Source organism: Bombina bombina, chromosome 3 (genome assembly GCF_027579735.1).
Source record: "Bombina bombina isolate aBomBom1 chromosome 3, aBomBom1.pri, whole genome shotgun sequence".
Classification (NCBI taxonomy): domain Eukaryota; kingdom Metazoa; phylum Chordata; class Amphibia; order Anura; family Bombinatoridae; genus Bombina; species Bombina bombina.
In genome coordinates, this window is record NC_069501.1 from 467,715,731 (window position 1) to 467,787,819 (window position 72,089).

The 72,089-nt window shown below is 40.1% G+C and overlaps 1 protein-coding gene across 1 annotated transcript in view; it reads left to right on the top strand.

Annotated features, from left to right (window-relative positions):
• The first annotated feature begins 69,958 nt into the window (after positions 1–69,958).
• Positions 69,959–72,089, top strand: part of FRS3 (fibroblast growth factor receptor substrate 3) — a 50,990-nt gene continuing 48,859 nt past the window's right edge. Inside the window, exons 1-2 of the mRNA XM_053706749.1 lie at positions 69,959–70,215; positions 70,764–70,908. The gene's annotated coding sequence lies outside the window, so the exon portion shown is untranslated. The remainder of the gene's footprint in view (positions 70,216–70,763; positions 70,909–72,089) is intronic.

Sequence of the window (72,089 nt, forward strand, 5' to 3'; positions counted from 1 at the left end):
ATCCTTTGTGAAAAAAAGATTATAGGAAAGGCATTGATTTTAGAAACCCGGGGATAATTTGTTTCAACCGTGAATTTGAATAAAAAAAATGATTTGATGGACACCCAGTACAATTCTTTCTCCCTAGGCCTTTTTATAAGAGGGTCCAGGACCCTCAAACAAAACACCAGCAGGAAAGGGGACATATGGCATACTTTTGAACAATAGAGTAAGAGTACAGGAAAGGCATTGATTTTAGAAACCCATAGATAATTTTTTTGCAAATGTAAATTTGAATAAAAAAAATGATTCGATGGACACCCAGTACACCTCTTTCTCCTTAGGCCTTTTTATAAGAGGGTCCTGGACCCTCAAAAAAAACACCAGCAGGAAAGAGGACATATGGCATACTTTTGAAAATTAGATTACAGGAAAGGCATTGATTTTAGAAACACAGAGATCAGTTATATGACCCGGGAAATAGAAAAAAAACATTGATTGGACACCCAGTACACTTCTTTATCCTTAGTCCTTTTTATAAGAGTGTCCCGGAGCCTCAACAGAAAGAACAGCATGAAAGAGGACATATGGCATCCTTTTGAAAAATAGATTACAGGAAAGGCATTGATTTTTGAAAGACAGAAAAAATTTGTTACAACAGGGAAATCTAAAAAAACATTGAATAGACATCCATTACACTTCTTTATCCTTAGGCCTTTTTAGCAGAGGCTCCAGGACACTCAACAAAACCAGCAGTAGGAAAGAGGACATATGGCATCCTTTGTGAAAAAAAGATTATAGGAAAGGCATTGATTTTAGAAACCCGGGGATAATTTTTTGCAACCGTGAATTTTAATTAAAAAAAATTATTGGATGGACACCCAGTACAATTCTTTATCCATAAGGCCTTTTTATAAGAGGGTCCAGGACCCTCAAACAAAAAACCAGCAGGAAAGAGGACATATGGCATACGTTTGAACAATAGAGTACAGGAAAGGCATTGATTTTAGAAACCCATAGAAATTTTTTTTTAAATGGAAATTTGAATAAAAAAAATGATTCGATGGACAGCCAGTACACCTCTTTCTCCTTAGGCATTTTTATAAGAGGGTCCTGGACCCTCAAAAAAAAACACCAGCAGGAAAGAGGACATATGGCATACTTTTGAACAATAGAGTACAGGAAAGGCATTTATTTTAGAAACCCATAGATAATTTTTTGCAAATGGAAATTTGAATAAAAAAAATTATTCGATGGACACCCAGTACACCTCTTTCTCCTTAGGCCTTTTTATAAGAGGGTCCTGGACCCTCAAAAAAAACACCAGCAGGAAAGAGGACGTATGGCATCCTTTTGAACAATAGAGTACAGGTACAGCATTGATTTTACAAACCCAGAGATCATTTTGGTCAATTGTTAAATAGAAAAATAAAAATGAGTGGCCAACCAGTACACCTCTTTCTCCTTAGGCCTTTTTATAAGAGGGTCCTGGACCCTCAAAAAAAACACCAGCAGGAAAGAGGACGTATGGCATCCTTTTGAACAATAGAGTACAGGTACGGCATTGATTTTACAAAACCAGAGATAATTTTGGTCAAATGAGAAATAGAAAATAAAAATGAGTGGACACCCAGTACACCTCTTTCACCTTAGGCCTTTTTATAAGAGTGTCCAGGACCCTCAAACAAAATACCAGCAGGAAAGAGAACATATGGCATACTTTGGAACAATAGAGTACTGGTACGGCATTGATTTGTGAAACCCACAGATAATTGTTTGTAAAAGTGAAATAGCCCGAAAAACCATGCTTGGACTCCCACTCCAGGTCGTTCTCCTTCAGCATTTTTATAAGAGGGTCCAGCACCCTCAACAGAAACATCCATTTTAGAAACCCAAAGATAATTGAGAGGAACCAGGAACATTTTTCTAAAAACTGGATGGGGCACCCATTATTACAGGTCGTTCTCCTTCAGCCTTTTTATATCATGGGCCACGACCCGCAACAGGCACAACAGCATGAAACACCACATATGCCACCCTTTTGCACAATAGAGTACAGGTATGGCATAGATGGAACACGGAGATAATTTAGAGCAACCAAGAGACGGATAAAGATGCTTGGTCGGTCCTACTCTTTCAAATTTGTTGCATTTTGCGTTCAATTGAATGGTCCACCGGATATGAGTGGTGTGTAAAGTTGTACAATTCGTAACAGTTTAATCACTAGTGTTATGTGCCTTATTTTTTTTATTTGAGTTTTGTACCCACAGAGATGCAGCAGAGGCCAGAAAAATTAGGAATGTACAAATAACTGAAAAATTGGGGTATTGTTGTAGTAACTGCTGTAGCAGCGGCCAGAAAAATCGATGTTTGTAAAACATTTATAAAGTGCCCTAAAAGCTTGTGGCTTGAACACTAGTTGTTGGCGGATAAGTCAAGCAAGTCCTCCGTCTTTATAACCAAAAAAAAAAGGCCAGCCTGTGTACCAGTTGTAGCCCAAGCCAGCTCATATCATCATCAGTAGTTTTTTATTCAAATGTATCACCCAATGTCAGTCCCTTCGGGATCCAGCCCTCATTCATTTTTATAAAAGTGAGATAGTCAAGGCTTTTTTGGACCTAGGCGACTTCTCTTCTCAGTGACAAAACCTCCTGCTGCACTAAAAGTCCTTTCGGACAGGACACTTGAAGCGGGGCAGGCCAGAAGTTCCATTGCAAATTGGGATAGCTCAGGCCACAAGTCCAGCCTGCACACCCAGTAGTCAAGGGGTCCATCGCTCCTGAGAGTGTCGAGATCCGCAGTTAAAGCTAGGTAGTCTGCTACCTGTCGGTTGAGTCTTTCTCTAAGGCTGGATCCCGAAAGGCTCTGATGGTGCATGGGAGTTAAAAAGGTACGCATGTCCTCCATCAACAAGACGTCAGGAAAGCACCCGGTCCTTGCCGCCGTGGTCGTGGGAGGAGGAGGATTAATTTCATCTCTTCCCCTGTTACATTCCCGTGGTGCTGTGACATCACCCTTATACGCTGTGTAAAGCATAGTTTTTAATTTATTATGAAAATGCTCCATCCTTTCCGACTTGCGAGAATTTGGTAACATTTCAGGCACTTTATGCTTATACCGGGGGTCGAGGAGCGCGGACACCCAGTACAGGTCGTTCTCCTTCAGCTTTTTTATACGAGGGTCCCTCAACAGGCACAACAGCATGAAAGAACCCATTTGAACAAGGTTGGATGCTGAGCTAATCATGTCGCGTTCCTCCTCCTCACTGATGGTATCTTCTTCCCCCCAGCCACGTACAACACCACGGGTACCAGAGAGGTGACAACAACGAGCACCCTGGGATGACTGTTGTGCTCGGTCTTCCTCCTCCCCAAAGCCACATTCCTCCTCTGACTCCTCTTCCTCACAATCCTCTTCCTGCGTTGCCGCAGGTCCAGCAAGCAACGCTGATTCGGCTGTTTGCGGGGGTGATGGACACCACAACTCTCCCGCTTCCTCTTCACGCTCATCTACTGCCTGATCCAGCACTCTTCGCAGGGCACGCTCCAGGAAGAAAACAAATGGTATGATGTCGCTGATGGTGCCTTCGGTGCGACTGACAAGGTTTGTCACCTCCTCAAAAGGACGCATGAGCCTACAGGCATTGCGCATGAGCGTCCAGTAATTTGGCAAAAATATCCCCAGCTCCCCAGAGGCTGTCCTAGCACCCCGGTCATACAAATACTCATTAACAGCTTTTTCTTGTTGGAGCAGGCGGTCAAACATTAGGAGTGTTGAATTCCACCGTGTCGGGCTGTCGCAAATCAAGCGCCTCACTGGCAGGTTGTTTCGACGCTGGATATCAGACAAGTGCGCCATGGCCGTGTAGGAACGCCTGAAATGGCCACACACCTTCCTGGCCTGCTTCAGGACGTCCTGTAAGCCTGGGTACTTATGGACAAATCGTTGTACAATTAGATTACACACATGTGCCATGCACGGCACATGTGTCAACTTGCCCGATTTCAATGCCGCCACCAAATTACTTCCATTGTCAGAAACAACCTTGCCAATCTCCAGTTGGTGCGGAGTCAGCCACTGATCCACCTGTGCGTTCAGGGCGGTCAGGAGTGCTGGTGCGGTGTGACTCTCTGCTTTCAGGCAAGTCAACCCCAAGACGGCGTGACACTGCCGTACCTGGGATGTAGCATAGTACCTGGGGAGCTGGGGGGGTGCCATAGATGTGGAGCAAGACGCAGAAGTTGAAGAGGACTCAGCCGAGGAAGAGGTTATGGAAGAGGATGGAGTAGGAGGAGTAGAGGAGGTAGCAGCAGGCCTGCCTGCAAGTCGTGGCGGTGTCACCAACTCTTCTGCAGAGCCACGCATTCCATGCTTGTCAGAAGTCAGCAGGTTTACCCAATGCGCAGTGTAGGTGATATACCTGCCCTGACCATGCTTTGCAGACCAGCTATCCGTGGTCATATGGACCGTTGCCCCAACGCTGTGTGCCAGACATGCCATAACTTCCTTTCTCACAACAGAGTACAGGTTTGGGATTGCCTTTTGTGAAAAGAAATTTCTGACAGGTACCTTCCACTGCGGTGTCCCAATAGATACAATTTTTTTGAAAGCATCAGACTCCACCAGCTTGTATGGTAAAAGCTGGCGGGCTAAGAGTTCAGACAAGCCAGCTGTCAGACGCCGGGCAAGGGGGTGACTTTGAGAAATTGGCTTCTTACGCTCAAACATGTCCTTGACAGACACCTGACTGTGGGCAGATGACCAGGAACTGCTACGTAAGAGAGACTGAGTGGAGGATGGTTGAGAGGGGGCAAGGAGGACAGCACTGGCTGACGTGGCTGAAGATGCTGGAGCAGGAGGAGGAGGGCGGCTTTCACTTTGTGTGCTGCTTCTACTCATGTGTTCTTCCCATCGGCCTTTGTGATGGGAGACCATGTGCCTTCGCAAAGCAGTTGTACCTAGGTGGCTGTTGGACTTTCCACGACTCAGTTTCTTTTGGCACAGGTTGCAAATGGCATCGCTGTTGTCAGAGGCAGACACACAAAAAAAATGCCACACTGCTGAGCTCTGCGATGACGGCATTCTGGTGGTGGCAACAGCATGCATTGATGGGCGTCGGCGGGCTGTCTGGCTGACCCCTGGTGACGATGCATGCTGTCTGACTGTGCCACTAGCTCCTTGGGACGACCTCCCCGTGCTTCCAAATCGTCTCCTCCTCCTCCTCCTCCTCCTCTCTGTCTCCCCATCTGAACTTTCCCCCTCTTCTTCTTCTCTTCTAGCAGGCACCCACGTGACATCCACCGACACATCATCATCAACCGCTTCACTTGTATCTGAAACATCAAGAAAGGAAGCAGCAGCGGGTACAACATCATCATCATCATCATCATCATCATCATCACACCGTACATCCATGTCAGTAATGCTGCCTGACTGAGACTGATCACTATTATCTACATCCTCTGTCAATGATGGTTGCGCATCACTCATTTCTTCCAAATGATGTGTCAATAACTCCTGTGACAGATCAAGTGAAGCGGCTGTGGTGCTAGTGTTGGTAGTGGCGACAGGCGGCGGAGTGGCACTGGTCACTTAAGACCTGCCCAAAGCACAGCTGGACTTAGATGGTGCGTCAAGGTTAGGAGGACTAGCAGCAGAAGCTGAAGAAGATTGGGTTTCCTGTGTTAGCCATTCAACTAGGTCCTCCTCAGAAGTTTTTGCATCCCCCTTGGCACCCGGCGTCTGAACAATGTGCATATTTGTAGGGTCTAAAGGAATCACAGCACCACGACCACGACCATGGAACCTGCGGGGTGGCCTGCCTCTGCCTGTCATTTTTTTTTAAATGGACACTAACAATACTATTACACCAATTGAGTGGTGGCACTGTGAAAGTGGGCACAGTATACGCTGTGAGACTGACAACAACAAAAAAGACAGATGTTTTAAAAATCACAAATTGTTAATTTTTTAAAATATTACTAGTACTGTGGCAACAAATATGATTGTTTGGCACTATTTGGCAAATGGGCCTGTCTGGCACACACGCTGGGAGAAAGGAAACTGCAATTCAATGGCACTAGGAGACTGAAGAATCACAGTCAAAACAGTTATGATTAACAAAAATTCCAATCCTGTTACAATAAATATGAGTGGTGGCACTAATTGGCTAGTTGGGACTGACACACAGGCAGGCAGGCAGGAGGAAAATGCAATTCAAGGGCACTAGTAGACTGCAGATTGACAGTCAAAACAGTGTTGATTGACAAATTTTGCAATACTGTTAAAAGAAATATGATTGCTGGCACTAATTGGATAGTTGGGCCTGGCACACAGGCTGGCAGGCAGTAGAAAAGTGCAATTCAATGGCACAAGCAAAATGAGGATTAAGATCAACAATCAAGATTTTTTTAATTGTAATTAGTAACTATACTGTGACAAAAAATTAGGATTGGTGAAAATAGTTGGAAAAATGGCCCGGCACAAAAGGATGGCAGGCAGGAGGTAGATGCAAATTCAAGGACACTAGGAGACTGATTACTGACAGTCTAAACAGTGATGATTGACAATTTTTGCAATACTGTTAACAGAAATATGATTGCTGACAACAATTGGCTAGGTGGGCCTGGCTCACAGCAGGCTGCAAGGCAGGAGGAAAGTGCTATTCAATGGCACCAGCAAAATGAGGATTCAAATCACAGCAACTATTACCAAAAATTTTAATTTTTAATTATTAGAATACTGTCACAACAAATATGATTGGTGTAAATATTTTTTAAGTAGGCCTGGCACACAGGCTTGGAAGGCTGTAGAAAAGTGCTATTCTAGGGCACGAGCAAACTGAGGATTAAGATCATCAACAATAAAGATTTTTTTAATTGTAATTAGTAACTATACTGTGACAAAAAATTAGGATTGGTGAAAATAGTTGGAAAAATGGCCTGGCACAAAAGGATGGCAGGCAGGAGGTAGATGCAATTCAAGGACACTAGGAGACTGATTACTGACAGTCTAAACAGTGAAGATTGACAATTTTTGCAATACTGTTAACAGAAATATGATTGCTGACAACAATTGGCTAGGTGGGCCTGGCTCAAAGCAGGCTGCAAGGCAGGAGGAAAGTGCTATTCAATGAAACCAGCAAACTGAGGATTCAAATCACAGCAACTATTGCCAAAAATTTAAATTTTTAATTATTAGAATACTGTCACAACAAATAGGATTGGTGTAAATATTTTTCAAGTAGGCCTGGCACACAGGCTTGGAAGGCTGTAGAAAAGTGCAATTCTAGGGCACGAGCAAACTGAGGATTAAGATCATCAACAATCAATATTTTTTTAATTTTAATTAGTAACTATACTGTGACAAAAAATTAGGATTGGTGTAAATAGTTGGCAAGACGGTCTGGCACAAAAGGATGGCAGGCAGGAGGTAGATGCAATTCAAGGACACTAGGAGACTGATTACTGACAGTCTAAACAGTGATGATTGACAATTTTTGCAATACTGTTAACAGAAATATGATTGCTGACAACAATTGGGCTAGGTGGGCCTGGCTCACAGCAGGCTGCAAGGCAGGAGGAAAGTGCTATTCAATGGCACCAGCAAACTGAGGATTCAAATCACAGCAACTATTACCAAAAATTTTAATTTTTAATTATTAGAATACTGTCACAACAAATATGATTGGTGTAAATATTTTTTAAGTAGGCCTGGCACACAGGCTTGGAAGGCTGTAGAAAAGTGCAATTCAAAGGCACGAGCAAACTGAGGATTAAGATCATCAACAATAAAGATTTTTTTAATTGTAATTAGTAACTATACTGTGACAAAAAATTAGGATTGGTGTAAATAGTTGGCAAGACGGCCTGGCACAAAAGGATGGCAGGCAGGAGGTAGATGCAATTCAAGGAAACTAGGAGACTGATTACTGACAGTCTAAACAGTGATGATTGACAATTTTTGCAATACTGTTAACAGAAATATGATTGCTGACAACAATTGGCTAGGTGGGCCTGGCTCACAGCAGGCTGCAAGGCAGGAGGAAAGTGCTATTCAATGGCACCAGCAAACTGAGGATTCAAATCACAGCAACTATTACCAAAAATTTTAATTTTTAATTATTAGAATACTGTCACAACAAATATGATTGGTGTAAATATTTTTTAAGTAGGCCTGGCACACAGGCTTGGAAGGCTGTAGAAAAGTGCAATTCAAAGGCACGAGCAAACTGAGGATTAAGATCATCAACAATCAAGATTTTATTAATTTTAATTAGTAACTATACTGTGACAAAAAATTAGGATTGGTGTAAATAGTTGGCAAGACGGCCTGGCACAAAAGGATGGCAGGCAGGAGGTAGATGCAATTCAAGGACACTAGGAGACTGATTACTGACAGTCTAAACAGTGATGATTGACAATTTTTGCAATACTGTTAACAGAAATATGATTGCTGACAACAATTGGCTAGGTGGGCCTGGCTCAAAGCAGGCTGCAAGGCAGGAGGAAAGTGCTATTCAATGAAACCAGCAAACTGAGGATTCAAATCACAGCAACTATTGCCAAAAATTTAAATTTTTAATTATTAGAATACTGTCACAACAAATAGGATTGGTGTAAATATTTTTCAAGTAGGCCTGGCACACAGGCTTGGAAGGCTGTAGAAAAGTGCAATTCTAGGGCACGAGCAAACTGAGGATTAAGATCATCAACAATCAATATTTTTTTAATTTTAATTAGTAACTATACTGTGACAAAAAATTAGGATTGGTGTAAATAGTTGGCAAGACGGTCTGGCACAAAAGGATGGCAGACAGGAGGTAGATGCAATTCAAGGACACTAGGAGACTGATTACTGACAGTCTAAACAGTGATGATTGACAATTTTTGCAATACTGTTAACAGAAATATGATTGCTGACAACAATTGGCTAGGTGGGCCTGGCTCACAGCAGGCTGCAAGGCAGGAGGAAAGTGCTATTCAATGGCACCAGCAAACTGAGGATTCAAATCACAGCAACTATTACCAAAAATTTTAATTTTTAATTATTAGAATACTGTCACAACAAATATGATTGGTGTAAATATTTTTTAAGTAGGCCTGGCACACAGGCTTGGAAGGCTGTAGAAAAGTGCAATTCAAAGGCACGAGCAAACTGAGGATTAAGATCATCAACAATAAAGATTTTTTTAATTGTAATTAGTAACTATACTGTGACAAAAAATTAGGATTGGTGTAAATAGTTGGCAAGACGGCCTGGCACAAAAGGATGGCAGGCAGGAGGTAGATGCAATTCAAGGAAACTAGGAGACTGATTACTGACAGTCTAAACAGTGATGATTGACAATTTTTGCAATACTGTTAACAGAAATATGATTGCTGACAACAATTGGCTAGGTGGGCCTGGCTCACAGCAGGCTGCAAGGCAGGAGGAAAGTGCTATTCAATGGCACCAGCAAACTGAGGATTCAAATCACAGCAACTATTACCAAAAATTTTAATTTTTAATTATTAGAATACTGTCACAACAAATATGATTGGTGTAAATATTTTTTAAGTAGGCCTGGCACACAGGCTTGGAAGGCTGTAGAAAAGTGCAATTCAAAGGCACGAGCAAACTGAGGATTAAGATCATCAACAATCAAGATTTTATTAATTTTAATTAGTAACTATACTGTGACAAAAAATTAGGATTGGTGTAAATAGTTGGCAAGACGGCCTGGCACAAAAGGATGGCAGGCAGGAGGTAGATGCAATTCAAGGACACTAGGAGACTGATTACTGACAGTCTAAACAGTGATGATTGACAATTTTTGCAATACTGTTAACAGAAATATGATTGCTGACAACAATTGGCTAGGTGGGCCTGGCTCACAGCAGGCTGCAAGGCAGGAGGAAAGTGCTATTCAATGGCACCAGCAAACTGAGGATTCAAATCACAGCAACTATTACCAAAAATTTTAATTTTTAATTATTAGAATACTGTCACAACAAATATGATTGGTGTAAATATTTTTTAAGTAGGCCTGGCACACAGGCTTGGAAGGCTGTAGAAAAGTGCTATTCTAGGGCACGAGCAAACTGAGGATTAAGATCATCAACAATAAAGATTTTTTTAATTGTAATTAGTAACTATACTGTGACAAAAAATTAGGATTGGTGTAAATAGTTGGCAAGACGGCCTGGCACAAAGGGATGGCAGGCAGTAGGTAGATGCAATTCAAGGACACTAGGAGACTGATTACTGACAGTCTAAACAGTGATGATTGACAATTTTTGCAATACTGTTAACAGAAATATGATTGCTGACAACAATTGGCTAGGTGGGCCTGGCTCACAGCAGGCTGCAAGGCAGGAGGAAAGTGCTATTCAATGGCACCAGCAAACTGAGGATTCAAATCACAGCAACTATTGCCAAAAATTTTAATTTTTAATTATTAGAATACTGTCACAACAAATATGATTGGTGTAAATATTTTTTAAGTAGGCCTGGCACACAGGCTTGGAAGGCTGTAGAAAAGTGCAATTCAAAGGCACGAGCAAACTGAGGATTAAGATCAACACTAAAATTTTTTTTATTTAAATTAATAACTATACTGTCTGACTGTGACAACAATTATGATTGGTGTAAATAGTTGGCTAGACGGCCTGGCACAAAAGGCTGGCAGTGGCAGGCAGGAGGTAAATGAAATTCAATGGCACTAGGAGACTGAATATTTGCAGTCCAAAAAATTATGATTTTTTTTTTTATTACTGTTACAAGAATTGTGATTGGTGCCACTAATTGGCTACTTGGGCCTGGCAGACAGGCTGGCAGATATGAGTCGTGGATGGTAGGTAGGGCAGCAATTTAACACAGTATGCAGTGTAAGTGACAAAAACACAGGACTGATAGAAAATTAAGTTACATTACACTAGCAAAATATTTGAAAATTTTAGATTTTAATATTAAAATTATGTTAAGAAGTGCAATGCACGGGGGACTTCCGGTGGGCGGCCGGTGCTGTGAGACGCAGGATTGCAGAGCTCCGGGTGCCTCGGCTTGCAGTCTGGAGTTTTTCAGCACTTTTAAGGCAAAAAAGTTAGATTCCTTGGCAGGGCAAACTTAACCACTGCCGGACAAGTATAACGAGGAGCGAAGGAGACCCGCTCCCCCACCGGTAAGCAAAAAAGAGAGCTGAAGCAAAAGGCGGGAGACCGCGACCGCGGTCAGAGTCACAATAACTACAACCCTGACGAGGAAGGAGAAAAAGTGCCCAGACTAAGGACAGCCGGTACTGTGCAATCCGGTGAATGAGGGGTGAGTGAGAACACCACACTGACAAAGTTACGGCTAGTGCAGAGGGTAACGACGCAACGGCCGCCATCTTGCCTGCCGTTCTGTCTGGGGCCTAGAGAGGAGTTATTACAGCGGTAATGAGGGGAGACCTTAATCACTACAGAGATCCCTAGCATTGACTCAAGGAAAACAGAAAGGGTGATTTATAAAAGGACACTCGGCACAAAGGAAAGAAAATCATAGGACAGGATACTGACTCATGAGAATGAGTTTTTCATGGCCCTGATAACAACAGAGCAGATACCGTCTTCAATAAGGAGATATATTGAGACTTTGAGGGACTTTTTGCTAACTTATTCCCCTTGCTATCGGGTAAGAAAAGAACATCTATGCCCATACTCCCTGAGATCCTCAGCCTCTTATTCTTGCTGAATATACAGATGTCTCCTGTAAACTATCTGGAGAGGGAAAATGATACACGGAGACTACCTATGAAGTAAAAGTTATGCAGTGCATTAAACCCCCGCAATCAGCAGGCACACACCAATGTGAAGTTTAATTAACTAAGACCCAGTTGCCTGCAAGCTTTATTCTGGCTGAAAGACTTACCTCTTCTCCCTACACTTTATCTGCCTACTACAACACATACTGAAAGGGAAGGCACTCTTCTAACAGGTGCATGCAGAAATATTATACCAGTTTTGTCAAAACTACCGACGCCATGTCTGGCAGGCAAAAACACCAAGAACGGAAATCTAAAGTTGTGGCTGAGGTACATACAGCAGAAAACATGGCCATTGAAACTGCAGAGGAGAGCGTGACAGACACCCACCCCATTGTCTCCCAGATCTCGGCTCTATTCCTGCCTAAAATAGAACAGCTACAGACAGGGATGGACTCTTTGTCATCAGATTTCAAGTCCTTCTCCTCTAGACTCCGTCATGTGGAACAGAGAGTTGGTGATGGAGAGGTCCTACAGAGAGAGAGTTCTACAAGGATTACAGCACTGGAGGCCCAAAACAAAACATTGCTTGACAAGGTTGACGACCTAGAAAATCGTTCGAGGCGCAACAATCTGCGCATTGTTGGGCTGCCGGAAACTGTGCCTAATACAGATCTAATTGAATTTGCTGAACGCACCTTGCCCACCTTGCTAAAACTGAGCCCTGAGGACATACCATGTACTGTCGAGAGAGCCCACAGAGTGGGTAACACCAGTCAAGACCAGAAAAACACGAGGGGGCCCCGTCAAGTGATGATTCGATATCTAAATTTTAAGGACAAGATCTTGCTCCTAAGAGCCTACCGCCAGAACTCTCCCCTGAGCTTTGAGGGGAAAAAAATCCTGATTTTTCAGGATTACTCCGCTGAGATATCTAGGAGAAGAAGGGAGTTCTCACCCTATTGTAAGTCGCTAACTGAGGAAGGCCGTCCCTTTTCTCTAATGTTCCCAGCACGGCTCAGGCTCCAGACCCAGCAGGGGGTAAAGTTTTTCGAAGATCCTAAACAACTTCAGAAGTTCTTGAGGCAGGAGCAAAATCCTGCAGCAGAAGATACTTGAGAGAGAGAAGATTCACCCCAGGAGATGGTAAAAGGGTTCTGGACATTTCTCTTGCAGGTTGGGAGGGGAAGAAGCTGCTGGACTCTAAAAAGATCACTTCTTAAAGGATACCTCTCATAATAGAAGGGGTTGATTATTGATTATTGTTTTTTTCTTGTCTTCACCTTCTCTCTCACTCCTCTTTCCCCTTTTTCCTGTGTTCATAAACTGAATAACTGTCAAGAATACATTACTATATTCTAGCCAAGAGACAATATGTTTCAATATGTTTCAGAATAGACATAGCTTTTGTTAATTAAGGAGAGTTATTGACCCCTAATTTCAAGATCCTCCTTCGAGGATCTTGGAAGATTAAGTAAGCTCCTTAAACGTCACCATCACGTTAACCCTCTTTCTTAACTCAATGAACAACTAGGAGGGAGAAGGGAAGGTAGAATCTAAATGTTTAATCGCTTCATATGGAACTTACTCACAAGGGGAAGAGTTATCATTAGTACCATTAGTATCATTAGTACAATTCAATGTTACTTAGCCGTTTGCTTTTAAACCTAGTTTTAAGGGGGAAATGTACTGTATTGCACTATACTGTTTCGTTAAAATCACATGAACACTAGTCGAGAATTGAAGGAAAACTGGTGTACATTGCCAAAAAATCTTATGAGTGTTCAAACATGTTATTTATGTTGTTTAATTACTGTTTTTTTATTTAGCCAACAGGATGCTCACCTCTCCCCCCCGGGGCCCAGTGAAGGGGGGGATAGATCTCAACAGACAGATCATAATCATTAAAAGGATGATACTCTCAAGGTATTTCATGACTGCTACACCTCACCACACTATAATATCATACATACTAGCACAGAACATACATAAAAGATTAAGTTATGTCGCCTAGTAATCTAACCATAACATGCTGGAACGTAGGGGGTATTACCTCACCGCAAAAGCGTAGATCAATATTGCGGCACTTACATTCTAGAGGGACCGATATCGCTATTTTAGAAGAGACGCACTTATCTCAATTAGAGCACCAGAAATTGAAACAGAACTGGGTAGGGGAAGTGATCTACACGACATACGAACAGCGGAGGGCCAGGGGTGTGGCGGTCTTATTTAAGAAAAATTTACAATACACCATTATTAAAACACCGATTGACCGGGAGGGAAGATATGTCATGTTACAGCTGGAGGTGGAAGGGTTGTCCTTCGCGTTGGTAGGAGTTTATGGCCCGCAAACCCAAAAATCATTGTTTTGGAGAACACTGCACTCTGAAGTAATAAAGTTCACTACCTCACCTGTTCTTATGGGAGGAGATTTCAATATTGCCCCTCAGGTCCCCGCAGATAGATTTTCCAACCCTGATAGGAAAGCCCCCTCAGCCTTGAGAATGCAGAATTCTAGGAAGGAATCTTTGGTAATTCACACACTGGCGAGATCCTTGAACTTGCAGGATGTGTGGAGAGCCAAATATCCGGAGAGCAGGGAGTTTACATGCATGTCAGTAGCTAAGGACACACTCTCGAGACTAGATTACTTTTTGGTCTCTGCAGGTCTTTGCCCGAGGGTAGTAGAAGCAATAATAGATCCCATTACAATTTCGGATCATGCTCCAGTAATGGTAAAAATTCAAACAGGCTGTGCTACCCGTACACCTAATAGGTGGGTTTTTCCAACATACCTTTATAAAGATCCCAACTTCTACAGACATATTCTAGGAGAATGGCGCTCTTACGTAGACCTTAACAAGACACACATAGAGAATCCCCTTCTGTTCTGGGAAACAGCCAAGGCTGTTTTAAGAGGAGTCATATCAGCCTATGCCACATCAATTAAGAAACAAAGCAAACTAACTTCAGACCAGTATCTTACACGCCTCATTAATACGAGAAATAGGTACCTCAGAAACCCCAATGCAGTAACCAGGCAAAAATATAAGGAAGCCAAAACGCTGAGGGATAACTATATCTTTCAACAATCTAACAAAGCATATGCTAAATTGCAAGCTAGGTATTACAGGTTTGGGAGCAAAACCGGGAAATTACTAGCTAGAGTGACCAAGCTGACTAGAAAGAGAAATTCTATCCTAGCTATAAAACAAGGAGAGACTACTTATAATAAAGACGCAGACATCCAAGCAGCTTTCACTAACTTTTACAAAGAGCTATATTCTAACCAACACATACACAACTCGGACAGAGACAGATTTTGGAACGATATTCAATTACCCAAAGTAGATCAGACCCAACTCCGGGGAATCAATTCCCCCATTACCCCAGAAGAAATAGTAGCCACAATAAAAGATTTAAAACTGGAGAAATCCCCGGGCCCTGACGGACTACCGGCGGAATTCTACAAAATCATGGGGTCAAATGTTGCTGAATCCCTGGCGAGGCTATTTAATGGATTGCTTGAGGATACTGTGACACCCTCGGTTAGACTAGCAGAGGCCCACATTAGTATTATACCAAAGGAAGGGCGTGATCCCCTACTGACCCAGTCTTACCGGCCTATATCCCTGCTAAACCAGGATTATAAAATCCTAACAAAAATCCTGGCAAATAGGTTGGCGGGACTCCTACCTTCCCTCATTCATAGTGACCAGACCGGTTTCGTTAAGGGGAGATCCTCTGTGACAAACATCAGAAAAATCCAAACAGTCATACAGTACTACTGGAAGGTGTCACGAGACAGTAAAAAGAGAGAACGCCACAAAGAAGCAGCTTTACTGCTAATTGATGCTGAAAAGGCCTTTGATAAGGTCTTGTGGGAACATCTTTTCTACACTCTGGGGAAGATGGGGATAGAAGGCTCATTTGTACAGGCGTTATCCAACCTATATAAGACCCCACAAGCCTCCATTCTGGTGAATGGAGAGGTTTCACCCCCTTTCATGCTTCACAGGGGCACGAGACAGGGGTGCCCCCTGTCTCCGCTCCTGTTTGACATAGCAATAGAGCCCCTGGCGTGGAGAATTAGAAATCACTTAGAGGGAATGCAGATAGGGGAAACAGTTTCACATATCTCGCTTTTTGCTGATGACATGGTACTATTTGTTCAAGACCCCTGTAGGAACACTCCTAGATTGATGGAATTAATTAGGGACTTTAGCAAGATTTCTGGATATGTGATCAACACAGATAAAACTGAGCTAGTATGGCTGTTAGCCAAAGGCGACAAGCAGATACCAAACTTTGATTTCAAGGTAGTAGAAGGGAACTTTAAATATTTGGGAATAACACTTAATTTAGACCCCCGGAAGTGGTATTCGATAAATTACGGACCCCTGCTAGGTCAACTGAAGAACATGCTCAAAACATGGTCCCCGCTCCCGCTGTCCCTTTCGGGTAGAGTTGGACTTATAAAAATGGTATACTTTCCAAAAATTCTCTACTTCTTTCAGACACTTCCATTCCTACTTAAAAAATCAAACCTAAAGGAAGTAAAACAGACGGTCCTTAAATTCATATGGTCCAACAAGAAGCACAGAGTTAGCTACCTAAAGCTTGCAGCTTCCCGTGAGATGGGGGGTCTGGCATTACCTAACTTCGAATTATATAATTGGGCTGCTCAGTGCAAGTTCGCCATTGACTGGATGACAGGGCAGGAAAAATTCACGAACACCAACTTAGAGAACACATTAATAAAACCTTGGACACTAAATATGCTACCACACATGACCCACTCACAGGCGACTAAATATCTGACAGACATTGATATACTCAGCCAACCCGCGAGAGCGTGGAGGCTAACATGCAAACAGTTGGGAGGCAATAATAGATTACTAACCTACTTACCGTGGGGGGGGGACCCTGAATTTCCTGCGGGATTTACATCTGGGGCTTTTAAGCATTGGAGGGAAAAGGGACTGCGTACTGTAGGGCAAGCTCTAATTCCAGGAGGGAATCACATGCAAACATTTGAAACCCTGAGGCAGACATTCGGGTTGCCTAGAACACACCACTATGCATACCTTCAGGCTAAGCATTACCATGAGACACTGCTCAGGGAGGGAAGGGGAGTGGAACAGGCGCAGATTCTGCACATTGTACACCTAGCAGAACAAGGTAATACGTCCATTTCTCCGCTCTACAAGAGCTTGAATAGGGGGGGGAACTCATCATGCGCGAATAAAATTGCCGAGGTCTGGAGCTCCTTATTGGGTGAGCAGATTTCGAGTAAGGAGATAGAGGAAAGCATTCTTAAAGTTAAACGAGCTACTCTTTCATCAGAGATAAGAGAATCACATTTCAAACTCATACACGACAGCTATATAACCCCCAGGAAATATCAGAAGTGGAAAACAGATAGGGAGGACAAATGCCCAAAGTGTGGCAAGAGGGAAGCAGGCATTAAACACATGATGTGGAAATGCCCTAAGATAGTTAAATTCTGGAAAATGACAACATACTGGGCAAACCTTAGTATGCACACACGCACCCATGACCTGACGTTTAAAAATATCATACTGCTAGACTTTGGAGAAGTTCCGAGAGATTTTAAGATATTCATGACCAACATAGTTCTGGTAGCTAGACGCTTAATCTTCCAAAATTGGATCAAACGTAATCCACCTACTGTAGCACAGTTGAAACAAGCACTCCTTAACCAATTGTTTATTGAGCAGTCAGATGGCTTGGGAGACATGACTAGGAGAGTGAAATCCTTTATCACGAAGTGGGAAACCTTCATCCACACACTCCCAGTGACTCTAAAAAACATGATTATAGCACCATTCAAACATTCAGACTACATACTTGAAGCTAATTTGAGAGGGGAATGGAACTAGACTACAATAGGAATTGTGAGAGATGGGAGGAGAGGTGAAGCAATCAGAGTTGGCGAAGGTTGTTTAGGGTAATATTGTTGGTATTATGTTTATGTTTAAAAATTGTGTCCTACAGGAGGACTGAGCCAAGGTTCATAGGCTTCTATACTATATATTGAAGGAACTGTATTTCTCAATGACATTTTCTTTGGCAACACTAAAGAAGAAGAAGAAGTGAACTCAGCCTATTATTAAGAACTACAAGCTATGTTGTAATTTTTTGTTGATGTGCTCATGTTGAGTGTGAAATGTTCTGTTCTTCCTGTTTGTGGCACACAAAAATAAAGATATTTAAAAAAAAAAAAGAAGTGCAATGCACATATGACTCTATGAGTGGTCGCACTGGCTGGCTGCTACGTAGGGCAGCAATTATAACAACAGTATGCTGTGTAAGTCAGATAGACAGTTAGACACAGGCCTGATAGAAAATACAATTAGATTACACTAGCATAATGATTTAAATACTTTTTTTTGGAAATTTTAAGAAAAAGGTTAAGCACATACATATGAGTCGTGGCTGATAGCCTTGGAAGGGCAGCTATTAAAAACAGTAGGCTCTGTATGTCGGATACACACACGCCTGATAGAAAATACTATTAGATTACACTAGAAAAATGATTGAAATTATTTTTTTTGGGGGGAAATTAAAAAAAGGTTAAACACATATGAGTCGTGGCTCATAGACTAGGGAGGGCAGCAAGTAAACACAGTAGGCTCTCTATGTCAGCAAAACACACAGGCCGGATAGAAAATTATATTAAATTACACTAGCAAACAAATTTAAACTTTTTTTTTTTATATTAAAATTAAGGTGAAAGAAAAATAGATATGAGTGCTGGGTGGCTGCCTGGCACAGACCAATTAACCAAAAGACTGAAAAAAAGAGGTATATTAATGCTGAGTGAGCCTGACAGACACAGGCATGATAGTAAATGTAATTAGATTACACTAGCAAAATATATATATATATATATATTTTTTTAATTTAAAATAATGTTATAAACGGATATTAACACTGGTGGCTGCTGGCTGGCACAGAGCAATGCTGTGTGACACTGGCCTAATAGAAAATGAAAAAAAATTACACTAGAAAAATAATTATATTTTTGGGTTAGTTAAATTTAAACTAATGTTGTTAGGGAGATATCAGTGGTGGCAGTAGTCACAGCATATGCTGTGAGCCTTAAACACACAGCTGAAAGCCAGGCAAATGCTAATAAAAAAAAACGAAAAAAAAAAAAAAACGGCACGAAATATAGCCCTAAAAAGGTTAGCACGCAAGCGCAAATTCTTTCTTCAAATAGAGTTTTATGGGGTACACTATAAAATTAATGTTGGCTTAGCACGCCCCATAAAAACTATAAAACAGTGGATTTTTCAATTGATGCCCAGCTGCACATAAATGGAGTTATAAAATATTTTACACAAGTATACACACACACACACACTGAATTGAGGTCAAACATTGGTTTTGTGGAGCCTCGATTAATAAAAGGGACATAAGAATACAAATTGAAATATGTAATATTATTACCAGCACAGAGCCTTCTCTTTTACTATTTATGCAGCTTTTCACAGGTACAATAGTTCAATAAAACAGAAATACATTAACCCTTTGAGTGCTAACGACGGCTCTGAGTTGTTGCAAATTTTCTCAGTCAGGTGTTAACGATGGCTCAGAGCTGTCGCTAGCACTCACCCACGTTGAGGGCAATCTGGGGGCTCCCACCTACTCCCACCCCAGCGATCTGGCCTGAATAGTGAGAGGCATCGCCGGGGCTTCACGTTTCGCACAGTGATGTCACGCGCTATGAAGTGATGACATCACCGCGCAACTTTATTTAAAATTAACAATGGACAATATAGGGAGATGGGGGCATGCTGCTTAGATGCCTGTATCTCAGGCATCGAAGCAGCTACAGACCCACCGTTGGAAAGGTAATCACCTAACCTTTCCAATGGTATAAGTCTTGGGGATCTGGAAAAAAAAGTAAAAGTGTAAAAAATTAATATATTTAAAAAAGTAAAAAAAAAAAAAAAAAAGATCAAAACCAGCTTAGCACCCAGGTGGGAAATGACTTAACAGCCAAAGGGTTAAGAGAAACCGTGATAATGAAAAAAGCCAATGAAAAAACTGAATGCAAATGAGCAGAAGAAATCAGCCAATGAGTCGTAGTGCCCATATACTGTCCACATAGTCCCAAATCTTCCTCTTTCACTCTTGCTGCTTCTTGAAATAAATACAATTTCTATCAATTGTGTTTCACAATACATTTTGTTTGCTAACAGTTTTTTTCTCTACTTTCACTTTAACCTTAAACCTCATCAACCTTGTTATTCACTTTATCTTCTTTTATTTACTTATTTTATTGTAATTTTTCCTTGCCTTATACGTGCCATGTACTTCTAGCCCCTAGAATCTTCCATGTTCATTTTCACCATTTTTTCTTTACCTTTTCTCACAAACCATTCCCCTAATTATTTTTGCTTGCTGGTTTGCTCATCTCACAGCGTTACTCGTCGCCATCTTGTGAGCTTTCGCCGCGGCCCTTTTTTCCTGTCCTCTTCTTTACCTAACAGCCGACGCTCAGACCAGTCACGGTTTTCTCAACCTCTCAACTTGACAGCTGCATTCCTCCAAAGTGCTACAATTCTAAGTAAGAAAATATACATTGTTTGCTTATAATTTTCCCTTGTCTATGTAATTTTATTTTACTCCACTAAGTGTCACCCTTTACTTTATTTTCAGGTTGCTGCATTTATATTAACAGTTACACTTTACCCTGTCATTATTTTATTCCCTGACATTATTTATCATACATATTCATTCTTAATATTCATTATCAGCCTTTATTTCACAAATGGATAATAAAATTAACTCCCTTATGGCTGTTATTAATTCTGACCAACATGCCCTTAAAAAATGCAAAGCCAAAACTACACTTCTCCGAAACAACTGCATAAAAGACCTTTAAAGTGAATGTAAATTTTGATACTAAAGTGCCCGTTTTTTTAAAAATTTGATTAAAAACAGGGGCACTATAATTCATCAAAATTTACATTTCCCTCCTGTTGTGAAAAAAAACTTACCTTTTAAACTTGACAGCAGCTCCATCTTCCTCTGGTCGTCGCAAGCCATTTCTGATGTCAGAAATGATGGATTGGTCATCCTCCAATCACGGCTTCCCCCCTGGGGGAATCAGTGTCTGATTCGACGCTGTGATTGGAGGAAGCCAGATTCCTCATTTTAGACCCAGGAAGAGGCTTTGCAACGGGTGGAGGAAGCTGGAGCTGCTGTCAAGATTAAAAGGTAAGTTTTTTTTTTCTCAACAGGAGTGAAATGTAAATTTTGATGAATTAAAGTGCCCCTGTTTTTAATGGAATTTTTAAAAACCGGGCACTTTAGCATCAAAATTTACATTCACTTTAAGTCTGTTTCAATCAGACATTCTTACCACTGCATCCCTGAGAATTGCAGGCAGTTCCTCTGCTAGCCGGCAGATTGCCCAAGGCACCAGAACCCCTGAGCATATTAGAAGTGGTATGTCAGGGTGTATTTATACAGACTCTGACCTTACTAATTCCCTTTTAAAAAGATTGGCTTCTGACCTTAAGGCTTGCAAAAGACAATATGATGACATTTCCTCCTCTGAGGAAGAATATTTTTCTGATAAATATAAAAGACGTAAAAAAGCCCACCTGAATATGCACCAAAAATAAAAAAAAATTCTATATTTCCTCTGCAATCCTGCAAACCAGATGAACTTCAACACCCCCATTCTTCCGAATGGTCCCCTTCAAGGATCATTATTTACGTACCTCCCTTAAAAAATCTTCAAGATCAAAACTTAGAGTTGAACGCCCTAGACCCTCCTTCCCTAATATTCCCACTGTCACCCCAGAAATTGACTCCGATATTCTGACATTTCCTGGCTCCCAGGGTGCTAGACTTAAAAGAGACTCTGACAGGCTGCTTAGAGCTTGTCATGATAAACTCCTGGACACTACTGGTCCTAGCGCAAACATTTTTGACCTTACTCAGAAAGCCATTGCTTCCAATTCCTCTCTGGACCCATTCATAATAAGGGAGTGGATATTAAAATCTGTTACCTTCCTTCGCAAGGCAAATGAGGCCATTGTAGCAGAAAGAAGAAGAAATGTTATCCGGAAACTTGACCTAACATTATCTGATTTTGTTACTACCCAATGTTTTATTGACACTAATGGCTTTCTTTTTGGAGACATTTTTTTGCAGAACAATTATGCCAAAACGTTCAATACACTTTTTAAAAAACAAAATCTACAATAAAGAAGACCCATCATACACAGTCTATTTTTTTTTTTTTTTAGGTTTAAACAAGCTTTATTTGAGCTGAAATTACAATACACAAAAGCCACCTAAGTTAGGTGACAATAAAGTAGGACATGTTACATATGATAATCTCCTCAGTTTATATATATATATAGTTCTTTCAGTTGCTGTATCGTTATAAGTATCATCCATATAATGTTGAAAAAGCATTATAACCAAATGTCCATCTTGAATGTAAATGGTCATCTGAAACATTTTCACACTTGTTTGACAAAGTGCACTTCAGATGTAATGCTTATTGCATTTTTCTTTTTTTTTCATTTTAACCATAACAGTAACAACCAAACAAAAACAATAACAATACCACCATCCAGGTGTTCAATCGCCCCAGAGAAAGGGTAAGGAAGGTGTAGAGAGGTTGAGGTAGAAAGCCTCAAGAAATGTCAGGAAAGTCTTGTATAAAATTAATTATGGGGTATTTTACTATTTGCTGTCATTTCTTCCCAGTAAAATGTTATATCTAAGAAAAGAGCAGACTGATTACGTCTCGTAAAACCATATCCTTCCAGCATGAGTAGTTCGTTGGTTCTTCTCAGCCACATCTCTTTATTGGGTGTGACTGTAGTTTTACAATTTTTGCTATTAGCGATTTGGAACTATTGATTCCTATTTGTAGTAGGTGTGATTTAATTTTGCATTGTGAAGGTTGATTATCGTTTAGTAAAGCTATTCTGGGAGTTAATACAAATAAACTAGAGAATAGTGTTTTAAATTGAGTCTCTACCGCAGCCCACAATGGGCTTATCGTCGGGCAATTCCACCACATGTGAAGAAATGTACCATGAGCTCCACAACCTCTCCAGCACTTGTTAGATGCTGTTTTGGCTATTGTGGTAGGGGTCAAATACCATTGAAGGAGAACTTTGTAATTTAGTTCTAATATTTGTGGTGAGACTGATGATTTTTTGGATAGTTTAAATATTCATTTCCACTCAGTGTCAGGGATTACGGCATTTAGGTAGAGGTGCCACTTTTGTGTATATGTAGGCATGCCAGGGTAAAACCCCTCTTTTATTATCTTGTTAGTTAGACAGTTTTTGGGATTGGTGTCTCTTATACATAATGGCATCTACTTATCAAACCGTCAACTTAGTTGCATTCGACGGCACCAAAACGCTCACCTAAGATCGCCTAACTTCGCTGCTGCAGACCTGAATACGTTCTCCAAAGTTACCAAAAAAAGCTGTCAAAAAGCCACGCACCAAGTACGGCGCGATGAGCAGCGGACTGTTGTTAACTAACAGTCATCGATCTCGCTGCTCTTCGGCTTTTTCCCAGCTTTACTGGTATACTGTCACCAAACACCCACACTATACTACACTGTTTTACCCCTATCCCGCAGCTCACGGACCCTGCCGCAACTAAATAAAGTTATTAACCCCTAAACCGCCGCTCCTGGAGCCCACCGACACCTACATTATGTTTTAAACCCCTAATCTGCTGTCCCCTACTCCGCCGCCACCGACATTATACTTATTAACCCCTAATCTGCTGTCCTCAACGTCGCCGCCACTATATTAAATTTATTAACCCCTAAACCTAAGTCTAACCCTAACACCCCTAACTTAAATATAATTCAAATAAAACCTACTATTAATAAATAAATTATTCCTATTTAAAACTAAATACTTACCTGTAAAATAAACCCTAAGCTAGCTACAATATAACTAATAGTTACATTGTAGCTAGCTAAGGGTTTATTTTTATTTTACAGGCAAGTTTGTATTTAACTAGGTACAATAGTTATTAAATAGTTAGTAACTATTTAATAACTACCTAGCTAAAATAAATACAAAAGTACCTGTAAAATAAAACCTAACCTAAGTTACAATAACACCTAACACTACACTATAATTAAATAAATTTACTAAATTAAATACAATTACCTAAATTAAATTAGCTAAAGCAGTGATTTTTAACCTTTTTTTTGCCGTGGCACACTTTTTTACATTAAAAAATTCTGTGGCACACCACCATCCCAAAATTTAAACAAAATCACACATTGTAGCCTAATACAGCATATATATATACACATACACACAAACACACACATACTGTATGTATTGTGCTGTTATGCCATGCCTCCTACAAACTACCCCTGCACTGGGAGTAAAAAACAAGCAAAGTTTAAAAAATATGTCACACTGTTGTCAGTCTGCCGTGGCACACCTGAGGATCTCTCACGGCACACTAGTGTGCCACGGCACACTGGTTGAAAAACACTGAGCTAAAGTACAAAAAAAAAAAACCACTAAATTACAGAAAATAATAAACAAATTACAGATATTTAAACTAATTACACCTAATCTAATAGTCCTATAAAAATAAAAAAAGCCCCCTCAAAATAATAAAAACCCCTAGCCTAAACTAAACTACCAATAGCCCTTAAAAGGGCCTTTTGCGGGACATTGCCCTAAATTATATTTAATTTTGGTAATTCATTTAATTGTAGTGTAGTGTTAGGTGTAATTGTAACTTAGGTTAGGTTTTATTTTACAGGTACTTTTGTATTTATTTTAGCTAGGTAGTTATTAAATAGTTAATAACTATTTAGTAACTATTCTACCTAGTTAAAATAAATACAAACTTGCCTGTAAAATAAAAATAAACCCTAAGCTAGATACAATGTAACTATAATTTAGTTAATGATAGTAATTTTATTTAAATTATATTTAAGTTAGGGGGTGTTAAAGTTAGACTTAGATTTAGGGGTTTATAACTTTAATATAGTGGCGGCGACGTTGGGGACGGCAGATTAGGGGTTAATAAATGTAGGTAGGTGGCGGCGATGTTAGGGACGGCAGATTAGGGGTTAATAATATTTAACTAATGTTTGCGATGCGGGAGTGTGGCGGTTTAGGGGTTAATATATTTATTATAGTGGCGGCGATGTCCGGTTCGGCAGATTAGGGGTTAAAAATATTATTTTAGTGTTTGGGATGAGGGGGGGGGCCTCGGTTTAGGGGTTAATAGGTAGTTTATGGGTGTTAGTGTACTTTTTAGCACTTTAGTTAAGAGTTTTATGCTACGGCGTTGTAGTGTAAAACTCAACTACTGACTTTAAAATGCGGTACCAGGCTTGACAGGAGAGGGTCTACCGCTCACTTTTTGGAAGACTCGTAATACCGGCGCTATGCAAGTCCCATTGAAAATATAGGATACGCAATTGACGTAAGTGGATTTGCGGTATTTCCGAGTCTGGCCAAAAAAGTGAGCGGTACACCTGTACCTGCAAGACTCGTAATACCAGCAGGCGTTAAAAAGCAGCGTTAGGACCTCTTAACGCTGCTTTTTAAGGCTAACGCAAAACTCGTAATCTAGGCCTTAGTTTTTTGTAACTTTGTAATTTTTTAGTGTAGAATTAAATTATTTGAATAGGGTTAGGTGTTTAAATATATAATATAGTTAATTTAATTTGTAGTTTAATGTAATTTTAGTATAAAAGTTAGGTTAGATTAATTATTAATTTAATATAGTTTAATGTAATTTAGTATAACAGTTAGGGTAGATTAATTAATAGTTTAATTTAAATCTAAAGGTAAGTTTAAATTTATTATAAGATATGGATGAGTTAATATTTAATGTACAGTTAGTGGGCTGGCGGTTTAAGGGTTAATACATTTATTTATTTGCAGTGGGCTACGGGAGCAGCAGGATAGGGGTTAATACTTTTATGTAGGTGGCGGCGATGTTGGGGTGGCAGATTAGTGGCGTTTAGACTCGGGGTACATGTTAGGGTGTTAGGTGTAAACAACTTTTATTCTCCCATAGGAATCAATGGGAAATTGGGCAGCAGCGAACATAAGCTTTTGCTTCTTTCAGACTCCCATTGATTCCTATGGCATCCGCAGCCTCCAGGGCGGCGGATTGAAAACCAGGTACGCTGGGCCGGAATAGTGCGGAGCGTACCTGGAAGACATTTGTTAACTAGCAAAAGTAGTCAGATAGTGCCGAATTTGCATTCGGAACATCTGCAGTGACATAAGCATCGATCTGTTTCGGACTGAGACCGGCGGATCGTATGTAACGTCACAGATTTTTACTTTTGCCGGTCTGTAGGGTTTGATAACTAAGGCGAATCAGGCTCGCCACAATTACGCTTCGAAATTCCAGCGTATTTGCGGTTGACGGCTTGATAAGTAGATGCCAATGACTCAAAACTAGTTAACGGTCGCGTCAGGTCCTGTTTGTGTGGGGAGGTACTTACAAGATGTTGAAGTTGTGCATATTTCAACCAAGAAGTGTATGACCTACCTGGTGATTCTTTTAGTTTTTTTTAGGGTTTCCCATTATCTAATAACGTAGCTAAAGGGATTGTGTAACCCCATTCCACAGTATTTTTAAACCCTCCATCTAAACCGCTTGTCAACTATGCATTGCGTGGGATAGGTAATAAGGAGGAATTCACTGTGGAGATCCCTTTTATAGTTGTGATGATATGATCACATTCTGTAAATACATGTTTGTGAATGTCGAGGAGTTGTCAAGTTATAGGTCGTCTATCTTTTGTTACCCAGGATAATGCTCCTACTGAGGGTGTTTGCATTATATGGGAGTCAATGGACACCCACACTTTAGTAGCGTGAGAGTGGTGCCAGTCTAATATCCTCTGCAAAATGGTTGCTTTGTAATATATTGTTAAATTTGGGATCCCTAGGCCTCCTTTGTCTGAATGTCTGTGCAATGTATTGCTTTTGATTCTGGGTTTGTATTACCCCAAATATATGTACTTATGACTTGTTGCAATTGTCTCAAATATGTTTTTGGGAAAGGTATAGGCAGCACTTGCAGAATGTAAAGTATTTGTGAGGATACGACTCAGTACTTATAGAAGTAAATATATGTGTATACTCAATAAAGTGAGACTTGTAGCTAAAATAATAAAAACCAGAATTACAGATAAAAATCTGGCATAAACTATATATTAGTCTTTAGTCAGGTAAGAGAAAGCCATGGATATTCAGGTTACACAAATACTGAGTGAAACCTTAAAATACAAGGGTGAACAAGAATCATAAGTGAAGAAGGTTCTGTATAAGTTCACTCTGTATTTGAGAAGTAACAAATAAGTTTAAATGTGACCTGCTGAGAATCATTTGAAACAATGTGACCAACAATCAGTTTAAGGCTCTTATACAGAGAACATATGTTACTGTTCAGTAATAGTTGAAAGATACTTGCGGTTGTGGCAGAGCAGCTGAGTTGAAGTCGTAGCTGTAGAGAGGCTGGATTAAAAGCTGAGGGGAGTCATCACTGAGAGAGAGTCCGGAATTGACAAATAACAGATAGGTAAGTATGGAAGGCAGAGATGCCTGATATCTGCAATGTTAGACAGAGGCTTGTTCCATAGCGGTTATTACAAACCGAGGTGCTGGAGGTGGAGTACAGCGGAAAGGAGATATTCTTCAGAGACCGCACCGAGAGGTACTGTATTACAGACATGATGCGGCTGAGTTAGACTGTTGGTAGCGTTCCGGTCACGTGATGACCTCAGTAGGAGCGTCGGTTGGAAATCTTAGACAGAATACGATATCGCAGGTAGAGGTGAGAGGCAGCTTGAATGTAAGATGAATGTTCTAAGCATATGCAGAACTAACAAGGATTGGAAGCCAATTGCACACAGGAACAAAATATTCAAGCTATTAGTGGAGGTAGAGGATAAGCTTAAATGGGTCAGGTACTAGGAGGATCTAACTTAAAGGGATATCACAGTATTCTGGGCAATGTGGTCATTTTTATTGCCTGCATCCTCCCCCACCATTATATATGCTTCTCATTCCATGATTGAAAGTTTGTCTGTGTGGTGGTCAGTAATGTTTTGTAATTCTTCTCGAATGTTATATGTGGGCATGGTAACAGATATATTCCTAAGTACTTAAGGGCGCTTTTCTGGTAATGGAGTGGACTAACCTGTTTCAGTAATTTAAATTCTGTTTGTGTTAGGTTAATATTCATTATCTCAGACTTCGTGTTGTTTATTAAAAAATATCAATAAGATCCAAAGGTATATATTTCCTCGAGGGCTGCAGGAAGAGATGTCCTAGGAGAGGATAATGATAATAGTACATCGTCAGTGTACATTGCTATTTTATAATTGTTTGGTCCCAATTGAATCCCTTTAATATTTTGGTTTTGTCTTATATGAGCAGCTAATACTTCCATAGTGAGAACAAATAATATTGGGGAGAGGGGGCAGCCCTGACGTGTGCCATTAATAATCTGAAATGCTTGTGATAAGGTGCCATTTATTTTAATTCTAGCAGAGGGGGTTGAGTAGAAGTTAAAAATTATTTTAATCATAAGAGGGCCAAAATTAAATGTTTCTAAAGTTTGACGTAGGAATAGCCAGTTGGTGCGGGCAAATGCCTTCTCGGCGTCTGTTGCAACAAGTATCGATTTTAAGCTTACTTTTTTGGCATATGACATTAGGGTGTGGGCTCTGATGGTGTTGTCACGAGCTTCTCTGCATGGGATGAAACCTGCCTGGTCTACATGGATGATTTCATTCAGAACTAGATCAATACGATTTGCTATTATTTTCCCGAATATTTTAATGTCTGAATTTAATAAGGAAATTGAGCGATAATTGCCTATGTCTTCTGGCGACTTGCCAGGTTTGGGAACGATAGCTATGTGGGCTTCTAAAAGCGATGGGGAAAAGGGGTGATCTTCATCCGCATCTTGAAATTACCGCATTTAAGTAGGGAGTAAGGATTTCTTCAATGTTTTATAGTATATATTAGGGAGGCCATCAGGTCCAGGACTTTTGCCCGAAGGTAAACTTTCTATTGCTGTTATTATTTCCTGAGGTGTTATCGGTTGCTCTAATTTCTCTTTTATTTCCAAAGTGATCTTTGGTATATTGGACTTATCTATATATGATTTAGTGTTTAATTCTCTATCTGTATATAAGGAACTGGAATATTGTATAGCCAACTATAAAAGTCTCTAAAGACTTCCTCTATTTCTGCGCTATCCTGAGTTACCGTATTATTATGTTTCTTAATGCTGTGAATGTATGTTTTTTAAGGGTTCTGGCTAATAAGGATCCTGCCCTGTTACCCTCATAGAAATAGATCCGTTTAAGATTGAGCGCTTTCCATTGAGCTTCTTTCAATAAAAGGGACTGAAGGTCAGTTCTTGCTTTTTTTTAATATATATATATTTATTTTTCAACAACAATACAAATATGCATGATGACAATGTTCATAATCAAATAATTCATAATAATTTGTTATCTAACGGTTAGAAAGAAACAGAGTAATAATAAATACAGAGTCTTAACATGGGAGGAAAAACTTGTATTAGTTTGTAGCAACTCATATTATTGTTGGGATTTTAGAACTAAAACAAAACTAGAACAGACCAACAAAAAAAAAACCCTCAATAAAAAACTTGTCGCCATAGTAGAGGATAGGATTCTGATTGAATCAATTCCAGGAATGTGGGGGAGTGCCAAAATTTATAAAGGAGTTGGATTTGACTTTCTGGAGGTAGAGACATAATTACTCCATCCCATTTACAAAAAAATGCATACATCTTGTTCTCTGAGTATATTAAGGGATCGTGTTGGTCTATAATAATTTGGTAATGCATATTTTCAATAAAGGCTCTTAACCCAGGTAATCCTTTATTCTTCCAGGTGTTTCATATCATGTATCTTGCTACGAAAATCGTGGTATTAATTAGCTGCTTGTTATGAAACATCTTGTGATCAACTTGGAAGAAAACATAAGAGGTGCGTAATTTAACTTTAAGGTCTATAAATTTATTTAGTAAAAATTCAATTTGGGACCAGAATTTTTGAATTTTAGGACAGAGCCAGAAAGCATGCAGCAAATTTGAATTGAAAGCATGGGCATCTAGAACAATATTAAGGTTCATCTAGATTCCATTTAGCCATTTGATTAGGGGTAAGATAGGCTCTATTGATCAGCTTAACATGCAATTCTCTCGCGGATAGATTTAGTGTATTTGGCAACCATTGTAAAGCTACGATTGAAACAAACAAGATCTAAATCTGATACCTCTTCTGACAAAACAAAAAATACAGCGGCCAGTCTTGGTTTGGCATTGTGAGCTGTCAATAAGCCATACACCATAGAAATAGAATGGATCCCCACGCGATAGCATCTTATTACAGATCCCAAATCGCCAAAGTCCCATTTATTAAGTTGTGTAAATTTTTGGGATGTAACAAAATGTCGGATTTGGAGATATGCATAAAAATGTTTTACATTTAAATTGAATTCTAGAGTAAGATTAGCATAGGTTTTAAAAATTTTGGTCTGTGGATCAAATAATTGAATCACATTTGTTAGGCCTTAATGGGCCCATAATTTAAATATATAATAATAGGATCCAGGCACAAAATTTGGATTGCCTCTTATTGGAAGATGTTTAGAAAAACTTAATTGATGCTTACCTGATAAATTTCTTTCTTTCCAGATATGGAGAGTCCACAACGTCATTTAATTACTAGTGGGAATATCACTACTGGCCAGCAGGAGGAGGCAAAGAGTACCACAGCAAAGCTGTTAAGTGTCACTCCCCTACCCATAATCCCCAGTCATTCGACCAAAGGGAAATGCAAAAGGAAAACACAAAGGTGTAGAGGTGCCTTAGGTTTAGTAAAAAATAACTGTCTTAATAAAGGGTTGGGTCGAAATTTATCAGGTAAGCATAAATTTTGTTTTCTTTCCTAAGATATGGAGAGTCCACAACGTCATTCAATTACTACTGGGAACCAATACCCAAGCTAGAGGACACAGATGAACAGGAAGGGAGAACAAGACAGGCAGACCTAAGCAGAAGGCACCAACACTTGAAAAATCTTTCTCCCAACAGAGGCCTCAGCCAAGGCAAAAGTATCAAATTTGGAAAAAGTATGCAGAGAGGATCAAGTTGCAGCCTTGCAAATCTGTTCCACAGAAGCTTCATTTTTGAAAGCCCAAGAAGAGGAGACAGCCCTAGTGGAATGAGCTGTTATTCTCTCAGGAGGCTGCTCTCCAGCAGTCTCATAAGCAAACAAAGCATACTTCTCAACTAGAGGGAAAGAGAAGTAGAAGTAGCCTTCTGATCCTTACGCTTTCCTGAGAAACAAACAAACAGGACAGAAGACTGGCAAAAATCCTTAGTCGCCTATAGGTAGAATTTTAGAGCATGCACAACATCCAAGTTGTGCAACAGACGTTCTTTATGAGAAGAAGGATTGGGACAGAGAGAAGGAACAACAATTTCCTGATTAATATTTCTATTCGAAACCACTTTAGGAAGAAACCCTAATTTAGAACGAAGAACCACTTTCTCCGCATGAAAGATAAGGTAAGGCGAATCACACTGCAAAGCCGAATGTTCCCGAAACTCTCCGAGCAGAAGAGATAGCAATAAGAAAATAAAACCTTCCAAGATAGCAACTTAATATTTATGGAATGCATTGGCTCAAACGGAGCCTGCTGCAAAACTTTAAGAACAAGATTAAGGCTCCAAGGAGGAGCAACAGGTTTAAAAACAGGCCTGATTCTGACCAGGGCCTGACAAAAAGATTGAACATCTGGCACATCCACCAGATGCTTGTGTAAAAAAATAGATAATGCAGAAATCTGACCTTTAAGAGAACTGACTTACAACCTTTTCTCAAGACCTTCCAGGAGAAAAGCCAACATTCTAGGAATCCTGACCCTACTCCAAGAGTAGCCCTTAGATTTACACCAATAAAGGTATTTACGCCATACCTTATAGTAATTTTTTTGAGTAACAGGCTTGCAAGCCTGGATCATGGTCTCAATGACCGACTCAGAAAATCCACGCTTAGACAGAACTAAGCGTTCACTCTCCTAGCAGTCAGCTTCAGAGAAACGAGATTTGGATGGCGGAATGGGCCCTGAGTTAGAAGGTCCTTCCTCAAAGTCAACCTCCAAGGCAGCCGAGATGACATCTTCACTAGGTCTGCATGCCAGATCCTGCAAGGCCATGCAGGAGCTAATAGAATTACCGATGCTCTCTCTTGTTTGATACGAGCAATAACTCGTGGAAGGAGCGCAAACGGAGGAAACAGGTATTCTAGACCGAAATCCAGAGGAACCGCCAGAGCATCTATCAGAGCGGCCTGAGGATCTATTGACCTTGAACCGTACCTTGGAAGCTTGGCGTTCTGCCAAGACACCATCAGATCCAACTCCGGCACCTCCCATTTGAGGGTTAACCTGGAGAACACCTGTCCACTGAAACCTGATAAACCCGGCTAAAGACAATTGAGGCCAAGCCATCAGAGCATTGTAAATCGCTCTCAACTCCAAGATGTGTATGGAGAGAGCAGACTCCTCCTGGGTCCATAGTCCCTGCGCCTTTAACGAGTCCCAAACTGCTCCTCAGTCTAGCAGGCTGGCATCCATGGTCACAATCACCCAGGAAGGTCTCCGGAAGCATGTGCCCTGAGACAGATGGTCCTGTGAAGCCACCACGGGAGAGAATCTCTTGTCAACTGGTCTAGATCTATCCTCTGAGACAGATCCGAATGGTCTCCGTTCCATTGTCTGAGCATGCATAATTGCAGAGCTCTCAAATGGAATCGAGCAAAGGAAATGATGTCCATGGAAGCGACCATCAGACCAATTACCTCCATACATTAAGCCACTGATGGCCGAACAGTAGACTGAAGAGAGAGGCAAGAGGAGAGAATTTTGGATTTTCTGACATCCGTCAGAAAATTTTTCATAGATAGGGAATCTATTATGGTCCCTAAGAAAACCACCCTTGTAGCTGGAACAAGGAAACTCTTTTCCAGATTCACTTTCCAACCGTGGGAACATAGAAAAGACACCAAGATCTCTGTATGAGAATTTGCTTGTTGAAAAGATGGCACCTGAATTAATATGTCGTCCAGGTATGGCGCAACTGCAAATTCCCCAAGACCTGATCACTGCCAAGAGAGCCCCCAGAACCATTGAGAAAATTCTGGGAGCTGTGGCAAGTCCAAACAGAAGACATACAAACTGAAAGTGTTTGTCTAGAAAGGCGAATCTCAGGAATTTGTGATGATCCCTCTGGATGGGAACATGAAGATACGCGTCCTTCAGGTCTATGGTCATCATGAACTGACCCTCTTGGACCAAAGGAAAAAATGGAACAAATGGTTTCATTTTGTAGGATGGTACCCTGAGAATCTTGTTGAGGTCGAAAAGTTCCCTCTTTTTTAGGATCCACAAACAGATTTGAATAGAATCCTAGACCTTGTTCCCTTACTGGAACTGGAACAATCACTCCCAGGGAGGAAAGATCCTGAACGCAGTCAAGAATGCCTCTTTTAGACCTACTATATTCCAGCTACTGTATGATGGACCTGGTGCAGGAGGCTTATTTTATGTGTTTACATATAAACAGCAGCCTGGCTTTTTAGATGCTGAGGTCGGAAGGTGGAGCTACGCACACGTGTAGCAGAGTGTTCGTGCTAAGAGAGAACACATGCCATTCAAGCTGATGCAGAAAGGCCCCGTAGTGCTTACAGGAACAAGGAGCACTGGGGTGAGTTGCCCTCCAGAGGTGAAGGCTTGCATCTGCGACCTCAGATACTGACAAAGCGGTCCCATTTGTCAGGCACAGTCTGGGAAGCTACAACCACCGACGTAACGCCAGAAGTACCACAGTACTGCAGGGAGACCAAAGAAGCGGGGCTCATACACAAAGGCATAATTTGCAGGCACAGGACCCTCCCATAATCTCCACCAAAGATCGAAATTGCAGCAGGAAGCCCTTATACGCTGGATACTGTTTTACATCCGGTGGAGTAAGAGGTGAGCCAAAAAAAGAGCCATCACTTGGTTTGTTAGCCGCAAAAAGGCCCCCTGGAGCTGTACTGACAAGTGTGTCGGAGCTGAGCTCATACTTACATGGGTGTCGATTGTTTTTTTTTCCATCAGTACAGCTGAAAGGTTGACGCAAAAGGAGAACCCTTGACTGGACATCTTGCTTAACCATAAAGCACAGACATCGCTGCATAGGAGTTCCTTTCATCAGAGGGAAAAGATAAGTAACTTTTTCTTTTGTCATATTAACTTGTCAAGGGGATCAAAGGGTGTATAACCTGACTGCATATGTTAGCGCCATCGCTAAGAACACAGGAGCCGATAAACTTGGTCAGGGGGAGGATTACCCACCTATTAAGAGTGATTCAAGAGAGAAGGAAATAGAAAAAGAAAAGAAGGAAAAGAGGCTAAGGTGTTACTAAAAGAAAATTAGCCTGTGAACAATGGCATATTTAGGGTGACAGAGAATGGGGTTGCAATAAAGGAACTCATGGTACAAAAAAGTTAGAAGGGCAGAATATAAGGTTGGCTATTTGGAAGTATTAAAAGTTTGGAAAACGAACTGAGAGACTAACATCCCTTTTCATCTGAGCCTGTCTTGTTTGGGTTTAAACAAGTTTGGAGAGAAAATATCTAGAAATTGGCTGGACACTTTGGGTGAAACCCTGTATGGGGGGGCTCTATATAGAAACAGATACTGCTCACCCTTGTGATATATCTTTTCTTTTTTTTTTAAATTGCTGGTTTGGTTAGATGACTATATGAGAGATTTTCCAATAGTTTATTAAATAACAAAGGGATACTCTTTATTGTTTGTAAATATATTCTAAAGGGCTAATATAGAGCTTATAAATCTTTGTTTAATCAAACAAGAAACAACTTTTTTACACACTGAAGTCAGCTATTAATTAGTTTAAAAACAAGCATTTCATTAATATCTTATAATTGAGGGCAAATGCACGCCACAAAGGGATATCTGACAAAAACATGTTAGTCAGGTATTGTTAAGCACATATTTTTAGATTAGCTAGTAAAGCTTTAATTGAGTAAAACACGGTTTTTCTCTGGCCTTTTTTAGCTAGAGACTAGGGATGCACCGAAATGAAAATTCTGGACTGAAACCGATACCGAAAATTCAGGATGATCCTGGCCGAAAACCGAAACGAAACCGAAATTGTTTTTTTCTTTTTTAACTACAGTGTGTGTGTGTAGCTGAGAGAGCTTGTAGACGGGAAAGCTCCAATAAATGGACATGGTCACTTGTACAGTAGGGCGTGATCTGCAGTGAAACTGGAGCTCTATAAGGGAGAGCGTGGTTATAGCCAGACAACAATACGAGGTGGACATGTGTTTTGTTTTTGGGTGTAGTTATCCGTGCGATGAGCGTGGCTGCACCTGATCGTCTCTCATCGTATCTCTGCCTAGTTCCTTGTTCGGGTCTCACACTGACCCGTCAGATTATATGTCCGGAGCCCCAAATGGAGTCTGCCTGTCACCTATCACCAGGACCACTGGACTTAGCTACAACCTTACGTGCAAGGTGGTTATAGAAAGTTACTGTGCTCTTTTGTTTACACTGTCTGGTGGGTGCTAATTTGTACCAACTGTGTGCGAGCTTGGGGCTTATGCTTATAAAGTGTGCACGCATATTTGCCTCAGGCGAATAGAATGTCTACGCACAAGAGGCTGATGTATGAGCACTGTATATAAGGCTTAAAGATATTCACTGTGTGGGCTTAGGGCTGTGTCTGATAATATCAAGTGTTTATAAACATGTTACTTATCCTCCTTTGATATTTGTATTCACTATTCAGAACTTTGGTTTCCTTCTCTGCTGGTTTCAAATATCATCATGTAATGGTACTTATGTGTGTGCTCTGTGTACCATGCCATTGTTGTGCTGCTCACCTTATGCTAAGGATAGACATGTAACTCAATAGAACAGGGGAGGGCTGTACATTTTTAGCCATTTTGGTCCTCTTTGGGCCGAAATTGGAATTGTACATTTTCGGCGGCCCAAATTTTGGTGCATCGCTAGTATTATTCTTTATTTAGTTCTGTGTAACAGAATCAGATTTAACCGTTTTTGTTTTGTTACCAATTATCAAAATAAAGTATAGTCCTAGAAAACTATTATTATATGCAAAACAGTATGTCTAGTAATGAACTCAAACAGCAGCTCTAGGCTGGCATAAAATTTAAAATATGCTACACAATAATTTTGCCGAAAATAAAAGGCAAAAAAACGAAAACCGAAATAACAAAAAATGCTATTTTCGGCCGAAACTTTCTGCGGCTGAAATTTCGGTGCATCCCTACTAGAGACCACTTGTTTCTTCTTTTTTTTCACATAGCACACAGTTCTGCCTCAATATACTGTGGAGGCTCTTAGGATACCACACACCATTCACGTTTGTGCAAAATATTAACGGCTTTTTTTCGGTTATTTGATCTACTTGCCAGTTTTGGCAGACACCTTTCTCACTTTATAGAAAAGTATATGAATAGCAGAAAAAGCACTAAATCACCAGGGATGCCCCCCAAACAAAAAGATAAAAAAGCAAGAACAATACAGAACTGCTAGCAGATATCAGTGTGGATACAGGTAGTTCAATGAATACAATAGACCCACAAAATGTAGTAAGACAGATCTCAGAGATGATCATGCCACAGTTCGATCAATTACGCAAGGAACTTTCTCTTCTAACAGTAGAAGTAAGACAATTTTCCACAAAAATTACAGAGGTTGAGAATAGGGTCTCAGACCTTGAGGACTTAACCATTTCGCAAGATCAATTGATTAAAAACCACGAGAAGCACATCCTGGCCTTACAAAATAACATGGAAGACATGGAAGATAGGGCACGCATAAATTATTTAAGAGTCATAGGACTGCCTGAGACTTTAGAGTATAAGGACACTTTGCAACAGTAAAACTCCTAGAAATATTAGGAATAAACAGCCTCATAGCTGTAGAAAGGGCGCATATAATAGGCCAGCTGAGAGAACAAGTGGGAACCAAATATGCAAGAAGAACGGTAATCATAAAACTACTTATTTTTCAAGATAAGGTACATATGCTAAGACAGTACAAAAAATTATTCCCCCTTAAAATAAATGATGAGCCAGTTGCTATATTTCAAGATTTTTTGATAGACACATCAAAAAAGGAGAGAACTAACACCAATTTGCACACAGTTAATAAATATGGGTATATAAGCATCTGTTATTTATCCAGCAAAATTGAGAGTGATATATAAATCAGAAGTAAGAATATTTGAGGCTAGGCAGGCAGCAGAGCAGTTTATTGAAAATTTGATGTAATATACTGGAGCTGAAGATGTGTGTGTGTGTATATATATATATATATATATATATATATATAATATGTATATATATATATATATATGGGATTCAGAGGAAGATATGTGTCAGACTTGTTATCTAGACATTATGCTTTGGATAAAGTTTAGGTTAATAAGGAAAAAATGTTTTATGATTTGTGTTAAAGTGGCCAAGTTTTTTTTATAAAGGCTGATTTTATGGACCAAGGGATTTTGAGACGTGTTCTCTGTTTTTGGGTCCCCTTTATTTATTTTTTTAATGTGTTTTTTTTTATATCTATTTGTTTTGGCCCCCTCTCCCCCTTCTCTCCCTAAATAACTAAATTAGGTTTGAATATTGTTTCCTGGAATGTGGGGGGTATAACATCACAGATTAAGAGAAAACGGATTATAAATTATCTCCAAAAAGATGCACCAGATATTGCTATTATTCAAGAGACACACCTAAATAACTGTGAAGTAAATAAATTAAAAATGAAATGGGTGGGGAGCCGAGCCAACCACCAGCATGGCCGCACTTATGTGATGCTCCGGGCAGTTTCCCCTTTTAGGGCATATTAACAGGGACTTCCAGACCCAGGTTCGGCAGAAAAGATAACATATGGACACAGCAACGCTTAGAGAATAAAAATATACCGGACACGGACACTGAGCACCCCAGATCACGGATACCTAACAGCTTGGGAACGGGTGAGACTGTGCAGTGAAGCGCCATCTTAACTTGAGGAGTGCGCACCGCTCCAAACAAACTCAGCGGGTAAGAGCAGGGGGGCTTAAGCAGACACAGCGGCCATCCAAGAAACAAACAAACTCCCAGCCTAACATAATAAAAAACACCACAGAGCTCTTACTGACAAAGAACGGCTCAGAGCAGTCGCGCCGAAAAGTACCCACGTGGCCTCCACATCACCCCTATCTAGGCAGCACCGCTCCAAACTAACACAGCGGATAAGAGCAGGGAGGGCATAAGCGGTCACCACGACCATCCAGGGAGCAGGTAAACTCCCAACTCATCACAAAAGATACCGCTAGGCCCTTACAGACAGTGAGGCCTCCTCTCCACCCCTATCTGGGTATAGACAATACATCCTGCACACTGAGGCAGTGAGACGGCCTCACAGGTCACAGGTGAACACACACAGTATTACAGGAGCCACTATTAACACTCAGCTTTATCTACTTAATATAGCTATAAAACCCAGGCGGTGAACGCTCAGACAGCCACTAAGACAACTAAATCTAAACTACCTCAAGTGCAAATAGCCCTCTGCTAGACATAAACAACAGCTCAGACAGCAAAATAAGCACCACAATGACATCTAAACGCCTGCCTAAAGGAGACAAGACAAATAAAACAACTGCATTATCATCCACAAAATTAAACACATTCTTCAAAACAGTGGACACAAGTACCACGGTATTACCTAACTCCCCCAGCTCAAATGACAGTATTCAAGATGAAGACACAGATACAATACACTCAGATCCTAATACTCCTCTTACTAAAGCAGACCTACAATCCCTGCCAACAAAGGAGGACTTTGCATCTTTCATGAGTCAAGTTAGCCAACTTATTAAGGAAGGTCTTGCTGATGTCAAAAAAGACGTAACAGATTTGGGTAACAGAGTACTCCAACTAGAGGAGCATGCAGAAGAAATATCTGAACCGATAAACCTACACTCCATGCAGCTACAATACCAAGCTGAGGAAATGAAACAAATGCAGATGCAAATAGAGGATTTGGACAACCGCGGCAGACGGCAGAACCTTAGAATAAGAGGAATATCTGAGAACATCCAAAATGCCTCTATCCCACAATACCTACAGGACCTGTTCACTTTTCTCTTAGATGATGAAGAAGCATCTAACATCTCTTTAGACAGAGCTCACAGAGCACTAAAGCCTAAGCCCCTGCCAAAAGCACCACCGAGAGATATCATACTTCGTTGTCACAACTATAAAGATAAAGAAAAGTTACTTACAGCTGCCAGAAAGAAAGCGCCAATCCACAAAGATGGTGATAATATACAAATCTTTGCAGATCTCAGCCCGCTCACTCTCTCAAGGCGGCGAAACGTCAAATTCCTCACTACTCACCTACAAGAACACAACATCCCTTACCGCTGGGGATTCCCTTTCGCAATTAAGGTAGTTAAAGACAATAAAGAATATACGTACAAAGATCTAGAGGACCTGCATCCCTTCTGCTCTCAACTCCACATCCCACCGCCAAAACAAATACCCCAACTGACAGAACAGGAAGAAAACACCTTTCCTACAGAACTCTCCCTCCCAAAATTGCAGAGACAAAAGTGGACCACCATTTCAAAGAAGCGCAAAGTGGCTAATACTTCATCCCGCAGATCACCAACTCCCACTATAGAGCCATCCTGATGAACTGCCTCTGCTTGTCAAAGGATAAGTCCGCCTGACATATCAGGCCCACAAGACCGTACCGCTCTGAGATGAACTCTCATAAGACTTTCACTTAATAATCTGGAACTCCCTCTATTACAGATCATTCCCCTAGCCCTGAGAGGGGACATTGAGGTTATAGTATAACTGCTTTCCCTCCATTGCTCACCTTCAGGAAAGGGAATCACCTTTCTGATCCTAAGTTTAGTCTAAGTTTTTGTTACTTGAATGTGTTCTCCTTCTCCTTTTTCCTTTTCTTCTTTTCTTCCCTTTAACATTGAAATGTTTTCTCATGTTAATCAATGTTTTTTATTGTTCCGTTTTAGTACTTCTGCGAGGTATCACCGGTGCACATCTCCTTCAAGGGACATCGTAAATCTACTTAAACAGCATCTACAATCGCTTACCACACAAAACACCAGGCAACTACACCCTCAGCATAGATTAACAGCCTATGGTAAGACATCTTTCTCTAACACTTTAGCTACCTGTATCACTCAAGACAACCATGACCTCTAGACTATTAAAAATAACCACACAAAATGCCAAAGGACTGAATTCACCCACCAAGAGATCAGTAGCCCTGAATTGGTTCGCCAAACAAAAATGTTCTATAGTCTTTGTTCAAGAAACACACTTCCCACAAACAGAGGAACCTAGGTTTTCCAATAAACACTTCCCGCTGAGCTTCTTTAACTCCCACGAAAAAAATAAAAAAAATGGAGTAGGTATCCTCCTACACAACTCCCTACCCTTTAAATTGCTCCGCAAGATAACAGACAAGGAAGGCAGAATACTCATATTAGTTGGTCTTATTTACAATAGACCTCTCACCCTAATCAATGTCTATGCACCTAACACGAATAAAAATAGATTCTACAACAAACTCACATCAATGCTTAATGATTCCAGAAAGGGTATAGTAATACTGGGGGGAGATCTAAACGTCGCTATGGACCCTACATTAGATACCACATCAACTAACACAAACAAATCGCCACGCCCCCCTAATTCAATATATAAATGCTTTAGCCAACTGGGACTAGTCGACACTTGGAGAACACAACATCCTGCTCAGAGAGGCTACTCCTTTTACTCCCACCCCTGGTCCATGTACTCCAGGATCGATTATCTATACCTCGATCAATCCAGCCTTTCCTTACTAGCGGACACGGATATTGTACCAACACCATGGTCAGATCACTCGATGATCACCATGACAATACATTGGCCTGACTCCCCAATACACCCCTTTGTGTGGAGGCTAGACACCTACCTATTACACTACCCTCCAACAACACAAAAACTCACGACCACCTTAACTGAGTATTTTAACCACAACGCCATCCCTGAGACACAACCACGCAGTGTTTGGGAGGCTCATAAAGCAGTGATCCGTGGAGAGTGTATTAAACACAAAGCCTACATTAAAAAACAACACAATACCTTACTAAACACGCTGACTAGCAAGCTATACACACTAGAGCTACAACACAAACACTCTCCTTCAGACCGACTTACGCTAACAGCCCTGACCTCCGCTAGAAAAGAACTCAATACCCTATTATATTCGGAAGCCCAGAGGAAGGCTATATCGCTAAAAAAAAAATATTTTTACGAGGGGAACCGACCAGGTAAAATTCTCGCAAACATTTTAAAAGATAGAAATACCCTCACGCATATTCACAAACTTAAAACCAGACAAGGGAATATAATTCTAGACAGCAAAGACATAGCTTCCCACTTTCAAGCCTTCTATCAGCAATTATATAACCTACCTACAAATGCATCCCCAGCCCATATACAAGACATGAGGACTTACATAGATTCGGCTGCCCTAAACAAATTAACACAGACACAAGCTTCAAATCTAGAGAGTCCCATCACCCTGACAGAGATTTTGAGAGCTATTAAAGAACTTCCCGTTGGCAAAAGTCCGGGACCTGACGGACTTCCCAATCAATATTACAAAACTTATTGCCCAATCCTGGCCCCACACCTACTTAAACTTTTTAATTCACTAGACAAAGGTATACAACTTTCTGACGACTCTTTATCCGCCCACATCTCAGTAATCCTGAAACCAGACAAACCACAAGAAGACCCAGGTAGTTATCGGCCTATATCTTTGCTCAACACAGACATTAAGATCTTGGGAAAAGTTATAGCTAACCGTTTAAACTTAGTACTCCGAGACATCGTGCACACAGACCAGGTGGGATTTGTGCCGGGCCGAGAGGCCAGAGACAACACCCTCAGGGCACTGACCCTTATGGAATATGCAAAGAGCAACAATATTGAATCGGTCTTAATGGCCATAGACGCAGAAAAAGCATTCGACCGGATAGATTGGCATTTCTTATTGGAAACCCTAAAAAACATAGGATTCGGCCCAAAAATTATTAACAGAATTTTCAGTTTATATTCTCACCCAAATGCAAAAGTAAAAGTCAATGGTACCCTCTCAGACACACTCCCCATACGCAATGGCACACGACAAGGATGCCCCTTATCTCCAATTTTATTTATCTTAATGATGGAAGTATTGACATCCCATATTCGTAGAAATTCAAACATCAAAGGAATATCATTTGGCCATCAAAACTATAAAATAGCCGCCTATGCGGACGACCTCCTGTTTTCGGTTTCTTCCCCTCACACATCTATCCCAGAAATTTTAACTGAGCTAGACAGATTCGGACAATATTCTAATTTCCTTGTCAATAAACAAAAATCTGAAATTTTAAACATTACGCTTACAGACGCCCATTTCCAATCCTTATCTGCAATATGCCCACTAAAGTTAAAAACTGACACAATTAAATATCTAGGGATTTACCTCTCTCCCATCCAGACGACACTCTTCGACAGAAACTACAACGCTTTACTTATCAACACGCAAAGGGACCTTAAAACATGGACCAATAAGCCTATATCTTGGTGGGGACGAATACAAGCTATAAAAATGTCCACACTCCCTAGAATCACATATATTCTCCAAACACTACCACTGCACATCCCCCGATGGTACATTACGCGACTGCAAAACAGCCTCAATTCGTTTGTCTGGGGAAAATGTAGGCCTAGAATCAATAGAGACACAATGTACAGACCAATTACAGAGGGTGGACTAGGCCTTCCCAAAATTGAAGAATACTATCAGGCAGTGACACTCCAAAGGATCATGGACTGGCACAAAAAACAGGAATGTAAGGCCTGGGTTACATTAGACTCTCATATACTTAAAACACCACTAGTACATGCCCTATGCTGGGTACCGAATGAACTCAGACCTCCACAATGCCGACAATTAAACATACATAAACAGCTATTTAAGAACTGGGACCACATAGTTGCCACTAAGACACACATCTCCTCTAGTAGATCCCCCCTTTTCCCTATAGTGCTGAATGTCGAGATGGTGGGTGGGCTAGACAAAGGGTATCAAAGACTAACCGAATGGGATTATACTATCCCTTTATTCAATTTTATTGAAGCAGGCAAACTTCTAGAAAGGGATAAATTGACTGATCTAGCAGACGGCAAATTCACGAACTGGTTAAAGTACGCACAACTACACCACTTCGTACATACCTCCCCGTTCAAGACCGACTTCCTTAGAAAACTCACAGCATTTGAACAAATATGTCATGGGGGCCTTATACCACGTGGCACACTATCCATATCCCGTAAACTTCTCATTAAAAACCATACTGACTCACTGCCACCCTTTACCACTAGATGGAACCTAGACCTTGCAAGTCACATAGACCATGACAAATGGGTACACATATTCAGTTCGGTTAAGAAATCCTCGACATCAGCAGTGATATTAGAACTTAATTTTAAAATTCTCCTCCGATGGTACTTAACCCCATCAAGGTTAAATAGCATATACCCGACTGTGCCAGACAGATGCTGGAGAGAATGTGGTAGCCGTGGTAGCTTATTGCATATGTGGTGGCAATGCCCCAGAATTCGTCCTCTCTGGAATGCAGTGGAGTTGCATTTTAGGCAAAGCATATCCACTGACTTCACACTAACCCCACACATAGCTTTGTTGAACGACCTACCCAAATTGACTTGCCGCCTTAAATTATTAGTGTTACAGATTGGCCTTAACAGTGCTAGGAAATTAATAGCTCGTCACTGGAAAAAACCCATGACTATCTCTAAATTAATGTGGTTAGATGAAGTAGAAGACCAGCTATCATTAGAACAATATGGCTACCTCTGCCGCAATAAAATGGACACCTTTCTGAATGCTAAGTTCATTTGGCAAGAATCACTTCACAACACACCCACCGCCTAGACAGTAGCAACATTCCCAGACAATTCTTACTTACCAGATAATGAGCTGTAAACACACTTATACCATGGGCTGAGAACAATAGACTAAAGAATTGATACCATATTCACTTACCCTATTCATACGATGAGATGCACCGGTGGTTTACCTATCTTGCAGAAAATAATAATATGCACTGTATTTACGAATACTCGTACAGCGAGACTCAATCCAGATAATGAAGATACCTTGCAGAACCAGGAATAGGACCAAATGTTAAACTTTAATCCCCCAGTTTGTTTGTTATATTATTACTCCCCCCCTGATTATTCAATTTCAGTCCCAGTGAGCCAGACGACTACCATACTTTTCCTGCTGATATTAAAGGCCCACGAGAAGAACCTGGACAAGAGATGACGACCTATCCTTATCTAAAATTAAAGTCAGCATGATAGACATTAACTTAAAATTGTTCCATTGCAATGTTGTTCTTTACAGTACTGACGTGTTGATGACCAGAAAAGATTGTTATCACTAAAATCTTTAATAAAGGGACTTCCGGTAGGCGGTGATCCAAGATGGCCACGGATTCTTGAGGCTCCGTTCAGCTTGGAATTAAAGTGGCTATATATCTCACCATCCTATTATCCCTTGGCAATATTTGTGCCCGGGAACTCTTTGGGATCAAGGTATACCATCCCTTGGCCGCCGAGAAGCAAGAAAATAAACCGTTTGGATTTGTGGCGGGAGTATCGCCACCGTGCTGTAAAAATCTACTGCAACTTAGCAAGTGCTTAGAAACATTCCGGATCGCACACAATGGCATTGCTTATCACTAAAGACTGCTCACTCGACTCCCACATTCTGGCTGAACTAAAAGATATGTTCCTGCCTAAGCTGGATCAATTGCTGCTTTCCTGTTCTAACCTGTGTGCAATAATAAAGGCAAGAGAACAACCTTACCAGCAGAGGAGACGCACTTTCAGGCCTGCCTCACAAAACGCAACAGCTACCCTCACATTGCACCGGCAAACGGGAGACAACCTTGAGGTCTCAGAGCTTACACAGAGGAGAGAAGAGATGGCTACAAGGGTGACCGGGGCAGGTACCTCTAAGATAAAAGCACTGAATTCCGTCATGGAGCCGAATACGCCATCAGAAGAAAGCGTGCTGACATCGCAGCTGATCTACCCGGCTATTGCCCTCGCTCCAGACCTGGACTGTAGACCGAGCCGACACAATCGCCTTACTTACAGAGCCCATTATATGTCTGCACTTGGAATCACCAAATCTGAAACAAACAGGTTCCCTGCTCAGATTATGGCATACCCGAATGGGAAACAACGTGATGTAGGTGTGCAAGGCTCCTGCGGCTGTTGTCCCAAGCAATCAAGCTGCATTCTACTGAATTATGGCTATTTAACTACAACCCGTGTGGGAATCGGGTAATCTACTTACTTGCACCTGCACACTTATTACCGGGTCATAGCTCGTTCATAACTTGCTGACTAAGGACATATTCGGACATTGGTTATGTTCTCAAGCAGTGATATATCAATGTTTGCTTGTATTTATCAAGTTTGATTGTTTAGTTTAATTAATTTTATTGCTGTCTCGTTTTCTAAACAAAAAAAAATCTTTCTGCTGTCACACTCTCATAGCTCTGGCTAAACTCCCCACATCACAGCCTGAAATCAATTGCCACTATTCAATATACCCATATTTTTAGTACTTAGCTGTTTCGCATAGCAGCCCCTTTATGATGTAAAGAGCTATAAACCAAGATATTAATATTCACATTGTGGCAGGGAAACTATTGAAGAATCATCCCGTTCAACCCCCATAATATTTTTTTTTTTTTTTTTTTTTTTTTTTGAAAACTGTTTTATTGATTCAAAACAAGATTGTACAATGCATTTCAAATGATATTCTTATCTATGGCAGACATATATTATATACATGGCATTGACATTATTGGTTTTGAGCTAACTATAACCCGGGTTCTTGTAAATGTCTCAAAGTCCAAAGTTTCACACCGGGGATTGATAACTGGTCTATGTTAACTTACTCTCATACTTTGAATCACAAAAAAGAGAATTGAATCTTAAAGATAATAACAGTTTGTAAACAACTTAAGCTTGCACATAAAAACAAACAGAAGAAAAAAGAAAGTAAAAGAAAAAAAAAAAGAAGAAAAGAAAAGGGGAAAAAGAAAATATCTGTCTTCCGCTATATTATATGTCTCGAGGAAGTACGTCTTCAAAAGAGATTTTAAAAGTGTGGTTGTCAATCTGTCCTTTCGTTCTTTAGTCCTTCTAAAGAAAGTCTTGTTGAAGTGCCCCCCCTGGGGGCCTAGGAGCTAAGTTTCCGTGGATGCAGTTGGGGCGCCATCTCGTCTACCACCCTCCCATAGGAATTTTATGTCTGCTAGCATGTGTGCTTTCCCTCTCTTAGTGTAGCCATATTCCTCCATGTGTAGGAGGTCAGTTACTTTGTCTATCCAGTTTGTCAATGTCGGTGAGTAGGGGGTCTTCCAGTGTAAGGCTATGAGCGATTTGGCTCCTGTCATGCTCATTTGGAGTATAGTCAGTCTTAATTTGCATGGTAGTTTCGGCAGGTCATTCAGTAGCGCAATTCTAGGCGACAAAGAGATGTCATTCCCCAGTAGTGGTCTAAGATAACTTTCCACTGCGCTCCACAGGGGTTGTACCTTGGGGCAACTCCACCACATATGTAGGTAGGTGCCTCTCCCCTCACACCCTCGCCAGCATTTCCCTGAGCTTTCAGGGTAGATAGATTGTAACCTCTCCGGGGTGAGGTACCAACGTGATAAGACCTTGTAGTTGAGTTCTAGGGCTTGGGGGGAGGTTGAGGCTTTCCCTGTTCGCATGAAAATGTATTGCCAATCTTCTATCTGTAACTCAGTGCGAATTTCTGTATGCCAGTGATGTGTGTATGAAGGGAGTTGTTGTGCATGTTTTCCTTGGATCATTTTCTTTGCTAAAGACAGTGAATGTCTTGCTGTTCCTTTAGTGATGCAGTGGCTCTCAAATGGGGTTAGCTCCCTCAGGTAGTCCTGTCTATGGGGTGATGTATGTACAAAGTGAGCTAACTGGGAATATTTTAACCATCCTGAATAACTACCTCCTAGTATGTCATTCAAATCTTCTTTCTTTTTGAGCTTCCCCCGTGTAACAAATTCATTTAATGGACTAGTATACCCCCATCCCGTCAATCTCCTTTGACCTTTATCCAATCCCCCTATTAGTTCTGCATTTCTCGGGATTGGGAATAGTGGAGAACGAACTCCCGAGATATGTTTTCTCCTTGTGGTGATTAAATCCCAAGATTCAAATGTTCTACGGTGTATGGTAAGCTCTGTACACTGGGGTGGTCTGAGTTCTTTAGGGACCCAACAAAGGGCTCCTACCTCAGGGGTTTTGAGGATGTGTGAATCTATTGCTACCCACGCTTTAGTATCAGCCGACCTGTGCCAATCTATTACTCTCTGCAACGTTACTGCGTCTAGATAATCTTGTATACAAGGTAAGCCTAATCCTCCCCTATCCTGTGTTCTATATAGGTTTTCCCTATTCACTCTCGGCTTAATTTTCCCCCAAATAAATAGATTGATAAGTTTTTGTATATGCACTACATACCATTTGGGGACTGGGATTGGGAGGGTTTGGAATACGTACAAGACCCTGGGCAAGACTGTCATTTTAACACATTGAGTTCTCCCCCACCATGTAATTGGTTTAGATGACCATGTATTGAGGTCTACTTGTAGTTTGCGAGAAAGTGTCAGGTAGTTTTCGTCGAATAGTTGTGCCATGTTTGGGGAGATATTTACCCCCAGATATTTTAAAGATTTTTCTTGTAGTTTTAATGGGCATATCTCACTGATGGAGCGAAAGTTGGAAGTAGGGAGTGATATGTTTAAAATTTCTGATTTATGTTTGTTAACTAGGAAGTTGGAGAATTTACCAAAGGTGTCTATTTGTCGCAGCACTTCAGGTATACTGGTGAGGGGATCTGCTAGTGAAAATAAGATGTCGTCTGCGTACATCGCTACTTTAAAGCTATGAGGTCCTATTGGGATTCCTTTAATCTCTTCGTTCTGCCTGATGTTAGCTGCAAGGACTTCCATAGTCAGGATAAACAGTATGGGGGATAAGGGGCAGCCCTGTCTCGTCCCATTTTTTATGTCAAAGGGATCTGAAAGCATTCCATTGGCTTTGACTCTAGCTGTGGGTTGGGAATATAAACTAAGTATACGTTGTATCATTTTGGGGCCGAATCCTTGGGAATGTAAAGTTTCTTTTAGAAAGGTCCAATTAATGCGATCGAATGCCTTTTCGGCATCTGTCCCTATAAGGACTGAAGGGATGTTATAACGTTTGGCATAAGAGGACAAGGTAACCGCCCTAATTGTGTTGTCCCTGGCTTCCCTCCCAGGGACAAAACCCACCTGATCCGTATGTATGAGGGAGCTAAGTATTCCATTAATTCGTGTGGCCAAAATCTTGCCCAGAATCTTGACGTCCGAATTTAAGAGGGATATAGGCCTGTAACTACCCGGGTCGGTGGGGTCTTTGTTGGGTTTTGGTATGACCGAAATATGTGCCATCAGCATATCCCTAGAGAGAGTAGGGTTTTCGTCTAAGGTGTTGAATAAGTGCAATAGGTGTGGAGCTAGAATACCTTTAAAGGATTTGTAGTATGCGTTGGTAAAGCCGTCGGGACCTGGGCTCTTTCCTGTGGGTAAATTGGTAATGGCTCTAACAACTTCTGTTAATGATATGGGAGCTTCCAAAGCTTCCTTTTGTGTTTGATCTAAGGCCGGAAGGTCTGCAGCTTTTATATATTCCTGCATGTCTTTCAAGTGTTCCAACGTGTCTATGCTGTCTAAATTGTATAGTTTAGAATAGAATTTACTAAAATAGTCTGCTATTTGTTTGCTATCATGTAAGTGTTGTTTGTCTGTGGTCACTAGCTTTTCCACTTGGGATCTAGCGCGTTGGGCTTGTAAGAGTTTAGCGAGGAGAGGGCCCGATCGGTTTCCTTCGTAAGCATATAGCTTCCTAATATTTAAAGCTTTTCTTTGTGCTTCCTTCCTTAAAATATGATTTAGATCCTGTCTGGTTTTGGTTAACATGGTGTATATCATAGTATCTGATGGTGCATTTTTGTGTTGGAGTTCTAAATTCCCAAGTTGCCCTGTCAAAGTGTGTACTTTCTCATTATATGTCTTCCTCCTAAATGACAATTGTTTGATGCATTCTCCCCTCATAACAGCCTTATGGGCTTCCCATACCAGTTTAGGTTTCATATCAGGTGTAGCATTTATTTGGAAATATTCCCGTAATGTCTTAGTCAGGGTCTCTTTGGTTGCTGGATCGTTGAGGAGCGAGCTGTCTAATCTCCATATGAAGGGCGTGATAGGATGATTGGGCCATTTCAGATTGATGCTTATCTGGGAGTGATCTGACCAGGCAGTTGGCTGAATATCGGATTCTGTGGCTAGAGCTAGGTGGTGTCTCTCAATTAAGAGGTAATCTATTCTCGTGTAGACTGCCCAGGGGTGAGAATAAAACGTGTAGTTTCTTTGTGTACTATGCTGTATTCGCCAGACATCTATCAGGCCTAGCTGTGACAGGCAATTATAAATCGCGTTTGGGGGTCGGGCTAAGGAGGGTGTCTTCCCAGAGGAGGAATCTAACGTGGGGTCCAATGTGACATTCAAATCCCCACCCAAGATTAAAGTCCCCTTCTTATTATCATTTATTAGTTTGCTAAGTTGGTTGAAGAATTTCGCCTTATGATTATTGGGAGCATATACATTTGCTAAGGTCACCGGGTTGTTAAATAGTGTCCCTATTAGTATCAGAATTCTACCCTCATCATCTGTTACTTTTTTCGTTAGTTTAAAATGAATATTCTTGTGTAGCAGAATCCCCACACCATTTGCTTTTTTACCTGGTAGGGAGTTAAAATAAACCTCTGGATGTGACTTGGAGAGGAATCTAGGTTCCGCCTGCTCTTTGAAGTGGGTTTCCTGAATAAAGATAATCGAGTCTTTGTGTTTAGCAAAGCATCGCAGTGCTATTGAGCGTTTTGTGGGAGAGTTTAGTCCCTTCACATTTTGTGAAATAAGCGTCAATGTGTTGTCAGTCATTTGTGAGTGTGTCGAGTATATGTAAAAGCTCTTACCCCGTGTAGGTATTCAGCAGTGGTAGTTGTCAAAGCGGCTGCATCAGGATGACCTGGCTTGTAGTAAAGGACAGAAAGGAAGGAGGTCGGATAAGGTGACTTTACCCTTTTAAGTGGAGCAGAAGTGACAGACATGAGAGGAAAAACAAAAGAAAAATTAACATAACTGTAATAATACAAATCTTTTAACAAAATCTTGATACATCTCAATAGTGCAAATAAGGGGTATAAACCCATATCTACTGGAAGTCGGGGGACTATGGGAAGCAAGAGAAGGAAGTGGAGGGAAAGGGGGAGAAGCTGAAGGTGGATGGAGGGAAGGGTCGGGGAGGAAAGGGAGGAAGGGGGAAGGGGCGAGGAGGGAATAGAAGGGAGGGAGAAGAGCAGCTGGCCAAAGTAACAATAGTAGTGGTAAAGGGGGATGAAGAACCAAGTTTGGCCAGCTCTGTTTCCGGGGCGGGACCCCGAACCGGGATGGGGAAATTGGAGGTAATTCAACTAATGGAACATTTCAACTCTTTCAAATAAACCCCTCAAATCATTCAATTACAGTGAAGGCAGGTTATAATAACTATTTCAATATATTAACTGTTGATCAAACCTAACATATCTGGTGAAGCCTATGAGGCTAGCAGTCAGCACTTGGCCTCGAGTCACCTAAGAAGAAAGACTCTGTATATGTCATGCAGCAATTCAGGTTATATCTTCTTCTTCTCCGTCTCCAGTCAAGGAGCCAGAGGGGGTGTTTCTCCTTTTTTTCGGGACTGTTGTCCATTCTGGGCGTTGTGGCCTCTGTGGGAGGTTAGACTGAGTTTTATTACCCCGGTCTGGGGCTTTTAAAGATGGAAGAGATGGTTGCGATATTTCCAATTGCTTGCAGAAGCTCTCTATGTCCTCAGGGCTCCTATATGTATAGATCTTGTCGTCCTTTGTGACTTTGATGGAAAAAGGGAAGCCCCATCTATATGGGATGCCAAGGTCGGTTAAATGCAGAGTTAGGTACCGTGCTTCTTTTCGTTTCGCCAATGTGAGGCTGCTAAGGTCTGCATATATCTGTATACTGTCTTCCCCAAAAATGATCGGTGATTTCTTTCTCGCTGCCTGCAAAATTCTCTCTTTGTCTGTAAATTTATGACAGCACAAGACAATGTCCCTTGGAGGAGCTGTTGCGGAAGGCCGTGCTCTCAAGGCCCTATGTGCTCTGTCCAGAACAATAGTTTCGCCTGTATTCAGATCCAGCAAGTATTTAAATAAGTTTTGTAGGTGTGAGGCTATTTGTGCTTGAAGTATCTGCTCCGGGACACCTCTGATTCTGAGGTTCTGTCGCCTACCTCGATTGTCGAGGTCCTCCATTTGTTCCTGCAGCCGTACTATCGCTGTATTCTGTTGTTGAACAGCTTCTTCTAGGTTATCTGAGGTTTTAGTCGTTTCTTCTACTTGTTCTTCTAGCAACATCACTCTATTTCCTAAAGCAGTAATTTCTTTCTTTACCCCTGCTAAACCTTCCTTAATCGCTTGGTTAACCTGTGACATGAAAAAGGTAAGATCCTTCTTGGTGGGAAGGTTGTCCAAGTCAGCTTTTGTGAGTGGGGTGTTTTGAGTGTCGCCCCATTGTGAGTTTTCTTCCAAGTCATCTGCGCTGTCTTCAGTAAGCATGTTTGTGTTTGAGGATGTTAGCCCTTCTTGGGGTTTGAAAAAAGCATTTAGCTTGGTATTTGCAGACATAGCTGGTTTATTTGACTTTTCAGCTTTATGCTTGTTGCGTGATGCCATGTTGGTCTTTTATTTAGAGGTATCTCGGCTGCGGATTCCGCGCCCTCGTGATTATGAAAAGGGAAAAGTTTGTGTAACCTCAGAATGTTCTATGTATTTGCTGCTGTTAAATGTTCCACTGTCACCCAATGATGAGTGTGGGCTGCATCTAATTTGTATAGGTGTCGTCCGGAGGAATTCTTTGGCCGTTTTAAATAAGGACAGGCTGGTTGTTTATAAATATAGTTACTGTCCCTGCGGCTTTTCTGGCATGGAGGCCGGTTTTAGCATTATCCCCCCTCGGGGGTTTCCATGTTAGGCTGAAATAATATTGAGGGCCTGCCAGGAGTGCAGTTTGTAGAGGTTTATGTAGATTGATATCTCGTGTTTCAGGGGGGGCCTAAGTGCTAGGTCAGTCTCTGCTTGTAATGTCCCTTGTGAGCCCCTGTCGTGTGCATTAAATGTATACTTGCGGTCAGCTGTAGGTGTAGGTAATCAGCGGCATCGATGTCCAACTCCTTTCTGGTCCCTGTTACATTCAGAGTGGGTTGCTTTGGTCCGCTTGCTGCTAATTGTTCTCACCGCTGCTGCCTAGTATATGTTGTAGCTGCGTCACCATGCTCCTGCGCGATGCTTAGGCCTCGGGATCGGCGTTCTCACAAAATTGTGTTGATGTGGGGGTTTTTCACCCATGTTAGGCTCCCAAGGTGGTCGGATAGATGATGCCTCCTAATGGCAGTAAATTAGTGTTTGATACTGCCCGGGGGACCCGCCACCCGGTTTCAGAGCTCCGGAGCTATCTTATTCTGCGGCCATGTTCTTCGTCGGCCGACTCCGCCCCCCAACCCCCATAATATTTTAATGCTGCTAGTTATTATCCTCTCTATTTTTTTTTTATTTATTTTCTTGCCAACTATAATACATCTTCATTTCAACATTGGATGTCATTACAGGCAACTCCCCTGTTCCTGGAGTCTAAATGCAGCTATCCTGCAATTGCCAATTGCCCCTAGATTGATGTTGGCATACTACTCCCAGGCTCTAGGCTAGGAGTCAACTACATAAATATCTGCCAGTCTTATAAATCGCCAGTAAACCTGTTTTTTTTTTTCTTTTCTTTTTTTTTTTTTTTTTATTAACTCTGCGTACCCTGGAATTTGGTAACATATAGTCCTGGACAAGAGCATAACATAAATAAGCACCATTCCTACAAAAGTGCTAATCCCATATATGAGACTCACACTTCTGCCAGGCTACGGGATTGAGATACAATAACTATTTCCCTCACTGTTTAGAATTTACCGAATGTATTCACCATAAATTTGATGCTAAAAGCAGGGTCAGAACTACTACAGAAATACTCACAAGGCTGATTTTTCATAATATTGCCTTTGCTCTTGGGATCTGCGTATCACACCTATGTGTTATAGATCATCCGGGAGAAATTTATCGTGTGCACCAGTTTTAGTTATATTTCGTTTTTTGTTTATAGATGTTAAGTGTGTATATCGTTGTCTATTACAGACTTCCATTGCCCGACTAGAGATTACACAGGCTGTCAAACACTCCCATTCAACACCGGCTCCCTGCTGGATCCTACTGAGTATTCATGATGCTCTCATAAATATATGGTTTATAACGTTTGCTATGGCAGCTTAGTGTAATCTCCCCACACCTAACTTGTACATATCCTCTTAAAAACCTGCATGAGTACTTCTATATTCTCTCACTAACGTAAGCCTCCCTCTCACACTTTGTTAAATATCCCAACCAGCGTTTGGAATTTGCTGTATAGCTGCCACATGAATGCCCCTTAATGCCCCCACTGACCCTGGTATTTAGTGCACTACAGATCTTAGAAATTGAATCACATTTTATCACTCTCACATATCCGTGCTGAAAGTTCTGCATTATTTTCTATATTCTAACTCTTTGTAAAATGAGTGAATCGTTATTCTCTGAGGGCCTCTAGTGGCTACTTTGGTATTGCAGCACACTTCCTTTGGCTCTGAGTTGCGATCACCCAACAGCAATTTATTGTAAGATTCTGCTCAACCAGACATCTGTTTAGAAACAGGTATGCCTTAACATTCTCTATGTATCTGCTTGATTTTTCTTTTTCAACTCTGATATGATTGTTTATTGTTTATTGTTTTTCCCTTGTATGCTTGCATTGTTTCTTCCACACTTTATATTGGTTTCAAAGGGGAGGCTGTAAGACAGATCATAACTTAATTAAAAGCAATTAGGTGTAGTTTCTCAGCTGTGTTATCATAACCCAGGTCAACTACCTAGATTTGGGACATCCCACCTCCTTACATATAAAACTGTACTTCTGAATTGCTGCACAATCATATTGTTGTTTGCTGAGACCTGTAATATGTTATAACTCTCATAATATGTCGAAATATATAATATAATATACTTTATTAGTTAATTTTCCTAATTTAAGGTGGTTAAGTTTAGTCTTGTTAGTTTATTAAACTGAAATACAGAGTATATATTATCTTACTCATGAAAATTGTGGGGCCTCTCCCCCCCCCCCCCCCTCCACTTGATATATTCGCTGCACTTGATAGTTGCATTCGTGGGCTTATCCACAATACTATATGTATCAGCCTTCCCATTTTGAGATGTAATATCCTTTTGCCCCTTTGTAATTTTTGTCTCTGTTTGAGGAGGTTTAGTTTAGTCTTGATAGTTTATTATTTGTTTTATTTGTTTAGTTTGTTTATATATAAAAAAAACCCCCAGCATTGTGGTACAAATGAGCACTTCTGTTAGAAAGTTCTCTAGGCCATACAAGTCCTCTGCAAATCTAAATATAATCGTGAACGTTTCATTCTAATGCATTCAATGGATTATGTTGTTAAACCACGCTGTATCATCAATTCTATGCTATTTTATCGCACCCTGCGAGGTGTCTTGGATCTGTAACTTATCATTGTACCATGTGTTGGTTATAAATAAAAAAAAAAAAATTAAAAAAAAAAATCTTTAATAAAAATAATAAAAAAAAAAAAAAAAAAAATGAAATGGGTGGGGGAGGTAATCGCCACTCCATGTAAGGGAAGGAAAAAAGGAGTAGCATGCCTCTTGAATAAGAATCTTGAATATAAAATCCTCTTCCAAGAGTTGGATCCAGAAGAAAGATTTATTATTTTACATTTAGAGATTTCAGGAATAAGATACATTATATGTAATATATACGGTCCAAACTATCTAGACGAGAAATTTTGGAGTAAGTTAGTACTAAAACTGACAATGTATTCTGAGTCCTATTTAATTCTAGCAGGAGACTATAATATGATGATGGACCCAAAACTTGATAGATTAAATAAAAGAAATAGCAGGCAATATAACAAAGAAGCTAAAATACTTACTAACATTTGCAAAACCCTAAGGGTAAAGGATATTTGGCGGATCAAAAACTGTATACATGTGAGTCCAAAACACATAAGACTTTTTCCAGATTAGATTTTTTCTTAGTCAGTGAGAAATTATTACATATGGAACTAAACACCAAAATAAATTATATACAGTATATATATCCAACCATGCTAGTATATCTCTTTTTATACACAACAAGCCTCAAGGAAGACCCCCGAATAGCCGTTTCTTCTTCCCTAGATTTTTGTTAAATAATATAGATTTCCAAAACTGGATGAGAAGTAAATGGAACGAGTTTATTACATTCAATAGATCATATAGTGAAAAACCAGAAATATTATGGGAAACAGCGAAGGCATACTTCAGAGGGGTAATTAAAGCATGGCTTATTATAAAAAATAAAAAGCTTAAAGCAAGAGAACTACAACTTTCGAATACGCTAAGAAATAGCTTTAAGAGATATATTGAAAACCCCACAAATTATCTATGGAAAAAATACCAGGAAAAAAACTAGTACCTTCAATGGGAGAGCTATGAGATGGCTAGCATTGCTAGAAAATGCCCACAGGAAAAAAAAAACATGCATAAATGCCGTTATAAATAATGGGCAAAGATATACAAATACTGCGGAAATTAGGGAGATTTTTTCAATTATTTTAAAAACATCTACGCAGAACAAGAAATAAATAAGAGTAACAAAGCCAAATTCTGGAAGAGCATACAAGTCCCAAAATTGTCCAGAGAAAATTTAGAAACCCTCAATGCTCCAATAGAACAAGAGGAAATTTTAAAATCAATTGAAGTAGCTAGCTCTGGGAAAGCCCCAGGGCCAGATCAATTACCAATAGAATTTTACAAAATCCTTAAAGAACAAATATCTCCCACGTTAAAAGATATGTTCAATAATTATTATATACAAAACAGTATGGTATCCCCTTACTTTTCAGCATTAGTTATAAACTTAATTCTTAAAAAAGATAAGGATCCAGAGAAAGTTGAATCATATAGGCCGATATCTCTGTTAAATAATGACTATAAGTTGTTAACAGCAATATTAGCAAACAGGCTTCAAAAAATGATAGATCCAATAATACATCAAGACCAGACGGGTTTCATGCAAGGCAGAAATGTGGCTAGAAACATGAGGAGACCAATGGTACTGATTGAAAATATCTGGCTTAAGGTGCAGAACAAACAGATAAAAGTAATAGTGCCATGGACACGGACTCATAGCAATCAATGCAGAAAAGGCCTTTGATTCAATTATATGGGATCACCTATTAACATCACTAGAAAATTTTGGAATCACTGGCCAATTTAATAGGTTTATTGATTTAGTATATAAAAATGACACTTCAACCTTATTAATTAATGGATCTATCTCTAATAAAATAAATATAGCCAAGGGTACCAGACAGGGAAACCCATTGTCGCCATTACTGTTCAACCTATCCATAGAACCATTAGCAATTTTTCTCAGAAAGGAGCTAGAAGGTATAAAAATGGGGAAATCTAGAGTAATCCTATCTCTATATGCAGATGATTTACTAGTATTTATCAGTAATTAAAAAAAGAGCATTCCTTGTTTATTGGAAATCATAAAGATGTATAGCTCCTTCTCAAGATATAAAATAAATACATCTAAATCAGAAATTCTTTGGTTAAAGGGACATAATACTCATATGCTAAATCACTTGAAACTGATGCAGTATAACTGTAAAAAGCTGTCAGGAAAATATCACCTGAGCATCTCTATGTAAAAAAGGAAGATATTTTACCTCACAATTTCCTCAGCTTCCAGCTGCAGGTAAACAAATTTAAAAAAATGAAGAAATGAACAGCAGCCAATCAGCATCAGCAGTGCTGAGGTCATGAACTCTTACTGTGATCTCATGAGATTTCATAGTAAGCTTCCTTTACCTGATTGGTGAAATAATATGAGAGTGCACGATGCTAGTCCCTTCAGATGTCCCAGGACAAACACACTAAAATGCTGCTTAGAAATCCTTTACAATGGGAGGTGGCTACTGAGGAACTTTTGAGGTAAAATATCTTTCTTTTTTACATAGAGATGTTCAGGTGATATTTTCTAAACAGCTTTTTACAGCTATGCTGCATCACTTTCAAGTGTTTAAACATTTGGGTATTATGGCCCTTTAAATAAGGACAAGGGGAGCCTAGACGAGCATCCATTTAAAGAACCAGAAAAGATTATTAAATACTTGGGTATATATGTAAGTAGAGATGCGGCAGATTGGTACAAGATAAATTACAACAAACTTTGGAAATCAATTACAGACAAGCTGGAAAGATGGAAATATTTTCCATTTACACTCTCAGCCAAAATACATTTAATTAAAATGATTCTTTTTCCAAAGATACTATTTCTCCTACAAAATATTCCATTATTAATTAAAGAAGAAGATATAAAGAACTTCTATAAAAAGTGTACCCAGGGGGGGCTGAGCCGGAACGCCGTTTAAGATGGACGTTTCCTTTTGAAGCTCCTGAAGGTGGCATGTAGTGAGGATCAAAAAACGAGAGACCCGATACCCGAAAAACATAAGAAGGGAAGCATAAAACTTCAGAGACGCAGAACAACAGGCAGACTTCTTTTTTAAGCGGATACTGCAGTGATATGAAGCCGCGATGAAGTGCGGCCTGGCTATGGCAGTCCCGAACTCTTACAAGGCTGACTCATGATGCGTATGAAACAACTCTAATCAGGACTTTCTAAAGGTGAGCAAGGAGGCTATTATAATGTGACTATAAACTTACCCTATGAAGGGCTGTGACACATAAATACAAGAGCTGAGACGAAATCCACATCTTAATAATATCCCACGTGGGAGCGGCCATGATTTAATGCGGAGGCAAACCCCCTAACATCCGACATAGCTGCAGGGAGAATTTTACACCGCCAATATAGACATTGCCATATGTAGTGGCTCCCCGCAGCGCTGACATGCAAATATAAATTACAGAGGAAGGGGAACTTGAAGTGTGAAACAGACAGACTCCCTCAAAACGCAATACTTATTAACCCAGATTTTATTTCAAGAACGTCTGATACAATATACAGCAGCAGAGAGATACTCTTACACAGTTGCAAAGAGCATTTATTACAGACACAAAAATGGCTTCGAGAAGGGTAACTAAACATGACAAACCCAATAAATTGGCCCAGGTCTCCACCTTCTTTAAAGCGGTAGAAAAAACAAGGCCTGGTGAAGATATACCAGAAAATACATCTGACAACTCACAAGACCCTTGCAGTATGGAGCCCCAGACCACTGACGGAGGCTCAGATAATGCCGATGGGGAACCTGTCACTCTTAAAGCGATGGAGTCGCTTATAAACCAGGTTAAATTATGCATAAAGGAAGAATGCGCAAATCTTAAAAAAGATCTTACAGACCTAGGAGAGAGAGTTGAAACCCTAGAGGGGGACAGGGAGGAAATAACAGCTGACATTCTATCTATAAATAATAAAATGTGCATTCAACAAAGACACATTCAAGAGCTTAAATCCAAGTTGGATGATATAGAAAATAGAACAAGGCGCAATAACATACGCTTGAAGGGAATACCTGAGACGGTATTAGGCCCCCACCTACGCCATTATCTAGATGGAATGTTCAGATCTTTACTTGGTGAGGAACATCCTAACTCATCCCCCATAATGATCGAAAGAGCCCACAGATCCCTTAAACCGAAACCTGCAGGAGATGGTCCACCCAGAGACATTGTAATTTGTTTCACAAGGTATCAAGAAAAAGATTTGATATTGCAGAAAGCACGCTAACATCCCTCTTTTAGATATATGGACACACCAATTAAAATTTTTGCAGACCTCTCCATACGCACACTCCAGATGAGAAGGGAATTCAACCCCCTAACTGCACATCTGCGCAATCTCAATATACCATATAGATGGGGATTCCCAGTACAAGTCCAAGTAGTAAAAAATGGCAGAAGATACGAATGTAATCACCCTACAGATGCTATCTCATTCTGCAATAATTTGGGCATTGGCCCACCTATGGCCAACAGACCTGAACATTCACCACCGTTGAGACCAGCTATTGACTCTCCCAGAACCTCCAAGTCCCAATCCTGGAGTGACATTGCTAAATCACCGCCCAGCAAACGCCATCAATCCCAGGAATTACAACACTCACATGGAGTCACTTGAAGAACAACCCTCCAAGAGACATACAATTAGAGAAATGACATTGCATATGTCAGCACTACGTGACCAAGAGGTTTTTTTGAAGTTGATCATACTATCACTGCCTTACTGCAGGGAAAATGACTCTTACACTAAACCCTCTGGTCTAGTAAGATGAGAATTCATTCGATCATGGATATACAGAACCTAAGTTACAGGTTAACTCCAGGACAACCACCCAGAGAAAATTGCTTTTCCAGACAGGTAACACTACATGCTATATGCATGTAGAGAACTACAAGAACTGGACATTTCATAATTTGTCAGTCCATTCACCAGCTAGACTCATAATAGTAATGTTTTCAAAAGATTATAGAATTGTTTTCTTTATCTATTTATCTATTATTGTTTATGGTTATATGTTGTTATCTATCTAACCCCTAATGTGAGGCATTACAGGTCAGAACAGGGAGGACACAAGAGATGGATCGTGAATATACTAGCTAAGTATTACAGTATTATAAAATGTGATCACAAACTAGCTGCAGATGTGTTAGTAGTTCAAACTTAGATACACAGGTGGTATTATGTATAAACCTGATGCTAAGTGTGAGATATGCATTTAGGGCCAAGTTCAGTTCTGTTATATGAATATAGGATATAGCATGTGTTTACATGTCTACAAACTTGCTAATTTATCCAGTTAATACCAGTTCCACAAAAGGTTGCTTCGTTTTATCTTATTTTATGTTTACTGATTATTGTTTTGCTCCACTTGCTGGATATATATGAGACGGTATAGAAATACAAAAGGTATATATTATAGGTAACTACTTATACACTTCTGACCAGCCATAATGATAGATTGGTAGAAATAGCCCCTCTCTATAAAAATGACTCTCTGCAGCACCATACATTATAAATGCACTATATATTTTAAATCTCTATACACCCGAGATTAAACTTGTTGAGACAAAATCTCCCTCACTTCAATTATATTATACACAATCGACTCTTCATAACCAGGAAATGAAGAGAAGCCTCACCGAGCCACCCTAAGATCCCCTTAGAACACCACCCTCAAACTAAATTGACCCTATCAATCCTCCCTTTATTCAATTATCCATCTCCTCTACACCCTACTAAGACTATACCTTACCAAATACCCCTTCTCCTCTCGCTAGGACCTCAATACCTCGACACCACTTCAAGTAATAGACATACCTCTAGTAAGACCTATCTGACGTTCACTACACTATCATATGTCGTCTAAAACAAAAACTCTCAATAATCTACTGGTAGCGACTCAGAATGTAAAAGGTTTTCTATCACCCCAAAAACGCTCAATAGCATTACACGATTTCCACAAGAAGCAATTAGATATAGTCTGTATCCAGGAAACTCACTTCAGGAAAAATCAAGAACCACGTATTCGCACTCTATACTACAATAAATTCTATACTAGCTCTAATGTTACTAAGAAAAATGGAGTGGGTATCCTTATTAAAAAGAATATACCATTTGACTTACTCCACAAATATGATGATGTAGAAGGTAGATATCTACTTTTAATAGGGCTCTGCTATGGTAGACCTATCACATTATTAAATCTATACGCACCAAATAAGCCCAGACCTTCTTTTTTTAAAAAAGTAATGACACTTCTGTTAGACCATGCAAAAGGACCAGTTTTTATTGCAGGAGATTTGAATTTCCCTCTCGACCCTTTGATAGATACTTCTTCTGGAAAGTCATATGTTTCCAACAAAATCATCAAAGCCAATTGCCAAGCACTCCAAACAATTCCCACCTTTGATACATGGAGATTCACACACGACGGTACACAAGACTACACTTTCTTCTCCCATCCACAGAAAATTTACACCAGACTGGACTACATACTAATTGACCAATCTTCCCTACACCTACTCATTGACTCAAAAATCTCCCAAACCCCTTGATCTGACCATGCAATGGTCATCAGCTATTTTGCGTGGCCACAAAAACCAGGAATCCGCAATTCCTGGAGACTTAAAGATGCAATTTTCACAGACCCTCTTATATTTAAAAAGATTACGGAGGAAACAGATTTATTTTTTGAGATTAACAAACCCGAAAATACTTCCCAGACTAATAACTGGGAGGCATATAAATGCTTCATTAGAGGAGAAATCATCAAACATACCATACAACATCATAAACAAATAAAGCAAATGTACACCACACTAGTAGATAATCTCCAGAAATATGAAGATAAACACAAACAAGACCCTAAGTCGCTGGATCTCCTGCAACAGGTTAAAAAAGCGAAGGAAGATCTAAACCAACACCTTATAAAAAATGCTCATAGACGGGCTCTAGCATTAAACGCAAAGTTCTTTGGGGAGAAGGATAAGGCGGGAAAACTATTAGCTAGGTCACTCAAGAAGAAAACGTTTAAGTCATTTATTAAGACCATACAAACCACGGACAAGCAATACTGCCAGACTAGTACAGACATAGCAAATGCCTTCTCAAGCTATTATAGTAAACTCTACAATCTAGATACACAGGATTCTACAAGTCAAAGTGAAATCATAGAGAAATATCTCTCTCATATTAAACTGCCCTCCCTAAATGACATTGACAAAACTAAACTGGGATCTCCTATATCAAGAATTGAGGTACAAAACGCTATAAAACAAATGACCCCAGGGAAAGCCCCCGGGCCCGATGGCTTTACCCCTAAATACTATAAGATTATGATGCCCTATATCGACATACATTTACTCTCTTTATACAATTCTATAGACAAGCATACTACTTTCTCGAAACAAATGTTAGAGGCCAGTATAACGGTTATACCAAAAGCAGGTAAAGACCCCACATGTACAGGAAACTACCGCCCAATATCCCTTTTGAATGTTGATTTGAAATTATATTCTAAGATATTGGCAAATAGGCTTAAAACCTACTTACCCCATTTAGTTAAGGAAGATCAAGTGGGCTTCATCCCAAGCCGAGAAGCCAAAGACAACACCACCAGACTCCTTCAAATTATCCATCATACCTCATCCCAAAGGTTGCCACTCACCCTATTGTCAACAGATGCCGAGAAAGCCTTTGATATGGTAAGTTGGAAATTTTTATGGCTAACATTACTCAAATTCGGCATCCCTCAAATATTTATCGATAAGATCAGGGCGATATATGCTTCCCCAAATGCTAAAGTGACAGTTAACAATACATTTTCTCACCCTTTCACCATCACTAATGGTACACGCCAAGGATGCCCTCTATCGCCTTTATTGTTTGCTTTGTCAGTAGAGGTCCTAGCTGCGAAAGTTAGAGAGAATCAGGAGATAGTGGGTATTCAAATGGGACCTCACACTACCAAGTGCCTTCTGTTTGCAGATGACATTTTGTTTACCATTAGGGACCCCAGAACCTCAATGCCAGCATTAATTAAAACTCTCGACGAATACAAATTGCACTCAAACTTTTCCGTTAACATGGAGAAGTAAATGATTATGACATCCCAGACTACTCCAATGGAGGACAAATTTATTCACGAGCAAACACCCTTTACCCAGGTGTCTCGTTTTACATACCTGGGTTTTATAATCCAACCTACTATACCAGAAATAATTCAAACTAATTTTCACAAACTAAAAAGACAGATTGATATTGAACTTAACACATGGCATAGATCTGGACACCTTTCATGGCTAGGACGGGTCAATGCAGTTAAGATTACCATTCTTCCTAAGATCTTATATCTCATGCAAACACTGACTCTCGTCCCTTCTGGCTCATACATATCTAATCTACAAAAGAGTATAAACAAGTTTATATGGGCTTTTTCCAAATCAAGAATTTCGGGACATACACTTTATCTACCAAAAGAGCTAGGGGGAATGGGGGTACCGAATATTTTGAATTACTATACTGCAATACATCTCTTCCGTATAGTATCATGGAATCATTTACATAGTCCTAAGTTCTGGGTCGAAGTTGATAATTGCATCCTGGCTCATGTTACAACGAGTGAGGTATGCTGGATACCTAATAGATATCGCCCTTGTACTGTAACCTCTAACCCCTTAATTGGAGAAACATTAAGAATCTGGGATAAATTAATAGCTAAGAATACTAACATATCAACACAATACTCTCCACTTCTACCAATTCTTAATAGGGATATACTGCCGGGACTGCACTCTGGTTTACCGGATATCACACAAAATAGAGTAACTAAAACCCCGATCTGCTCCCTACTGAGAGATGGTCGACTTAAGTCAATGCTGGAAATAAGAGATGAAATAGGTGCGCCTCTGAATTCGTGCTTTTCATATTTCCAGATTAGATACTTTATTTTGAATCATCCCCATAAACAAGACCTCTTAAGGACCTGTACCCCCTTTGAAAGAGTGTGCCTGCTCCCCGACCCCCCGCAACATTTAATATCATTAACATATAGGATATTAATAGGATCAAACGCACAGACACCAGCATCCTTTCGATCCCTATGGGAAAAAGAGCTAAATATGCAGATTGATGACCAATCCTGGAAAGATTGTTTTAAGCTAATTAAAAAGTCTTCTATATCTACAAGTATAGTAGAAACTAATTATAAACTTTTAACCAGGTGGTACTTAACCCCAGTAAGACTGCATAGAATCTATCCAACTGCATCCCCATTGTGCTGGAGGAGATGTGGGAACCAAGGTACACTGTCTCATATCTGGTGGGACTGCCCCACCATCCGACCATTCTGGGCACAAGTTGAAAACTACATCTCATTCAAACTAAATCAAACAATAGTTCTTGACGCACAGACAATTTTACTTCACAAACTCCCACACCTACATTGCCAATATAAAAATAAACTACTTCAATTGATGATAAATACAGCCAAGAGACTTATACCACGCTTGTGGAAAAAAACAGAAAGTCCTTCTATCCAACAATGGAAGGCAGAGATTAAACATGTTATGAGTTTAGAAGAAATGTACTATAGTTTCAATAATAAGTCAGAAGATTTTACTAATATGCTTTTTCTGTGGAATCAAACCACGGATCCACCCTGTTAACTTGAGGTATTGGAATAATATATGAGATCTTGATGTGATGAGGTTTATGTCCCCCCCCCAAATATGTGTTATATCCTAGCTTTATATTACCTTTCCCTCTCACCCCCCTACTTACCTACCCCCCCTATCCTTATAGCTATAACCTGGTAAATGATGTTATTTACAAACCAGAAACTATTATTATGGTGATAAACAACTTAAGCTGATAATGCTGTTATTGAAATGATATATTCTGAAGAATTCTGTATATTGATGGAAATGATGTTTCAAATGTTTGAATATGTTTCAATGGAATTTATTTGACTAAATAAAAATATTTAAAACAAAAAAAAGTGTACCCAATTCTTCTGGAAAGGGTCGAAAGTGCGAGTAGCAATGGAAAAACTGATGCAGAATAGGGACTACGGAGGCTTGGGAATGCCTAATTTTAAATTTTATAATTGGGCATCCATGCTTAAAATAGCATGTGATTGGATCATGGAAAAAAATGTAATTACACATCTACAAATCGAAAAGGAGGTGATCACCCCATTCTCCCCATTAGGGCTTTTGCATTTATCTGAGAAAGACATCCCTAATAAAATCAAAGTTAGAAAAACTTTTATAATGTGATCAAAGCTTGGAAAAAATATGGCCAGTTATTGAAGATAGATACACATATGTCTAAATTTCTACCAATCTGGGGAACCCAGAATTTGCACATAGTTTAGTGACTACTATCTTCAAAAAATGGCATCAAAGAGGTTTAGAGTTTGTTTATCAACTAGAGGATCAAGAGATGGGTACAATTAAATCATTTGAGACTTTAAGACAGGAATATTTATTACCAGCCCAAGAATTATTTGCCTACTTACAGATCAGACAATATTATTCTAAGTTAGTAGAGAAGTATGGAAGGGATTGGTCCCTAGGAAAATTAGAACAAGGCATTACTTTATTTAAAGCTGGACAGCTATCAATTGCCATTTGGTATAAGATTCTAATACAAGAGATGGGGCATAAAAATTTAGAGATTATTGACTCCAAATGGAGGATATATTTTCCTGATCTTACAGTAGATAGAGTCTTTAAGAGTGTACAGATTCTATATAAATGTAGCAGGATACAATCATGGAGAGAAACGCATATGCGTCTGATTAATAAAACATACCTAACCCCAGATGGTTTAAAAAAAAAAAAAAAAGAACTTGAAAAACAGCCCTATTAACACTTGGAAATAAGTTATTTAGATATTTTAAATTGCCCTTTTGATATCAAATATCTAGTGTCAGATAAAAGTTATTGCCAAAGAAAGAAGATAACTACATTATTTCTTTACAAACTGGATAATAAAGTATGAATTTTTGCACATGTCTAGTAAATTCTTTATACCGTGATAAAAAATATACGCCTAGATTACAAGTTTTGCGCTATAGAGGGTGCGAAACAAACATCACCCTCCATTACACTGCCATTACAAGTTTCTAAAAAGCCGCCTTCTGCGTGCGATATGGTGGCGATAAGCTCCATTCCGCACAAAATCCAAGGGCTGAGAATACGTGCTTGTGCAGGCTTTCCTCATAGACATCAATAGGGAGAAGGTGTTAGAAAAAAAACTAACACCTGCGATCGCCGTAACGCAACCCCAGTGATGTCTATGGGGAAAAAAAAAAGTTATGTTTAAACCTAACACCCTGGCATAAACCCCAAGTCGAAACACCCCTAATCTGCCGCCCCCGACATCACAACACTGAAATAAAGTTATTAACCCCTAATCTGCCACTCCCGACATCACCACCACTAATAAAAGTTATTAACCCCTATTCCGCCACTCCCCGACATCACAGCCACTATAATAAAGTTATTAACCCCTATTCCCCTGCACACCAACATTGCCGACACTATAATAAAGATATTAACCCCTATTCTGCCGCTCCCTGACATCGCAGCCACTAAAGAAAGTTATTAACCCCTAAACCTCATGCCTTTGTCTATGACTACGGTCTTTATGGCCGAAACCGGTCAGACTTTACTCTCTTACCCTTTGTTCTGTAGTCTGCCTACACATTTTTTTGTTAATATGCTAATTTAAATAAAGTATTTTTTTTTTTTATCAGGACTTCTACGCTACCTTTTTTTCAATAACAACCTAACATAACTATTATACTAAAATTAAAATAACTACCAATTTAATAAACTAAATTACACATTAAAAAAACCTAACACTACTAAAAAAAAATAATTCTAAAATTACAAAAAAATAAAAAATACTAAATTGCAAAAAACAAACACCAAATTACGAAAAATAACAAACAAAATTATCTAAAATAAAAACAATTACACCTAATCTAACAGCCCTATACAAATAAAAAAATCCCCCAAAATAAAAACAAAAACCCTAGGCTACAATAAACTACCAATAGCCCTTAAAAGGGCCTTTTGTAGGGCATTGCCCTAAAAAACCTCAGCTCTTTTACCTGTAAAAAAATACAAAGGCCCCCCAACAGTAAAACCCACCACCCAACCAACCCCCCAAAATAAAAAACCTAACTCTAACAAAAACCTAAGCTACCCATTTCCCTGAAAAGGGCATTTGTATGGGCATTGTCCTTAAAAGGGCATTCAGCTCTTTCACATTGCCCTTAAAAGGGCATTCAGCTCTTTTAACAAATCCCAAACCCAAATCTAAAAAAAAACACTTACCCCTACGATCCACTTACAGTTTCTGAAGTCCGGACATCCATGCGGTGAGGTCTTCATCCAGGCGGCGAGGTCTTCATCCATCCAGGCGGCATCTTACAAGGTAATCACAGAGGTAAAAAGTATATTAATATAACTGTGTTGGTTGTGCAAAACTGGGGAATGGGTAATAAAGGGATTATCTATCTTTTAAAACAATAACAATTCTAAGGTAGACTGTCCCTTTAATTGATAGTTATTTTAATTTTAGTCTAATAGTTATGTTAGGTTAATTGCTAGTTTAAACTTAGTTTTTTTTTTTATTTCACAGTTTTTAGTTATTTTAAGATAGGGATATTGTAATTTTAATTTAAAGTTAGGGGGGTTGTTAGGTTTAGGGGTTAATAGTTTAATTTAGTTTTTTGCGATGTGGGGGCTGGCGTTTTAGGGGATAATAGGTTTATTTAGTGGTGGTGATGTGGGAGGCCAGAGGTTTAGGGGTTAATAACTTTATAACTAATAACTTTATTTAGTGGCGGCGATGTCGGGGAGCAGCGGAATAGGGGGTTAATATCTTTATTATAGTGGTGGCGATGTTGGGGAGTGGCGGAATAGGGGTTAATAACTTTTATTAGTGGCGGTGATGTCGGGAGTTGCAGATTAGGGGTTAATAAGTTTAAAATAGTGTTTGCGATGTGGGAGGGCGGCGGAATAGGGGTTAATAGGTAGTTTATGGGTGTTAGTGTACTTTGTAACACTTTAGTTATGAGTTTTGTGAAACATTTTTGTTGTGCAAAATTCATAACTACTGGTCTCAGATAGCTGAACGGATCGTGTCGGTATAGGCTGCAACACAAGCATTTTAGCCTCACTGCACAACCTGTAATACCGGTGCTATGGAAATCCCAAGCAAAAAGGTCATTTTTTTGAGTGCAGTTGACGTTGATGTTGCGTTACAGGCTAAAATGCTTGCGGTATAGCTATACCGACAAGAATCGTAATGGCTGCATTACGCTTTTTACGCTAAAGTGGCAATTTTTCCAGTGTTAAAACCGTAACGCAAAACTCATAATCTAGGTGATAATGTTCTAATTCTTGAGAGCATTTATTGTTAAATGTTTGCAGTACAACTCAGCTGTCCACTCTTTGTGCTTTTTTTTTCTCCCAAGAACAAAGCTCGCACCTTGAACTGTGCCGAGTACCTTTCCTGGAGGGAGAATATTTCTCTGGTGACGCTGCTCTTAGTCTAGCGCTTCTTGCCAGAGTCATACCACTTCAGCAGGACCTGCTCTTCTACAGGTCCTCTGTGTTGCGCCCACATCTCTTGCAACCTTCTTTCCAAATTCCTCTTCCATGGCTGCTGGTGTCTGTTCCGCTCCTCTCCTGCTAGCCGGACTTTGGATCCCGGTGGTGGTTTGGATATGCTGTACTGCAGGAAGCATCCCACCGCTTGCCACCAATTGTGACATACTGCCTAGTACCCCGCCTTGGTACCTCCTGCTCTCTAAACCCCTCCAGCAGATAGATAGCTGACACATGCCCAAAACAAGAGACAGGACTTCAGTTCAGGTAAAACCAAAAGGAATAACATTTATTGAAGGGGGTACATACATTTTATATACCTTAAGGGACAATCCCCCTTTAACTGTGTAGTCAACCCACTCAAGGAAACAATGGGAATACAAATAGTTAACTCACTCAGGGAACAATGACAGTACACAATAGGACAGACAGATAATACTCAGCATGTCTCTGGGCACATAGGCTTAGTGGCACCTTAGCGTCTGGGGACATTTCCCTGATAAGGGTATAAGCACCCTGGGCAGTTTGGGAAGTGGCCAAAACCATTTCCAGAAGCCTAGCTATGGGTGGGGAGAACTTCTGCCCTGAACAAATAATGTCTCCAGGGGAACCTAGCACCAGGGGATCCTGAGAGTCCATTTGCCAGTACATACGAGCCAACTGTGGTGGAAAGCTGCACCTTTTTCTGGTAACCCGCATAGGGAATAAAACCTCCGGAAATAGTTCCAAGAGGCCGGTTACCTGGGCTGCGCCTTAGCCGTATCTCTTCGGCAGTGACCCCCGGGCAGGAAGAGGGTTTCCAGTCCCGGCTCACCTCCGTACTCTGACCCGGCAAATAGGGTAACATCACTGGTTCCTCCCCCCCGGGCCATAGTCAGTGGGCAGGAGGCTAGCCCACAGCCCCCTCCAGAAGCCCCAGTGATGGTAGGGTTTGTCACAATAGCTAGACCTATATATAATCAAATATATATATATATGTATTATATTTGTGCAAATATCCATCAGATATATATTTAAATATCTCTTTAAGAATAAATAGAACATATTCTGCTATGCGCAGAACATTAGATTATGAAAATGCAATATTATATGAGAGAGGGGCTGAAGGACCATAGGTCTGAACTAATGTGTTAATATGGCTGACAGTGACAACAGGGCTGCGGGGTCAGTGATTACCTTATGTGGACAAGGGTATGATATGATGTTGGTATGTGTGATTTTAGAGCTGTAGTCTAGAAAGACCATGATACCTCATCTTAGTATGTATTGTAGTGCTAAGGTTAATTTTATGTATTAAATTGTAACATGCAACCTGAAGTGTCACAGATACTGCCAAATCAAGGATATAAATAAACATGTTGTGTGTGTTTATATGGTTTAAGTGTATTTTTATACTTATGTTTGCTGCATACTCAGTCTACCGCCTCACCTGTCTGTCATTTCTATTTTAGGGGCTGCTGACGTCAAGCAGGAGGTGTGAGGTAGTTGACGTCACGTTCACATACAGCGCCCCCTCTTGTTAGTCCTCCTAACCATGCCGCTCTATCTTCAAGCATTCGTCTTGCTGCTCCGCCGTCTATGACCTCTGACCCCGACGGGGAGGCCTGATCGCTGCGGCGGGAGGGATCCTGGGCTTGGGGGGTTCTGATGTGAATGTGAACCGTGGAAGGGAGAGGAGTAGACGGTGGCTGCGGCGGCCCGAGGGGGTTCGCGAAGCATTATCCGCTAGAGCAAGGAGGCGGCGAAAACACGGGAGGGAATGACAGGAGGAGACATACTGAATATGTGTATGTACAAACATTGCCTTGAATGAATGTGTGCACGCTGCTCCATCTTTTATTTATCTGCACAAACACGTAATCGCATGTTCTCATTCTAACACTACTATAACACCCTGCTATATTTATTTTGTTTATATGCTAGTGTTTTGGGCTCTCACCATTTACCGTTTCATATAATTGTTTTCTTGCATGTTGTTCTCCAGATCCGTAATAATACAAGTAGTTAGAAGATCACAAAGCGTAATTTATCATCAGTAAGGGCCCAAGTCAAGTCTAGAGAATACATTACACAAATGCATACATAAATGTGTATGCTGTATATAAATTACCATTGTCTTGTCATTTAAAATTAAATGTTAACCAAATGAAAGTTTATACTGCAAAACACAAAAACACATATGCTGCATACTATATTCATCTATGTATGTATAATACTATAGATCTGAAAATGTATGTCTACTTTTAGCTATAAAGGGACTTACTAATGTATATTACTGCATTTAGTACAGTTGTTTTCTCATATGTTTATTATATTTATGTCTTATTTCCTACAGGTGACATTTGGAGGGTCAAATGTCATGACGTTCTCTGTGATGCTGCTGCTATGACACCTAGCAGAGGGATGTGGGAACAATGTAGCATTGGTTTCCCCTGATTATACCAAGAACATCTTAATTCCTCACCCATGGCCAGACCAAGGTATAACAAAAAAGAGCTTGCCAGATTGCATGTGTACGCTAGCATGTGACAAAAATAATAATCAGACATATTAAAGGGATATTAAACGGTAAATTCATCCTTGACATACTGATGTATACAAAGCATATGTTAGCCTTAGAATAATATATATGTTTACAATTATATTGTTTAAATATTGAAAAAATAGGTGTAAAGGTTAAAGTTTATATAAAGTAATGGGTGCTGCCTTGTTTGAACTGAAGTTTTCTATTTACCCATCTTTGCTGAGGACAGTAAGGGACAGATATAAACAAGGCAATACAATAGAGTTAATGCAGACAAGGCTGTGTGGAAATCTTAGTGACATTAAACACTTTGAGATGGTAATATAAAATGATAAATCGTGTGTGTGTGTGTATATATATATATATATATATATATATATATCTATCTATCTATATATATATATATATATATATATATATATATATATATATATATATATATATCTACAATATACTTTTATTATTTATTTTGTCCCCTTTTCCTGTAATTCAATTCTGAAATTGTGGGCATTTTAGTTCCTTTTAGAAATAGAAGTGCAGAACGCTGTTATATTCCACACATCCATTGTTTGCCCACTCTAGTGACCTATTTGTAACTGTCCCTAATTGGCCACAGCAGAGAAGTTAACCTAAGTTACAACATGGCAGCTGCCATTGTTTTATAGACACTAAAACTTTACACTTGGTTTGTTGCTAATTAAACTTTAAAAAATACGTCTACAGGTTATTCTCAGACTAATCTTCTCTTTCAATGCATCATTCTATCTAGCATTTATTTAATGTTTAATGTCCTTTTAACAATCCTACTTTGCACACTGCTATGGTTCGCTAGTGATAAAATTACATGCTCTAACAAATTAGTGCATGTTATTTTCCCAGTATAATGACCTCAGTATCCCTTCAAATAATAGTATTCAGATATAAGGAATTGCCACAACAGAAACATATTTAGTGATCTTCCATTTCTTATTATTGGTTGAATGCGTGGAATATTAATTTATCTTATCAAAAAGCATATTATTTCAGTATTTGAAATAGCTGATTCAGCCTGGGGTATCCCCACCTATACTGACAGTTTCTAAACTGAAGTCTAGGCTATATACAAGCTTATGTAAACACAGCCAGCAGAAGAAATTA